At 46.7% G+C, this 71,354-nt stretch overlaps 1 protein-coding gene across 1 annotated transcript; it reads left to right on the top strand.

The window, feature by feature from the left end:
- Positions 1-23,135: 23,135 nt before the first annotated feature.
- On the top strand, positions 23,136-32,674 carry Ostc (oligosaccharyltransferase complex subunit (non-catalytic)). The gene is made up of 4 exons (XM_005406195.2): positions 23,136-23,357; positions 26,628-26,721; positions 28,231-28,428; positions 32,121-32,674. Exons 1-4 carry the CDS (start codon positions 23,138-23,140, stop codon positions 32,137-32,139), a joined length of 531 nt encoding a protein of 176 aa, XP_005406252.1. The 5' UTR covers positions 23,136-23,137; the 3' UTR covers positions 32,140-32,674.
- Positions 32,675-71,354: the final 38,680 nt, after the last annotated feature.

Genomic DNA, 71,354 nt, shown 5'->3' with positions numbered 1-71,354 from the left:
TGTAATCCCAAAACTCAGGAGGCTGAGGCAAGAGGGTCCCTGTGAATTCAAGGCCAGCCTAGACTATGAAGCAAGACAACTATGTTGTCTCTAAACAACACAAAAGTAGAAAATTTGCCAGCCCAGCATGAATCCTTGCTGGTCCGGGGTCTGACACCCTGCAACTTGTAGGTACTAGAGGAAACAGGAAAGAGGCTGAGGCAGGAGGATAGAAGTGAGTTCAGGCCAGCTTGGGTTATGTGGCAGGACCCTGTCTGAAAAGACAAACCAGACCCACAGTTTAACAGGTTTGAACCCGGGATCTTAACTGGTGGACACAATCGGAGTTTCAGCAAGAAGAGAAAGGGGCTAACTTGAGAATTTGAGAACGCAAGAGCAGGAAAATGTACATCCTTTTCGGAGAGTTGTCCACATGGTAAATGGTTTAAGTTTCGTGGTTTTTACTTTTCTAACATTGTAGATGATTTAAAAATCTCATGAAGATAATTTGAATAACTGGATGTTTTCCGTGCCGTTTTGTCTTCAAAGCATAAGATTGATACTCTGAGTCCAAATTGGAAGCACACTGTATAAAATTTCAGCGCTTCCCCCGCTTAGCCCCCGAGATTGTATTTCTTCTGAAAATTATTTAGCGGTTGCCTGTGCCATCAGCCCATGCGACGCAGTTTAAATATGCACTTCGTTCGAGCCACTTGCAATTTTCCCTTGCTTTAAAACTTCTGTATTCGGGTGTTTCACTGATGCTGACTTCTTCCTTCCGTCCCTGCACTGCTGTTGGGGTCTGGTACTTGGAGTAGCGAAGAGCCCTGCTCGCCCTGATCGATGGGAACCGAGTCGTGCCAAGTGGCCAGCGTGAAGTCTCAACCCTGCTGGGTCTTGATTTTATAAAAAAGCAGTGACACTTCTATTGAATCCAGTTCTGTGTGTGACCGAGTAATCTTGACAGGTTCCTAAAGGACATGTGAATGTAATCTAGTATTTCTCTTTCCACCAATTGCCTGTGAATTCTATTAGAGGCCTGAAGGGGGTCTTTTGCCCTGGGAGGCAGAAAATTTCCATATGCTTAAGCAGATGCAGTTTGTTTTCAGCCGCTTAATGACATACTTAGCATTTTAACCCTAATTAGGAGCGGTGGTTCCTGGACGTTACAGAGGGCTCTGTCCTCACCTTTGAAAATCCTGTGCAGTGTTGGGTATGGCTCTGTGTAGCTGCTTTTCCCCAAGGTAGGACAAGGGGCACCCAGGCACTCTGCGTCTCTTTCCAGGGCTGAAGTTGTTACGGTGAGAATGGTTACGCATGGGCAAGCAGCAGCGGATGGTACAGAATCATTTTTTCCCCTCCAGTTAAATACTGGCACATGCCTGGGAATTAACCCAGACTCTGGTCTGTTATCACAACGTACATAGGATGCTTGTGGTGAAAGAACCTCTGATACCTGGTACATGTGTGATAATGACTTGTACCTCAAAAGTTTTTTTATAAATGCTTATCAGTTTTAATTCTGGAAAGTTGGCATGGTGGCGCATGCCTGTAATCCCAGCACTGAGGAAAGAGGCTGAGGCAGGAAGATTGCAGTGAGTTCAGGCCAGCTTGGGCTACGTGGCAGGACCCCGTCTGAAAAGACAAACAAATGAGACTTTGAACCTGTAAATACTCTGCATTTTGTTTTTAGAAATGTAAAACTTGTTGAATCTAGCTCTTTGTGTGGCCAGCTCTGTGTGTGGACATAGGGGAGAGCAAAATAAGACCTTACCAAGGCGAAAATTTCATCTCTTTAAGCAATGCAAGTTAAACGTGATAAGCACTACTTTTAAACTGGAAGTAAAAAAAATAATATTCAGGAGCTTTGTTTTTCATCTCAGCTTGGGCTGCTGTAAGAGGTAACCATCAACTGGGTGGTTTAAATGACCTTTATTCCTCACTCTTGTGGAGCAAGGAAGCCAAGATGAAGATGCCCGGGACTCAGGGTCTGATGGCTGCTCATTTCTGGGTTGCAGGCGGCCCTCCAGGCTGGACTTTCATCAAGGAGAAAGATCATCTGTCAAGGGATGACCCCACACCTATAATCCCACCAGTCTAGAAGGCTGAGGCAGGAGAATTGCAAGTTCAAGCCCAACCTCTGGCATTTGGTAACTAGTGAGACCCTGTTGTGAAATTTAAAAAACTAAAAAGGTCTAGGGATGTAGCTTAGTGTGAAGGCCCTGGGCTCATGCATACACTCACACACACACACACACACACACACACACACACACAGCCCTGTTGGCATAGCTTCTTGTACTCCTGTGTGGCCCCAGTGCCAGAAGACCACGCCAGTTGCTTCCTATTTGACAGGACACCAGTGCAAATGAACTGCCCTCCCAAGAGCCCCTCACTTTAGGGGAATCTAAATCTGACTGTGCCTCGCCCATTCCTGCCCTACCTTTCCAAGGTGCAGGAGGGAGGATCTACAGACTGAGACAGAAGCCTGTGTTCCTTCAGCTCCTGTCTCACCCGGCCTGTGCTGATAGCCTGAGGGCCCCGCTATTTTAATGATTCCTCTCAAAGGCTGCCCATAGGCCCATTTTCACCTGCCTCAAGAACATTTTTTTTTTTTTTTTTTGAGACAAGGTCTCACTATGGAGTTCAGGCTGATTTTGAACTCACTATATAGTCCAGGCCGGTGATCCTCCTGCCTCAGCCTGCCAAGTGCTAGAATTGCAGACCTGCTCCACCACATCCGGATGAAGAACTAGTAATCTGGGAGAAAGGGCAAGGTCTTATTGCCTGGCCCAGTTTGCTGCAGACGCTGTCCTTGTTTAACGACCTGTATGTTTAGGTAGTGCTCGGATTTACAGCCCATCTTCCTTTAGTACAGTCCTGTACATCTTGCTGATAGAGCCTCATTGTCTTTTTTGTACAGCACACCTTATTTATACAGTGCTGTAGTTGTTGCTGATTGTACTGTACATAGTTTATGCTCTACTGTACAGCACAGTACTGCCTGTAAGAGTTATGGAAATAAAGCTAAGTCATCAAGTTGGAGTTTCTTTTGAATTCTTTTTTCTGAATATTGTAATGTACATACGCTATACAAGTCCTCATTTAGTGACCAGTTTACTTAACGACCTAGTCACAGGAACGTGGCTCGGTCATCAGATGAGGAGTGTCTGTATGTAGATGTTGCAAGACACAGGGTCGTTGTCACAGCCAGTTGGCTCGGTAGTAATAGTAGCCACGTAGGGCACGAAAACAGACATAGATGTGTTCCAATAAAGCTTTATTTACAAAAGCAGATGTCCAGTCAGATTTGGCCCAGCCCATGGAAGCCCTGCCCTGGATGACCCTACTTCCAACCACAGCTGGGTCTGGCTTCAACTGCAAGATAGACTCCAAGTAAGACCAGCATAATACCGGGGATATAGTTCAGCAGCACAGCACCTGCCCAGCAAGCACAAGGTCCTGAGTTCGATTTCTGGTACCAAAAAAAAAAAAAAAGACCAGCATAAAATTGCCTCATGTCTGGTCAGTCTAATGGGGGAACTGGGAATGTGAAAGGATTGAGTTTCTTTTAGATCATATTTTAAGGTGTTTTGTTACATAGCAATACACCACTACAACAGTGGTACAGTATTTTTTTTTTTTTTGAGACAGGGTCTCACTGTGCTCTCCAGGTTGGCCTTGAATTCCTGTGCTTAACCAATCCTCCTGCCTCACAAGTAGCCTACAAGGATATGCCACCACAGCCAGCTTGAATATCATTGCTGGTACACTCCTTAAAGAATTTTGGAAAGTATATATACCTTTACATATTTTTAGACTGTCATCCAAAGCTTTGGATAGAAATTTAAATCATTGCCAAGGATGTTATTTGCAGCAGAGTGAGCATTTTAATTTTAATAATTTTGAAGAAACATGTTCGATCAATTTTCTACTACAGTGAATAAAGCTATGTGGTTATTTTTAAAAGGCAGGAGTTGGCTAGTCAAACAACTGAGGTTTTATATTCTTTTTTCTCTTTGACGTGTATCATCATTGCCATTTTTTCTAGTAGGTCTGTTTGTTTTCTGTTTCTTTAATTACATTTGTCGGTACATTTTTGGTACACATAGTGATCACATTCATTTTAGGGAATTTGGACCTATACATGACACAGTTTGATTCCTTTTTTTCCCATTCCCCTCCCCTCCACCCAACCCCTCTTTTCCTCCTTATTTATGGAAGCTTTGTTTCCACTTTTTCCTTCTTTTCTCATCATTTTTTTCTTTTCCCTTCCTTCCTTTTGCTTTCTGTTTTTTGAGAATGCTATGTATCTCAGGCTTCCCTTGAACTCTTAGTGGTCCTCCTGCCTCAGCCTCCCAAGTGCTGGAATTACAGGTGTGCACCACCATGCCTGACTGATTTTTTTCATAGATTTTTAAACTTAAATGTTGATATGTTGAAAGTCCTTTCCAGAATGGTAATTCCCACAATTCTCTATGTAAGAGAACAAGAGTCTGAAAGTGCAGCACAAGCCTTGTCCCAGTTGTCCCACGGATGGATTTGTCCCATCACTGCCTCTTCTGATGTGGTCTGGCCTCCACCTCCAGGGCTCCATCTCAGAATCATCCATTTCCTGGCAATCTGGGGACAAAGGTAAGGGCATTAGGTAGCTGTGGTCACAGTTCCCCATCCTGTTCTGCATTATGCCAAGTTCAGGGGGTTCTGGGGTAGACCAGGATAAGTGGTCCAAAGTGTGATATTTCTCTGACACCGAAACATCACAGAGCCATGCCCTGGGTTTTTATTTCCTCACAGTTAACATTATTCATGACTCACTGACCGTGCACAAGGCACTGTTCCAGGCACTGGGATGAACAAAATGGTCAAAAAGCTCTGCCTCACTGATGATTTTATTCCAGTGCAAGCTGACACACACCGAATGAACAAATTAATGAATGAATGAGCAGAGGAACGACTGAACAAATGAATGAATGAGTGAGTGAATAAATGAACAAATGAACTAAAACAGTGTAGTCAGTGAACGCTATAGACAGCAGGAGAGCAGGGGAGGGGCACAGAATGCAGAATGTAGTCAGGGCTGCAGTGTAAACTGCCCTCACCCTGGAAGGGGACATTCAGGCAGAACGGAAGGCCATGCGGAAGGACCGTGAAGACATCGGAGTCCTCTGGAGGTGGGAGAAGCCATGGCCCGAGCAGAGGGAGGGAGAGGTGGAAGCAAGCTTAGGGACTTCACAGGTGCCAGGTAATAGGAAGCCCTTATCAGTCACGGTTAGAACCAGCACTAGGTTGCAAAATACAGTGAATGTTTACAAATAATTTTAAAAATTTTGTCCCAGTGGAAGACTCATTGCCATTGATTCCCCCTCTAAATCCACCCCCTTGCTTCCACACACTCATCCCATCCCTCTTGCCACTGTCTGCAGCAGCTCTGGAGTCCTGTTTCCTGAGTGTCTTTAGTTGTGTGGTCTTGGCTGTTTTGATGTCCTGAATCAATTCACAGTATTTCCCTTTCTTGGTCATTTGGACATTGGGGAAGAGTCAGAAGTTGCACAGTGCCAGATCTGGTGACTACAGTGGCTGAAAATGCAGAGTCATGTTTTTATGAGCAGGTTGGAGTTTTCCCTCTGTAAAGTGGGAGAAGAGTGGGGTGGGAAGAAATTGGGGTGACACGTTCTCAGGAGCTCATATGAAAGCTGATAATCTAGAAAGCTCTTTGCTTCAAAGTAGCAATGTCCCAGCACCCTCAGAATGACCTTGGATAACCTTGGAAGTTAAAGGACCCCAGAAGTTTGGAAGACCCCCAGTCTGAAGATCCCTGTTACACTGAAAGTAGTGCTACAGCTGGTGTTGACTGGCTTGTTAGTTCTGCCCCTATGTCTGTTTTCTTGGCTAAGTTGCTTACTTCTTCTCGGAATCTGCCATGCTTGAATTCATGGATTCATTGTTGTCTTGCTGGTGAATTAGGCAGCTGACAGGCTCTAGGCACGGGGCAAGGGCTCTGAGGATCTGCATGATAGCAGCCGTGTGCTGCCTGTGTGGGGTGACTGGGCTTGTGTAGATCACAGTCAGTCATCGGTCCAAGCTTGGACCATGCCCATGAGCAAATCTGTCCCATACAGGTCAGTCCTGCTCAATAGATTACCCCGGGCCCTGCATGAGCTTCCAACAGCCAATCAGGTTTATCTCTGCATGGGAAACCTGTTTATTATTATCTGAGCCTTGCTAAATCTGTTTAAATATAGACAGAGTACTTTTTTTTTGGCATGGTTTTAATAAATAGTGAAATTTCCAGGAATGCAGCCGCTATGTAAAAACCAGTGAAGATTCTATTTTTCTTCTGAACATTAATCTGGGAAAATCCAACATTTGGGGAAAAAGTAATAACAATCTATAAAACTTTGATCTTCTGCAAGGTAATTGGAGAGTCCCAAGTTTTTGAAAAAAAAGAGAGAAAAGTAAATGTATGGTGAATTTGCTCATTTACATTTTTTTCTGAAATCTTTGGTGCTAGGTATTGTTTGTACAAAATTTAATTAATAATAAATTCTATCATGGCATGATACATAAATCTACCACGTTCTTTGCCACAGCACTATGATTCCTAAGTAGTTTCACTCAACAAGTCTGCAAGCCACTACCACGGGCAATTGGAAAACATCAAAGGGTTTTAAGTCCATTAGCATTTAGAAAGTTCCGTTCGTTGACTTGAAGAACTCACATCAATTCATTCAACAAACATTACCTGTGCGCTACATGGATAGCATGCCCTGTGCTAACATTGACCCTGAGGAAGATGTAGAGCCTGTGGAGCCTCCCCTCATCCAGCCCCCTTGCCTGCCACCTCCTTGCCACAGATGCAGATGTGTGGTTTGGTGTGTGACAAAGTGTAGGTCCCAGGGCTTATGTGGCCTTGAGATGCTACTTGCACCCTCTAAGTCTTTGTCTTATGAGCACCCTGAAAGGGGGGTTGTAAGGCAGAGCAGGGTCTCTACCTGGGAGATGATTAGTGCATGTTACTTCAGGAGTCTTTTCATCTCTTCACAACCTAATCTCAGAACACATCTGCCATCAACCATTGTTCCCTCCGGGGAGTTTATCTTTTGGTCTTCAAGCTCCTGCAGGTGGACTGAGAGATCTACTTCTGCTGAAGGAGAGTTGGGCGAGGGGGCTGGTGCTAAGGCCACTGGGAGCCAGGGGTCACTCTGTCCACTGCAGGTGCCGAGCTGACAGGCAGAGCCGAGGATAGGACTGCAGGAAGAACATGGCAGGCGGCCACATCTTTAGAAAGGGACATCAGGGCACACAAGATTCCTTAACTGTCCTTTCTTGTTTCTAAAATCTGAGCTTGACCCAGGCATGGTGGCTCCTGCCTGTAATCACAGCACTACGGGATACAGAGGCAAGGGGATCGCAACTCCAATCCCCGCCTGAGCAATTTAGTGAGACCCTGTCTCAAATTAAAAAAACAAAATGGGATTTTTAAAGGGTGGGGATGTAGCCCATGCAAAGCCCTGTCTAGGTTCAATGCCCTGGACTGCAAATCAAAAACAAAAGACTCACTCGAGCTTGATGATGTGATCCAAGGTTGTCACCTTTATATTCCCTCGGAGACCGATGGTCAGCAGGTTAAAATCTAGATTCCTGAGCCCTGAGCGCTGTCAGGCAGAATCTGTGTGAGGTGGTTCTCTATCCACTAGCTGATTCTCATTGCAATGCAGCATGGGCAGGGAGCAACAGATGTGAGTTGAGTTAAACACAGGGGGCTTCTTGCAGGTCCACCCTTACCCTGTAGGTACCACTGAGCAAATTTCTTAGGTTCTCTGTCTCCATCACCTCGCCTATAAAAATGAAGACAGCAACCAGCACCCTTGAAGTTCCACAGGGCAGTGTAATAAGTTGTGTTTGGTTTTAGTGTTTTGAGATAGGATCTCGTTATGTAGCCCAGGCTGGCCTTGAACTCATGGATCCTCTTTGCCTCAGCCTCCGTAGTGCTGGTATTACAGGCATGCACCACTATGCCCAGTTTGCATCGTGTAGTCCAGGGTGAAGATGTGGTCTTGTTCTCCCGCCTGCTGTAGTGCACATCTACCTTCACACACACTTAGGGGCAACTCGCAAAGGGCATTGCAAGGCATCTCATTTTGAATGATGAAAGAGACCAAAACTCAGCTGATACCCTCCTGGATCATGTTTTACCCCAAACAATTTTTTTTCTGTAAGGAGTCACATGTGTGCATGGGTGTGTGCATGCATGCGTGTGTATGTGTGTGCGTGCACACACACACACTCAGGCTGGCGTGAGGAGCTGTATTTGATTAGTTCCGGGCAGAAGAGCATTAGGGCATCTGAAAACCACAACAGGAGACGTTGATTCTGATGGGCCTAATGCTCAGGGTATTTCCTTTCAACTGAACTGGAGGGAAAGTACTTTGATATAGTGTACATATGGAAATATTTTACAAAACTCTTAAAAAGTTAGCTATTTTGTTCCATATATGAAATGCATGCTCCTCTTCGATGTGTGCGAGGGTCACCAAGCCAGCGTCTTGGAAGATCCCGCATGGACCCTTGGCTGGAGTGTTTTTGTTGAGCTGGGTTGGTTTGGTGGTACGGACTCCCGTGGCATCGAGGACGTTGCTGAAGGCCCTGGGAGCCAGGAGCTCTACTTTGGGCTTCTGCTGAGTGACCTGTGTACCTGGCCCTGAGCAGCTTAGGCCTGCAGGGAGGGCACTGTGCTTCCCACTTGTTGCAGAGTCATGGCTGGAGGCGCAGCGTGCACGTCCTCCCGAGCAGTCTAGCCACACCCTGAGTTTGGGCTCAGATTCTTTTGTTGGAAAAGCCTTTCCCAATCTTGCAGTAAGACACACCTTAGGAAAATATTCCTCATTCGCAGGAATCAATTAATAGTGGTTGCTTCCAAGGAGAAGAAGATACAGGAAAGTGGCATTTGCTTTTCACGGTTTTATCCATTGTATTTGATTACTCCTAACACGTAATCTTAGTTTTTTAGAACAGGGATCATAAAGCTGGGCATGGTGGTGCAATATCTGTAATCTCAGCACCCAGGAGGCTGAGGCAGGAGGACTGGCAGGAATTTGAAGTCAGGCTGGACTACATAGTGAGTTCAAGGCCAGCCTGGACTATATAAGGAGACCCTGTCTCAAACACAACAACAACCCCCCACCACACACATACAAAAAAAAAAAAAAAAAAAAAAAAAAAAAAAAAAAAAAAAAAACGCCAAAAAAGCAGAACAGGAATCATCTGTCTAATGATGTTGTGAACCATTTTTGTTATTTATTTTTTATAGACTCCTGTATTGAAAAATGAAATGTAACAAGTACAGTTTTAAAAGCTTAAGTAGGAATAATTTTTTCTTTTTTTAAAAAAAAGATTCAGTTACTTGCTATATACATTTTTAAAAAATTTACAAGTCTATATGATTTGCAAGGCAACTAGATATCAAATAATATCCTGGGTTTGATATTTTATTCATCTGAAAATGATGCTTTCACAAGATTTTTCTTTCATCATTAAAAGGGTAAACCATTTGCACTTTAAAGACGAGCTCAGAGACCGTGGAAGGCAGTGCTCTCTCTCTCTGTGTAATATTTAATTACTCTCCCTCCATCGTTAGCACTGGAGTCTCTTTTAAATAAGTTTGCCTTTTTACTGTGCTTGTGAATATAGTTTGCAAATCTCAAGTATCAAAAATACACTTTGGCCAGGACTTTGGCTAGGACTGAGTAGGACTGGTTCATATAAAAGAGAACTACTGCCCTGCTGTGGCCATGGAAAGGAATTCTAGATGGGACGTCAGAAAACAAAATTCTGTTTGAATTTCAATAGCTCTGCTGGTCAGATAGAAATGTATAGGATCATCTCTAGCTATTTTTAGCTTAATATCTGGATTAATTATATTGTGGCAGCATGTTACATGTTTTTATTTTTTGTTTGTTTGTTTGTTTTGTCTTTTTGAGACAGGGTCTCACTATGTAGTTCAGGCTAAACTTGAGCTCACTTTGTAGCTCAGGCTGGCCTCGAACTCACAACGATCCTCCTTCCTCAGCCTCCTGAGTGCTGGGATTACAGGTGTGTGCCACCACACCTGGCTATGTTACATATTTTTAAAAATCTAGACCTCTGCTGCTGAACAGCAATCCATCCTCCAGGCTCTGCCTCTAGTCTTTACCTCTTCCCAGACCAGTCCTCCCTCACCCCCACTGACCTTCTAACATTCGAAAGTAGAGAAATGTCAGATGTGAACTTCTGCAGCACCCTTGCCCTCTTTGCATCTAAAAACTTTAATGTACCTAACAGCATGCACTTTAGACAGCAGGCCAGGACTCTGCCACTTTCTGCATGTGTTAACTTGAGCATGTTCCCCATCTCAATAGGCCTCAGTTTTCTTATCTAACAAGTGGAGCAATAGCATCTACTCTGAAGAGTTATTCCACAGGTTAAAGAACGTGCTCAGTGTTCAACTCAGTTGCCTGATACCTCGGAACTCTCTGCTTTCTTTCTGTGGAAGATGGGGTGGCTCATTCCCAAGGTCAACCTCACCCCTGTTGGGCTTCATCTCAGACTCTTTTGCCATCATCCTCACTGTGTTCAGTTCCTTATTCTTCTCCTCTCTCATTAGGAAGTTTGGCTCCTCCCTCTCCATGATCTTCTCTCATTTTATACAAAATGCCTGTGTGAGTCAGCCTTTCATTACTGAGACCCCCAGTATACACAATTTAAGGAAAGTTGATTGTGGTTCATGGTTACAGAGGTTCCAGTCTGTGGTCAGCTGACTTCAAGCAGAGACATCAGGGTGGAAAGGCAAGGTGGAGGAAAACTGCTTATCTGTGGCAGTCAGGAGAGGGAGAGGGAGAGGGAGAGAGAGAGAGAAAAAGAGAAAGAGAAAGAGAAAGAGAAAGAGAAAAAGAAAGAGAAAGAGAAAGAGAAAGAGAAAGAGAAAGAGAAAGAAAGATGGGACAAGGATACATACTTCCAGATTATACCCCCAGTGACCTACTTCCTCTAAGCAGTGCCCACCTCCTACCAGCACATTTAGCTGTGAGCTCAATGGTGGATTTATCCCTGATAAAAATCATGTTAAAACTTCTAGGGAGATGGCAGAGTGGTGAACAGCAGAGAAAGAGCTTTTTCAAGATTTGCTATCCAGATGCCTCATTATAGAAATACAAGGAAGAAAAGGAGGGAAGTGGGTCCCAAAGACCCAGCAAGGGTGTGAAGTGAGAATTGAAGCCCACAGGGAGAGCAAAGAGAGACTTCAATGAAGAAGAAGGAGGTGGCAGGCAGTGCTTTCTCCCTGAGTCCAGATTCACTGCATAGGAGTGACTCCAACCTGCAGACACACAGTGACTACTGGTGACCTCAGGGGCCTCCACAGAGAAATGCAGTGGAACAGAGCAGTGGACACAGCAGACTGCAGTGGCTAGTGAGTTATTTGGGTTCAGATGCCCTGCAGAAGAGGGTGACTGGTTGGTAGCCATCTTGGAAAGAGGCCAGCTGAGCTTGGAACTCAGAGCAGCTTCAGGCTGGCTCCATCTAGGGGCTCCCAGGGTCAGGGGGAGGCAGAACTGAGTTCAAGTTGGCAGAAGGTCAACTGAACTGAGTTCAAGCCTGCAGGAGAGTGTTTCAGGCTGAACAAATTGGGTTCCAGCCTCACACCCAGAAACCAGCTTGAACTGCAGTGGAACTAGAGGTGCTGGCTTGCTGGGATTAATCAGCATGGGTCTAGACTCTGCCTGCTTTGTTTACCATTGACAGCAGAGATGTGCCTTAAAGATGACATATTTTTCTCATTTTCTTCTTGTTTTTTTCCTCTTTCCTTGTTTTTGTTTTTTGTTCCTTGATTGTGTGTTCTTGTTTTTAATAGTGTGAACATTGCTTCTAGGTTTTTTTGTGGTTATTCAGTCCTATTCTTGTTTTTATTTCTTCCTTCTCTCTTTCTCTCCTGTCTTCTTCACCAGTATCCCAAAGTTTGCATAATCTTCCTTTGCCCTCCAGTCTTCCTTCTATTCTCTATCTCTCTTCTCTTTTTTGAGATTGATTGCCTAAGGATCATAAATAATACTATAGGGCAGTGCCAAAGAACTAGGGGCTAGGCCAAGAAAACAACAACTTCTCATCCTCAATAAATTGAGGAGGTAGGATCTTGTAGCAGACTCAAAATCCTAAGCCAGCTACACCTGGAGGACATCTCTGAGAAGCAGTCATTTCCTAAGGGTTCTAAATACTAGCAATAAAGCTACTTGCCATAAGCAACTTATAAGAATCAACCTAAAAACAAAAATAGAAAATGAGAAGACACTTAAGCAAGATGCAGCCTCAGACATTCAGCTCACCAAAGGCAAACACAGGGGGCAATGAGGTGGAACAGTCTGAAAACCACCCACCTGGACTCTCTAAAGTGGTAACAATAGAAATAACAAAGCAGATGAATGAGGCTCTAGAAAAAAATGAAACCAGAAATAATTTCTCAGATAACTATAGAGATGTACCATAATGAAAGACATGATTAGTAACTCTAGAGAAAATACAGATTTAAAAAAAAATTAGAGGACCAAAGAAATGGATTCATGAAACAAACAGAAATCCAGGAAATTAAAAATTCCATTGGAAGTATATGCAGCAGAATGAGCTAATATGAGGACAAATATCAGATGTATAGTTCAGGACTGTGGTTAGTGATCATGAAAAGAAAGATTTTATTCTTTGCTTTTTTTTGAGACAAAGTCTCACTGTATTGTTCAGGGTGGCCTTGAACTTACTGTGTAGCCCAGGCTGGCCTCAAACTCTTGGTGATCCTCCTGCCTCAGATCCTTGAGTGCTTGGATTACAGGTGTACACCACAATGCCCAGCTAGAAAGATTTCTTTGTTTGGTTGGTTTTTTTTTTTTTTTTTGTCTTTTTGAGACAGGGTTTTGCTATGCATTTCAGACTGGCCTCAAACTCACAGTGATTCTCTTGCCTCAGTCTCTCAAGTGCTGGGATTACAGACATGTGCCACCATGCCCAGCCTAAGATTTCTTAAAAATAGCAAGGGACCACAAGAAATCTATCCAGCAGCTACTAGATGATCCAAAGAAGAATAACAGAAGATTAACTAGAGTCAGTGAAAAAGCAGGACCCTGGCACGGTGGTGCACACCTGTAATCTCAGCACTCAGAGGCTGAGGCAGGAGGACTGCTGTGAGTTTGCGGCCAGCCTGGGCCACATAAGTGAGTTCAAGGACAGTCTGCACTACATAGTGAGACTCTGTCTCAGAAATAAAAAAGAAAAAAAGAAAGAGCAGGAGATAACACAAATGACATAAAAAAAATTGTTCACAAAAGTAATGAAAAAATTTCCCAGGCAGGGAAAAATAATTTGACATATATATAAGTGAGGCATATAGAACTCCAATTTGCCATGATCAAAAAAATCTACAACAAGGCATATAATAGTCAAGATTCCAGAAATTCAACACAAGAAAAGAATATTAAAAGCTGTCAGAGAAAAAAAACAAATCACCTAAAAAGGAAAGTGGGTCAGAATCATAGCAGACTTCTCAATACAAACCCTCAAGTCAAGGAGAGCTTCGAGTGAAGTTTTTGAAGCCTTAAAAGAAAACAGCCTCCCACCCAGACTGATGTACCCACAAAACTATCTTTCAAAATTGATGGAGAAATAAGATAGTTCTATGACAGAGAACACCTGAAGAAATTCATTACCACCAAACCAGCTCTCCAAAAACATTCTGAAAGACATTCTGGAAAGAGACAGCAAGGACTGCAACTCCATGAACCCCACCAGAATTAATTCATCAGGCAAAGCAAGCAATTAAACAGAGGAGGGTAAATAAGGGAACCAACAAAGGAAAATAACGTGACAAGGATAAGTCAACACTTCTCAGTTATAACCATCAAAGTAAGTGGTTTCAATTCACCAATTAAAAGAAAGAGTCTGGCAGAATGGATCAAGAAGCAAAATCCAACAATATGCTACATACAAGAAACACATTTAACTCAAAAAGAAATTCATAGACTCAAAGTCAAAGGATGGAAAAAAATACTCCATGTGACAGGAACCCAGAAAAAAGCAGGGGTAGCTATTCTATCTGTAGACAAAGTGGATTTCAAGCCAGGATTGATTAAGAGACAAAGAAGGTCACTACAATCTTATAAAAGGAACAATACAAGAGGAAGAGATAACAATCATAAATATATATGCACCAAATACCAGGGTGCCCAGCAATAGAAAACAAATATAAATGGACATGAAAAGTCAAATAAACACTAACACAGTTGTAACAGGGTACCTCAATACCCTGCTGTTACAAATAGACAGATCAACTAGACAAAAACAAAGAAATAGCAGAACTCAACCACACTTTGGAATAAATGGACTTAGTAGATGTCTGCAGAGTGTTCCACCCCACAACATCAGAATACTGTACACATTCTTCTCAGCTGCACAGGAGACAGTCTCCAAAATAGACTACTTACTAGTTCATAGAGCAGTGGTGGTTACTTTTCTCTTGTTCCTGAGACAAAATACCCAACACACCAAATTAAGGAAGGAAAGGTTTATTTAGCTCACACCTTGTGGAAGTTTCAGTCTGTAATCAGCTGGCTCCAAGGCAGGGTGACATAGTGAAGGACTCAAGGTGGCAGAAGACAGCAAAAGCATCAAGAGAAAAATGCGGGGGGTTGGGGAGCAAGCCTCTTGACCTCCCTTATATTGTATGCAGGCTATCCACCCACACCATCTCCATGCCCTGTCTTTCACAAGTTCAGGATGTGGATGTTTACAAAGAGAGGCTCCTGGCCCCTGCTGAGTTGCTTAATTAAACTTCTAAACTTCTCAAGTTGACACAATGCATCAACCATAACAGCATGCTAAGTAAAAGCAAAAGAAATGAAATTATCCCATGCCTATTACCAGACAGTAATGCAATGAAGTTAGAAATCAATGGCAAAAGAAACCACAAGAACTTCATAAACACATAGAAATTAAATAACACCCTCCTGAACAACCAATGAATCACAGGTGAAATCAAAGAAGAAATTAGACAGTTTCTATGATTAAATGATAATTCCAGTGCAACATACTGGAACTTCTGGGACACAATGGAAGCAGTCCTACAAGGAAAATTTGTAGTGGTGAATTCCCATATCAGATTAACCCATGATAAGGTTAGCACCCCCATGACCTCATTATCTTCCAAAAGTCCATTTCTGAATACATGTGCTTTTGGGAGGGGGCATTTAAAATTGAAACCATAACAATACCCAAATGTTATAATCTCTAAAAACCTCTCCTGCTCCTGCCCCAGCTCTTTTCCTCCATTCCTACCTGGCTACAAATAGAATGTATGGTGGATTAAACCCTACATGAACTCACTAGTTATTTTTTAAATTCCTGTCTAATTCTCCCCTCTGCAGTCTGGCTTCTCTTGTTAGCAAGCCACTGAAATTAAAGAATTCTCACTAACCCTTGTTACTAGCATTTACCATGCTACCACATTCCAGATGCTGTGCCCAATACAGAGTCCAGTCTGTTCCTGAACCTTTATAATATGATGCTCTTGACCACATACTCACTGGCTAAGTGCCACCAAAGGCCCTTGACCACCATGGCCACCCCATGGCTTCAGTTTCACTCTGTGTGTCTTGGTTACTTTTTCTCGTTGCTGAGACAAAATACCCGATGACTAGAATTAAAGAAGGAAAGGTTTATGTAGCTCACAGTTTGTGGATGTTTCAGTCTATACTCAGCTGGCTCCAGGGTAGAGTAGCACATGGCAGAGGGCAACAGTTCATGGAGGAAGAAAACGGCAAAAGCAGCAAGAGCAAAAAGGGAGGAGCAGAAACAGCAAGCCTCTTTCTCTCCCTTATATTGTGTGCAGGCTGCCTGCCCCATAATCCCAACATTGGACCATGAATCAATCAAAAACTCTAGAAGCCTGTCCCATGACTGCATGAGGCTTTAGGGGGACATCTAGACACAAACCATATCCCTATGTCTTGCCAGGAACTCCTTCTGCAGCTTCTCGGCTCCTGCTCCCTTGGTGCCTCTCCTTTGATCTTGTGTTTTTCCTTACATGGGTAATTCTGTGGGCATCAGTCCTCAGCTCTCTTCCCTCTCACTGTTTTAACTTCAATCTGTGAACTTCCCATAATTGCAGCCTGTGTTGGGTGCTAAGTGTGTGCATATTTCCAGGTCTACTTCATGGGTTTCATCACCTCCACAGGAGGTCTATGGACCCTTCCAAAAATCATCCCCATCTGCTCTGTCTTGAGTTTCCACACTGCACCTGCTGTAAGGACTTCCTGCATGTCTGGATTCCTGGGCCAGGCCTTATATCCTTAGGTTCTTTTCTTGGGTCCAGCAGTCTCCCCCTCCCCCAGCTTCTCCTACCCAGGGTTCTTCTAGAAGGATCATTCTTACCTCCCAGGCAGAGGCCAAACCTCTGGGGTGGGGTGATGGGCAGGGACATCTAATCAGCATCCCTTGCAAGGGGTAGCTCTGCCTCAACCTTGTCTCCTGCTACCCACACAGCCTGCCACCCTGGCCATCTCCCAAGCTCTGGTCTGGACCAGGAGCAGCCTTCCCATGCCCAGCTGCAGAGCTGCCCAAGGCCATTTCTGCACAGTGCTTGGTCTCCCAGCCTCATCTCCTGCGTATCCACGCCCTATCCTCATTTTTTTAAAAGTCAAATTCTGCTGACTCCATCCACAGAAATGATCTTTTATGCTCTTTCCCCTAGATAGACCCCTGCCCCGTCCTCATTCCCATGCTTTGCCCCAGGCCAGCACCATCTGTCCCATGGACTTGTGCACTACGGTCCTCAACGCTCTTCTGCCTTAAGTTTCCTTGTTGCCTGGGGAGTGAACAGAGGAACGAGAGTGAGCACCACCAGCACCCATCCTTGAGGCTGCAGGCGGTGGGGCCGAGCATGTACGCTGGGCTGCTGCTTTCAAAGCACACCTATTGTTCCCACAAGGCAGGGATAAGATACAGGAAGGGGCTGTGAGATGGAAAAGAGAAAAGATAGCAATACAAGCCCATGGTGACATGTGGGAGGCTGAGGCAAGAGGATCACCACCATTTGAGGCCAGCCTGGGCTACACAGCAAGTTCAAGTCCAATCTGAACTACATAAGAATACCTGGGGGGAAAGAGCACCGTGCTGGTGTTAAGACCAGAGAGCAGGTTCTGCTGTATTCCAACAAAGTATTGTTCAAAATTTTTATTTTAGCCAGGCATGGTGGCACACGCCTGTAATCCCAGCACTCGGGAGGCTGAGGAGGAGGATAGCCATGAGTTCAAGGCCAGCCTGGGCTACAAAGTGAGTTCAAGGCCAGCATGAACTGCAAGGCGAGACCCTAGCTCAAAAAAATTATTTTAATTACAAAAGCAATATGTGTGTATTATGGAAAATCAGGTAGCACATGCAGCTTTAAAGAAGAGGAAATAATTGTAACTTCATCACACTGATATAGTCATACTTATGTCCCTCCAGTCTTTTTGCAGTGCACAAAGCCTCAAATACAATTTTGTGACCTGATTTTCTTCATTTTAACCTCATTGTGAACATACCCATTTCAGGGGAAAAATAAGCAAACGAGCGACTTTCGAGGTGTCATTTTAGAGGTTGTATAGTATTCCACTATATTTATGCTTCAAAGTGTATTTAATTCATTCACTAGTTTCACTTAAGTACCTTTAATGTTTCAGCAATGACTAAAGATCAAGTGGAATTTTATCTCCCAAGTGATAAAATAATGTCTTTTAAAACTAATAATATAAAAAAATAAACAAAATACACTACCCTCTGATGGGGCCCACAGTAATTCAGAGCTATGTGGTGAAAAGGTTCTGGGAAATATCCAGCTTAGCCAAATTGACCCAATGTAATTGCACAACAATTTAACTTGGCATCAATGTATACCATTTTCAACAGTATTTCATATAAGCTTCAAATGAAGGCAATAACAATATCATGTTCCCCCTAGTATAATGTAACGATCTCTTACCCAACTGAAACGTGCTTTCTCCCTGTGACCATTAATCGTAATATGCCAGTGTAACTGGATCCTTGACAGATAGTTAAAGCAGTTTTCAGAGTGTCTGTGGGCAGTTCCAGAGATGATTGGCATGCAGGTCAGCAAATGAGGGGGAAGCTCCACCTCAGTTATGGAGGCACCAACCAATAGCCTTGCAGCCTGGATAGACAAAGTAGAAGGAGGAAGTGGGCACACATTTAAAGAGTTTTTTTTTTTTTTTTTTTTTTTTGCGTGATTAGATGTGTCTTTTGCTGCAATCACTGTGGGCATCAGACTCGAGGTTCTCTGGCCTCTCAAGGCCACTTACACTGGTGACTCTCCAGGAAACTTCCAGGCTTTTGGTCTCTGCTGGCGGCTACATTCTGATGATCCCTCTTGCTCGTGGCTTCCAGCTTGTTGTACTGAGAAGCCAGGATCCTCTGTCCCTTAGGACGCAGACGGCCACTGCAGCCTCTCTTGCCTCTGACCCTGTAAGGGCACCTAGTAAATCCCCTTCATAAATTCCTCTTATTTGAGTGAGTGATAATCGTCCCTCTTCCATCCAGATGCACGTTCCCTCACACCTCCTGTTTTGGTGGTACTAGAGGTTGAACCACCGGCCTTCACACAGATCTACATCTCCAGCCCTTTTGTGATTTTTATTTTAAGACAAGGTCTTGCTAGGTTGCTGTCTTGGTTACTCTTCTCTCGTTGCTGGGACAAAATACCTGGTACTCAAAATTAAGGAAGGAAAGGTTTATTTCACCTACAGTCTGTGGAGGTTTCAGTCCGTACTTGGCAGGTTACAAGGCTACAGCTCATGATGGCAGAACACAGCAAAAGCAACAAGCACAAAAGGGAGGAATGGCTGCAAGCAGCCTCTTCCTCTCCCTTACATATGCAAACTATAGGGCAGGTGTAGTTCTTACACCCATAATCAATCAAACTCTAAAAGCCTGCCCCATGACTGCATGAGGCTTTGGGGGGACACACAGACACAAACCATAACAGTTGCTAAGGTGCACTGCTCAGGCTCCAGGAGAAGCTTGTTGTGTTGGCTTTCCTGATGAGAACTCAGCTGTCTTCATCATCAGAGTAGTTTGGGACCTCATTGTTGCTAAGGGTGTCTGTGGTATTTTTGGGGGGAGCTCTGGTTCTTACTTTGAGCATTGCTTCCTAGCTCCAGTGCAAATCCCTTAGTCTGCTAGCACAGATCCTTCATTCTGCTGACTTTCTAGCTTCCACCACTGACCTTTGGGCCTTGCTAGCACAGATCTGTGAAACAGGCCTGTGTGACACATTGTCGTGGGCTCTCGGCCTCCAACCGGACTTGTAGGAGGCATTGTCTTGGGCTCTAAGTCTTCAGCTGGACTCAAGCAGGACATTACTGTGGGATTCAGGCCCTCAATGGATTCTTTGGTCTTTAGTGTGTGGACAGATTTCCTGCACTCTCCTTGTATATTATTTTTTTGGTGACTATTATAAAGTAATCTTATAAAATATGTGTCCTGTATTACATTCTTTTCCCTTGTAAACCCCAAAGTACAACACTGAATTTTCAAAAAGCCATGTAACCATGAAAAGTAACTGCTTATAGGTAGTAGCACACATACTGAGACCAGTGAATTTATGGACATGAACCAATTGCCACAACTCGTAGCTGTCAAATGAGTTCCTTGGCCAGAAGCAGTGCTGTGTGATACACCACAATGATGAATAAGGGATTTCCTAAGTCCACAGAATAGTGATTTTGGGAGCAGTGTGTGGGTGAGAAATCTAAGTGTCTAATTCAGTAAGAGCCAAGCACCTACTGGGTCTTGTCCTATGTAGTTAGCCTGCCCCGGTAGTTGGCTCATCCTCCTGAAGAGTGACACCACACCATGGGCTCACTGCCAATCTCTACTGTTTAGCACATGTCTTGGTTACTTTTCTCTTGTTGCTGAGACAAAATACCCAACGCCCAAAATGAAGGAAGGAAAGGTTTATTTGGCTTACAGTTTGTGGAGGTTTCAGTCCATACTTGGCTGGCTCTGAGGCAGAAGGTAGCAAAGCAACAAGAGCAAAGGGGGGAATGGCAGCCGAACAGCAAAGCAGCCAGAGCAAAAGGGAGGAATCGCGGCAAGCAACCTCTTTCCCTCACTTACACTGTAAACAGGCCACCCCCAGCTAAGCAGCATGTAGCTCTCCCATAATCTCCATGCCCTCCTCTTCCACAGGCTCAGGATGTATACAAAGTAAGCGCCCTGGCTTCCTGCTGAGTCACTTAGCCAAACCTCTAGACTCCCCAAGTTGACACAGTGTATCAACCCTAACAGCACACAACAGTGGCTCCAGCCCAGTTAGCGTGGGTGAGTGAGAGGCATACAACCCTCTGTCCCCGCCATGACTGTGTTGCCTGTGGACATGTTGGCAAGAACAGAAATGGGTGGGGAAAGAAGTTAACATCTGCATCTTGCCAACCTGATTATGAACATCCTCCTCCACAAAGACCATTCCTTAGTGAGCATTCACACATTATCTTCACACCCTGTACCCACACAATGAGTCTGCTCATGTGGCTATCCTTAAGACCTCCTCATCAACTGTCCAAATGCATTCCTTCTAGTTCCCTGACCATCCAGCTGAATGCTTAGCTACTACCCATCAATTATTGTAGACCTTCAACTCTTCACATCACTCCTTGCAAGCAAAATGAACAAGCAGGTTGTTACAGCGTGTGTCTAGATGACCCCCCAAAGCCTCATGCAGTCATGGGGCGGGCTTCTAGAGTTTATGATTGATTCATGGTCCAATGTCAGGATTATGGGTGTGAGTGCTACACCTTCCCTGGGGCAGGTAGTTTGCATACAATGTAAGTGAGGGAAAGAGGCTGCTTGCTGCTTTTCCCCCTTTTGCTCTTGTTGCTTTTGCTGTTTTCCACCACCTTGAACTGTTGGCCTCTGCCATGTGCCACTCTGCCTTGGAGCCAGCCAAGTATGGACTGAAACTTCCACAAACTGTAAGGTAAATAAACCTTTCCTACCTTAATTTTTGGCATCAGATATTTTGTTTCAGCAATGAGAGAAAAGTAACCAAGACACAGGTACCATTCTAAACTTCTGTCTGCTGAGAAGATTTCTCCTCCTAGGCTCACCTATTTCTCCCCCAAAGTGAGGCTGTAGTGCAATGCCATCTTCTTTTAGGTAGGACAAGCATACTGGAAGATCCCTGCCTTTTTCTTCTATAGTCAACTAGTCTTAGGTCCCTGTCCATGATATATATAGGCTGGAAAAGCAGAGGCAATGTGTCAGAAATGTAGGCCATGTCCACCTGAACTACTTCTCATACAGCATATGTATACTTTAAAGCCCTACTTGGTCTTGTGCATAACACTCATTTGATGATGGACTACTGCTGTGGATACCAACATTTATTATGAGTTGACAGGTTATTATGAGTTGATTGATAGGTTACTATGAGTTGATAGGTTTTAACCACAATGCCAAATAGGATGGATAGTTCAGATTTTATGGAAACTCATTGGGCATGGTCCACAGTCTCCATTAAGGCTCAGCAGCAAGTCAGAAACTACAGGATGGCATAGGTTTGCTCCAAAAGCCTAGAGTTTTGTGCTGTGGTTCATCTACTGGTGCTGTCATAAGCTCTACAGACATCCTTGTCTGTATGGGACCTGGTAAATCAAATGGCCCAAGTGCCAAGAGCCATTGCTTGTTGCAGTTGCCACTCAAAACTAGCAGTTTATTGGATCACTTGTTAAACAGGTCAAAATAGTATCACCAAATGCCGTATATGTTGCCTCCAAAATCCCAAATGGTTCTCTAAGCACTATTTGTCTTTTTTTTTTGTTGAAAAACCAGTCAGATGAAGCAACTACCCTTTACCCTAGAGGGAATATCTCACATGTTACAGAGAATGCACCTGTTACAAATTGGCGGTCCCATTTGTCAACTTTTTTGTTGCCTGTGATTTCTGTTATCATAGTCTTCAAATCACTTCTCAATAATTGAGTTATGAACTGATTAAAAGTGCAGAACCTACCCATGGCATCCTGTAAAAATCTATGGCTCACTGCTCATTAACAAGAAAACCAACAAAAAATATAGATCAGTTCAAGGTGTCTGTCTCAAGTCAGAAAAAAAAAAGTCTGTCTGGCCTGGATTTATCTAATAAGTCACTTTAAACTCCTACTCCAAAAGTGACATTTGTAGAACCCTCATGGATTACATAAAAAACAAAACAGAAAACAGACCTTTAGGCTCTTTGGCTATCCCCAAAGACTAATTGTTCTGCATTTTGTCCATTTGGACGGTAAATGTAACCCGGATAAGAACTGATGGCTCACCCTAGAGTGACAGAAGAAAAATTAAAAGATGTTTTAGCAGTACGGCTAAAAAGACCTACTGATGTTTTGGATGCTGAGGGTAGTTAAACAGAGAAATGAGGATAGTTTAAAAGATTTTGAGTCTGAATGATTTTACCATTTGCTAACCGAAGAGGAAAGTTGGAAGGAGAACAAGTTACAATACTGAGTATAGTATTTTGGTCATGCCAGGTATCAGCTTCAAGATATCTCTGAGGAGAGGTCGCGTTGATACATGCGATAGATCTGGGCTGGATTTAAAAAAAAATATTGATAACATATTATCTTAGTAATTTTTAACAACCGTTATTATTGTCATCATCCTTAAAGAAGGGAGTTAAAAACTCAGTGATTTAGGGTTTTCTTCTTCCTTAGAAGAACCGCCAATACCTAGAAACGAACTTTTTGCAAAGGTTCCCATTCATCTGCCTGCTCCGTTAACCTGGAGAACCCGGTGTCCAATCAACGTCCACGTCTTGCGTCAGCAAATGGGGCGGGGCTCAGTTAGATCCGGTTCCCTGCGCTTGTCTGGCTTGGCCACGTCGGAGACCTCACAGGTCCCTGAAGGTATATAATAGCCAGCCTAGCCATTGTCAACAAACCCATATCTTTCCTCAAATTTAAGACTGAAAATATTAAGTAATACATAGATTTCATTATATCATTTAGCTGTTCTACGTTGTTCCTCCGTTTCTTCTGTGAGCAGAAAAAATCTATTCCTGAGCTTTCTGGACCTGCCTGTCGCCTGCTGGCGCATGCGCGGGCCGTGCAGAGGGCGGGCCGGTTTCCGGCTGCGCTTGGGGCTGCAGGCCCCGGCAGGCGCTGCGGCCGCCGAAATGGAGACTTTGTACCGCGTCCCGTTCCTAGTTCTCGAATGTCCCAACCTGAAGCTGAAGAAGCCTCCGTGGGTGCACATGCCGTCCGCCATGACGGTGTACGCCCTGGTGGTGGTGTCCTACTTCCTCATCACCGGAGGTAACGGGAGGCCGGCCGGGCCGGGCTGGGCTGGGCTGGGCTGGGCTGGGCTGGGCTGGGCTGGGGCTCGTCCCTTCCCGGCCGCGGGTCCGGGGTCCCGGGTGTTCGCGCCCGGGTTCGCGTGCCCTGGAGAGCGCTCGCGTGCTCGCTTCTCTGCCTTTCCTGCTCTCGTGGCCTCGCGTCGCAGAGTTGCGGCAGTCTCCCGAGCCTCAGTCGTTGCTTTTCACGTCCCATTCATCGTCTGCGGAGGTCTCGGGAAAGTCAGGTCTGGGCTCGGGCTGCTGGCGCCGCTGCCCAGGAGCGTGCGGGACTTTCCGACTTCTGCTTACCCGCCGGCTGTGCAGCCGCGGGAGGGATCTGACAACCCCGAGGTGGCTGTGAGCTCACATCTGAGGGTCTCGCGGCTTTTGGTTTGAACTGCAGTAAATCGGAATAGAATTTTCCGAAATCACGGTTTAATTATTACGTATTTGAAGCTGGAGATGAGGTTTGCAGAAGGTATTGTTTTTTAGAGGGCAGAAGTCGAGAATTTTTAAAAAGTCCGAAACCAGTCTTACTATTACATGTCTTAAATATCGTATCCTGACCTTTTCAAGTAGAAATTTGCAAAGGAGCGTCGCTTGACCGCTGCTGAGTTGGCAGTCAGATGCAGACTTTCCGAGCCGCCACCCATTGAAGCCTAATTCCAAGATTTGCTCAGGACTGCACTCCTGTACTTTTACGTTTTGCAAAGTGTTGGACTTAGTTCAGAGATGATAAAGTTTTACAGATTAGCAGAAGTGGTTCCACTTTTTTTAACACCCCCCCCCATAGTGATAACTTACGTTCTTTTAAGTAGATTGCATTTTAAATGTCTTTCATGTTGGGAAGGTAATAGCGTTGCATTAGCGTTAATATTTGCTCAGGACATTAAGAGCTACTGCTGAATAAATGAAATCTGAAATGCACGTGGCTTTGCTTTGAATGAATAGGAGAGTCATCTGCAAATGCCTTTCCTGCTTGAAGCCTAAATTTCCCTCCTAACCAGTTTTGCTCTGTTGGTGATTGTAATGGGGGATTCTCAGCCCTAGCAATAGGGGAAAGGTAGAAAGGACACCCTTTAGTAGTGGTCAAGACCATGAGGTGTGTCTTGTACAAGTAATCAGTTTGGCTGCTGGAAAGGAGTCTCTTGTAAAAACTGAGTGAAGCCTGGCATGGAGGTGCATGCCTGTAATCCCAGCACTCGGGAAGCTGAGGCAGGAGGATTGCTGTGAGTTCAAGGCTTGCCTGGGCTACATAGCAAGTTGAAGGCCAGGCTATACTATATAGTGAGACGCTGTCTCAAAAACAAACAAACACAGAACTGTGAGTGTGCTTTCATAAATAAGCAATGTGTAGTTAGGGAGCAAATGTGGAGAATGGCACGGACCGTGGAGAATGGCACACATCAAGCCTGGAGGAACTCTAGCTTAATGATTTTGTAGAACTGATGGTTTTAGAGAAAGAGGCTTAGCTAGAAAGGTAGCTCAAAAACACGAGAGAGGGGTGTCATAAAAGCCTTAAGAGGAGCGTATTTTTCAAGCAAATTGGGTAAGTAAACTGTCTTGAGACTGTTGGGAAGCCGCCTCAGGTGAGATCTGAAAAATATCCATGAACTTGGCAATCCGAGGTGATTGGTGAGTGAGCAGGAGAGCAAGCAGGAGCGCTGTCTGGTGGAGAACCTGTGCTGGAGTGAGGTGATGAAGGAAGGGAAAGCCTGCTTCATTTTTTTCCAGAAGGAAGTCTGGGTGCCTTTAGAAAGGAGGTGTAGAAACCAGAGGTTTTGTTTTTTTTTGAGACAGGGTCTTGCTGTTGTGGTTCAGGCTGGCCTTGGACTCACTATGTAGCCAGGCTGGCCTTGGACTCTGGTGATCCTCCTGCCTCGGCCTCCCAGACTGCTGGGTTTGCTGGGGTTACAGGTATGCACCACCACACCTAGTTTCTTATGCTTTTCTTAAGCATAGCAGGACTGTGTCTCCCTCACTCCAGCCTGGCGAATAGACAAAACAGGAACTCCCCTATCTCCTTCCCAGCTAATGTTTTATGAAGATTGTGAAGTCACTGGGATTGCTGTAGGGAAGAAGGACCTGAAAACAGGAGAGAGAATCGGTATCGAGAAGGATAAAGCCTCTGAGAGAGCAGGAGGGAGTGGAGTTTTCATCACTGCAGAAGGGACCCCACAGTGACAGGAGAGTTCTTGTTCTGCGTTTTCTTTTTTTTGGCAGGGGAAGTGCTGGGGGTTGAACCTAGGGCCTTTGCACTGAGCTGCCTCCCTAGCCCTTTTTAAAGTATTTTGAGACATAGTCTGCCTTGCTTGTTCAGCCTAGGCCTCCAACCTGCAACCCTCCTGCCTTAGCTTGCCAGATGCTGGGATTACAGGTGTGCACCATCATCCCCACTGTCTCTGAGTGGAGGGCAGGCGCTTGGGATTTGTACGTTAGCTGGGAAGGAGATAAGGGAGTTCCTGTGTGTCTGTTCCCCAGGCTGGAGTGAGGGAGGCACAGTCCTGCTATGCTTAAGAAAAGCTGGAAGAAACTGGGTGTGGTGTTGTGCACCTGTAACCCCAGCAAACCCAGCACTGGGGGAGGCTGTCAGGAGGAGCACCAGAGAGCCCAAGGCCAGCCTGGGCTACATAGTGAGTCCAAGGCTTAGCCTGAACTACAACAGCAAGACCCTGTCTCAAATAAAAAACAAAAACAAAAGGAAAAGCTGGAAGGGTGTTGGAGACCAGGGGGGATGTCAGTGGATATTAATGTTAATGACACATGGTGCAGTGTTGGGCCTTAACATTAGTGATTGTGAGTTGCTAGATTGCCAGACTGCCAGATGCTATGTTTTTAAAATGTCTCCTTGCTTTTATGTTTGAACAAGAAAGTTTCTCTACATTGTAGTTGTCTATCAGGTTATAGAAGGATGTGGAGAATGTTTTTGAATGGAGGTAGACCCTTCAGTGTTAAATCTCCCTTATTGCGGAGTCATTTTTGAGTATTAGTGATGTCACCGAGTATATTTCCTTTGTGAAACTGGTATCTCTTTCAGAGGTGGTATTGTTTTGAAAGTCATTCTAAAACATCAAGTTGCCTGCCTGAATGGCTCATCCAAGCTTAGGTTAGTCGGACCACATTTGACTGTGGAATACAATAAAAGTAGCCCTGTTTAAGTGTAAGTGACCCTTTAGAGACAATGAAAACTATAATTCCACTTTTAAAAATTGGGAAACCAGACTGATCAGTCCTCTGTTCTTCCTTGCAGGAATCATTTATGATGTTATCGTGGAGCCGCCGAGCGTTGGCTCCATGACCGACGAGCACGGGCATCAGAGGCCGGTAGCTTTCTTGGCCTACAGGTGAAAGACAGCTTTTTAATGGTTGGTGGCGGGAAGGAAGGTTGTTGGGGTGGGCCTCCTTATAAAAATACGGTAAAACCCACAGGCTCCATCTACATTTAGAAAACAGTTGTTTTAAAGTGTGGACTTCTACAGCGGCACAAGTGGAAGCCAAGTGCTGTATTCCTTTACTAGAAAGTTGGTTTTTCCCAGTGATCATCACGCCAGCAGTTTAAAGGGAAGGTGTCAGTTTAAAGTACATGTATAGGCTCTGCTGGGGCGCAGCAAACTAGGCTTTTTATTTATTTATTTGTTCTTATAAATAAATTTTGCTGGAATTAGGCATGTTCATTATATAGTATATGGCTGTTTTCAAGCCTTAGTAGCTGAGTTGAGCAAGTGACACAGACCAGTGACCAAAGTATTTATTTAGGTGCTGGGGACAGAGCCTGGGGCCTTGGGCATTCTAGCCAGGCCTCTACCACTGCGTGTGTCCCCAGCCCTTATGACATTTATTCTGTGGGCATTTAAGAAAACAAGACAGTGGAGCCCTGTGCTACACATTACGTGGGAAAATAATTTTTGAGGCTTAAAAGTTCTGTTTCAACAACGAAACACTATTCCAGGGTGGTGTGGTTCCCTGTTGCTTTCCAGAGCCCATTGGAAGCCTGGGCCAGCCTGGAACTCGCAACATCCCCGTCTCAGCCTCCACCGTGTCCAGCCTGACAGGAGCCCTTTCTTACTGTCCCCTTTTAGGGTGCATATATTGGGTTTTGAATGAAAACACTTAGTTAATGTAGACTACATCTTATACCTTGTTTATAATACCTATAGCTATCTCTTTAGTGGAGAAGTTATTTTTTGAGGTCCCTAAGCTCTGAAAACTTGACAGAAGCTTTGTATTTTTGGAAAAATGATATATATAGATATGTATAAAACCACAATTTGCATATGATTATATGAGTTTATAGGTTCCTGAACTTCTTGCAGAGATCAGGGGGCCTTAGTAAAGAGCGCTTGTTTTTAAAATATTTTCTGTGGAAACAGGAAGTTTATTATGACGAAATTTAAGAAACATTTCCAGTCAATTCAAAATTAATTTAAAATTTATAATAGACATTCAGATTTATAACTTTTAAAAGGTAAAGTTTTTGGTAAAGAGTTCATACACATAAAATAATTGACTTGTAAGTTAATTAAAACGCACATACTGATTTTATGTAGACAGTTGTGTTGATCTTTTAAACCTTTTTATTTTTACACATAGCTACATGAAAACTTCTGTCTTTGTTCATTGTTGTATTCCAGAACTTGGAGCTGTGTTTGATATTGATACCCGATTTCTCAGTAACTGTTTGTTGAAATGAGCAGATGGTTATCCAGAGAACTTATTATAAATAGTCTTAAGGATAAGAATAGAAAGTTAGCGTAAGATACTTAAGCTTAAAGAGAACTAAAAGCTCCAGTTGAAGGGAGGTGTGCATTTTTCTGGAAGCGCTCACTTGTCTTGCTGTGGTCCTTCTGTTGCAGGGTGAATGGACAGTACATCATGGAAGGCCTGGCCTCCAGCTTCCTGTTCACCATGGGGGGGCTGGGTTTCATCATCTTGGACCGATCCAACGCACCAAATATTCCGAAGCTCAACAGATTTCTTCTTCTGTTCATTGGATTTGTCTGTGTCCTGTTGAGCTTTTTCATGGCCAGAGTATTCATGAGAATGAAACTGCCGTAAGTCCTGCAATGCTTTGTATAATTCACAGTTTAACTTTTGTTAGAAATTGGTAAGATGGTTACTTGGAGAATGAAATCATAGATTTACTTTACCGCTCACTTGAAAAAAGGGAAATGAAGAGCTAGAGACTTGCTCATTGAGCAACATTGAGATCAGTAGGTCTCCCCGGTGCCATCCCTGCATGAGAGCAGAAGGAAATGCAATCATTGCTGCTGGGGTAGTTTAAAAGATTTTTTTTTTTTTTTTTTTTTTGTCTTTGAAGTATCTTTTGGTGAACTCCAGTCATGGTAGGAGAGATTTTTAATCCATTTACTGCTGCCGCTCTTTGAATGTTGTGTAGGTTGAGTTCCTCGTCTGAAATCCAGAATTGGAAAGTTTGAGCAGTGCTTTGGAGCCACAAATGGGAAATTCCACACCATGAAATTATGTTTCCTGCGCAAAATTATCAAAAATACTGTATAAATTACCTTCAGGCTGTGCATGTGACATCTTGAGCAGACAAGGGAGTTTGTGTTTAACCTTCATACCTCCCTCTGTGCAAATAGGACAGAGCTGATACCCAGGGTGCTCCTCCCTCCTCCACCCTCTGTGTTGCCTTTCAGGTCAGTCCCAGCCCCAGGAGAGCTCAGCTGCCTGCCTGGTCACCACCCTGCCAGGCGGGTGGGAGGCTTCTAGATTTGGAGCGGTAGTCCCAAAGGTTAAAGCTTTAGAGCCTGGCAGTTGGGTTTTTTTTTCCCCAGCGAGTAAAATCTTGAATCAGAGCTTCGTTTCCTAGCAAATGAGAGAGATGCTCATGAAACAGTGCACAGCTGCTGCAACCGCGAGTGGTGGAGGAAGGGAGGGATCCAGCAGGCTGTGCGCTGGCCATGTCGCAGTACTCGAGGCCTCAGATTCCAGAGCTGTTGGCTGAGGTTAATAATGTCGAGAGTAAATGGGGAGGTGTTACGTGCCATCACATTTAATGTTAATGCATTTTTATTTCAAAGACAAACAGGATCCTCAAAGTTCTGTTTTTCAGGCTGGATTTGGGCCACAGGTTTGAAAATAAATGAGTCAGCTATTCCTGTTTGTAAAAGAAGAAAGTGAGGTTTCTGTGTTTGGACCCATCGGAGAAGGTGGTTGGGCAGGGTGAGGAGACCTGTGTTTCAGTGCTGACCTCGAGGTTCTGAGCAGACCACTTCCTGGCTCCTACAGTCCTGCAGTCTCCCTCCTCAGCTGCGCATGAGAATAACATTTGTTTTGCACAGTGTATTGGTGGGGATTGAACCCAGGTCTCGCACATGCTCGGGAATACTCTGCCACTGAGCTACACCTCTAGCGCTCACACACCTCTACAAGGATGAGACATAGTGCATGCCGCACTATTTTGGGAAATTTTTGTGTTATGCTGACCTAGCATGATGCCTGTCTTAATACAAAAAGGCACTCAGTGAGTATTCAACACAGATTAAGTAGAAAATCTTCATGGTGCTTCTCCTGGCTCTAGCTTTTTGAGTTCTTGGTATGTTTATTTTATGATTTTGTTTTGTTTTGTTTTGTTTTTTTGAGACAGAGTCTTGCTATGTAGTTCAGGCTGTCCTTGAACACACTATGTAGCCCAGGCTGGCCTTGTACTTGCCGTGATCCTCCTGCCTCAGCCTCCTCAGTACTGGGATCACAGGTGTGTGCCATCATGCCCTGGCTTTATGATTGTATTTATCCATAATACTTGCTTGGAATTTCTCACAGGCCTGAATATGATAATTAGAGATTATGAAATTTCCTGGGCTGTATGAGAAGGATCTAAGTGATGCCAGAAGAAACCACAGTAAATGTGTTTTGACACGTTTGTTTGTGTTTAGTTTTTTGAAACAGGGTCTTACTATGTATGTAGCCCAGGCTGGCCTTGAATTCATGGAAAACGTTCTTCCTCAGTCTCCCAAGTGCTGGGATTATAGGCATGAGTCACCGTACATGGCTTGAACGCATTTGTTTCCTACCAGGAAACACTAGATGGTATTCATTTATTTGCTCTTTTCTCTAACATGGAGTCTTTTAGGTGTAAGAGTGCTTCTTAGCCTCCCCTCAGTTTTTCTGAAGGTAGGACTGGATGTGAGTTTAGCGGCTTGGAATAGGGAGTGTCAGCCCAACTATTCTTTTCCATCTTGGTGTAGTTACCAGGGGTCTGCGGGCTTCAGTAACTAAGCAGTCACACAGTGGTTCTGGGCAAGAACCCCAGGGGTGACTGGGGCAGGATAGAGGTCCAGAGCCCTCACTCATGGGCTGCAGAGTCCTCCGCCAGCTCCAGCTGTCTGCAGAGTGCCTTCCTGTGCCTGGTGTGGATGTGAGGGATGCTTGCTGGAGACCTTCTGGAGCTTTCTTTAGGTTGTGAAGCTCAGCTGTGAAAGTCTCCTGTGGACAGTGGGAGTACACACGGGGCGTCAGGTCGGTGCATGCATCCAGGTAGCGGGAGGCGAGGTTGCAGTGAGTGGGTCACTGAGGTTGCAGTGAAGGTCCTGGGAGAGGCGGCGGGTTGGGCTGACCGACCTGCAGCAGACGATGTGTGCTTGGTGGTGCATCGGCTGCCCGGTCTGCGTCCAGGGCGCCAGTGAGTCTGGGAGCTGGAGAGAGGAAGAGCAGACTGCGAGTTTGCTCTGTGCCGGGCACCGAGGGAGGCTTGGTGATAGAAGGTGGTTCTCAGTCTCCGTCCTACAGATGGAGAGTGGCGGCTGATGCTGGTGCAGACGTTGGCCAAGCACTGATGGGCCACAGTAGCGGCCCGCGCAGCTGTTTCAGTGCCGCACAGGACTCTGTCACTCAGGGTGGAGGGGTCCCTAGGCCGGGCACACCCAAGGCCTCTGGCCCAGGAAGCACCATGTGAAATCTCTCCATGCCGATATCACAGTTCTGTGCACTTCTGCTTTTTCTCTGGTTCTGCAGATTCTTGGTAGATAGCAAGGATTTTTTTTGAAGGAAAGGCTGGGACCTTTGTAACACCACGTTTGCTGCTTTTGTTTAAAAAAGATGTTAGCGCTGGCGCTTGCATGTAACAAAAGGAGCTCTTAGGTGCTCCACAGAAGGCCCTGGCCACTGTCACTTTTCCTGAGAGAATGGAGATGTGGCCAGCCCTGCTGCTGTCTTGGGGACCCAAAGGCTCCCAGGCAGGAGCTACTCATCCTCTGCTTCCTCTGGTGATTAGGGCTTTTGGCCACCCAGAGCAGTTTGTTTCCATACAGAGGTTTGGTGGTTGTAATTTTGAGAATCTAAAGGGGACTGTTTTTTTTTTTTTTTTTCTTTGTGGTTTTTTGAGACATGGTCTTGCTATGCAGTTCAGGCTGTCCTTGAGCTCGCTATGTAGTCTAGGCTGGTCTCAAATTCATAGCAGTCCTCCTGCCTCAGCCTTCCTAGTGCTGGAATTACAGGCTTGTGCCACCACCCCCGGCCTTAATTAACTTTTTAAAATTCAAATATTCACTGTAAATTCGTTCAGCCCTTGAATTTGCTTTGTAACATTATCTCTTTGAGTGAGAAGAGTGATAGAGCTGAGTCCTAGTACTTTATTTGCTGGAATGAAGAGGGCAAGATAAATATGAACCTTAATAAGGAACACAGTTACATTTTTTGGATTGTTACTTGAATCATCTTAAAATTTGGACATTTTAAAATGTTGCTTCCTTTTCACTTGCTGTGTGTGTAAATGTTTTGGCAGGGGCTACCTGATGGGTTAGCGCCTTTGGAGAAGAAATCAGCGGATTCGCTCCTGTTGAAGCGTCAAAGGCTGTACGAGTCCTCTCCTGTGAAACGTGAGAAGAGATGAAGGGCAGCCATGAGGAAGTACTGGCGAAAACACAGGAGGTGTTTAAAACTCGGACTAGAAGCTTTTGATATCAGAGACAAGTTTATCACAGTATTTTTTTTTCTGCTGACCCATTCTGATGTGATGTCAAGTGGCATTTTCTTCTCAGTCTTTCATTTGTTCAAGAAAACATTCTTAAACTTCTTAAACTGCAATATTGAATAAAGTGGTTATTTTTTACAAGGCCCTCAGCATTTTTGGAGATGCCGTTTCTGATTTCTAGAAATGAATGTAACAGCAGGAAGCAGATTCTGTGGCCGAGAGCTCTGGCCAGCCGATCCCTTCGCCGATGGTGCTCTGCCTGCAGTCGGCGTGCACGGTCATACTGTGTCTCAGACGTGCGTGCAGACTGTTTCCTCCACAGTAAATGGATAAAAGGAGCAGAAATAAATACTTTTTCTACTTAACCCCTTTTGTGTTTTTAACTGATCGCATTAACCTTTGGTCTGGACACCATCCAGCCCCGTCTCGGGACCTGCTGTAGCTGCTTGGGGTGCCCCAGGCCCCACGGTGCCCTTGGCAGGATGCCTTGTAGGTAGCAGCTCTGTTCCCGCAAATACTTGAGGGTCATCGCAGTGTGTCCACGTCACAGCATGTGCCCGTGTCGCAGTGTGTACCCATGTCGCAGCGTGTGCCCGTGTTGCAGCGTGTCTGTGTCGCAGCGTGTGTTCTTGTCACAGCGCGTGTCCTTGTTGCACGTGTCTGTGTCACACCACATGTCCGTGTCGCGCCACGTGTCTGTGTCAGGTGTCCCCAGGAGCCTCGCGCTCACTGGTGGGGCTTTTGGAAGGCCACTGGATGCTGGGGGCCTGTAGCTGGCGAGCTGTTAGCTGGGGTGAAGAGCCTGGCCCCTGTGGCCTGACCTGGAAGTGTTTATCTCCCTCCCCACCCCGGCCTTCCCTGCTTCCTGGCCACACCAGGAGCAGCGCTCCCCCAGCATGCGTGGACTGAAAGTGCTCCCGAGACATGGGCGTGGGGTGTTGGGCCCCAGGGGCAGGCGGGTGACGGGTGCCGCGGCTGGGAAAGGGACTGGACGTTGCAGGCCTCTGGCTCTCATCCTCGGTGCTGCGTGTCCTGAGCACAGCAGAATGTGGTGCCAGCCTCGCCTCGGCCTCTCCGCGCCTTCTGCCCTGGCCTCAGTTCCCTGACGCGCCGAGCCTTTGCCTGTCTAACGGCCGGCTCATTTGTTCTTTCTAAGATCTTAATGCACAGTAAACTCGCAGGTGAGTCTTCCCATGCCTTTTGCAAAGAGGACCTAATTGGAGGAGTTCATTAAGAATCAGTCGCTCATGCAAAGTGTCAGGAACCTCCTCTACTCTCAGCTGCCCTGCAAGTCTGGCCAGTGAGTCAGATGAGTAACATCTCTGCCCTCCCGGGAAAGGTGTGTATAAACTCAGATACTGGTAACTCTAAAAAGAAGTAAGCAAGGTAATAGCAATTGAGGCCGGGATATGGGGAAATGTGTTTGCTGTACTCCGAAACTCCGAGAAAGGGAAACTGGCCTGTATGTACTTACCAACTGAAAATTGTGATTTGGTATTAACTTTGGTCATTTGACCATAGTAAGAAAACCTTACACGAATTAGAAACCAGCACAAAGGCCACCTGACCCCAAAAGCTCTGTCCCTCCTGTGAGTAAGCAGTTCCTGTTAGGTAGCAACAGGTGGCGCTATTGAGGTTTGGGCGATTTCAAAAGTCCTAAGGCCTTTCAATACTGTATATTTACTAAATACAATGAGATATATTGAAAATCCATAATATGTAAATATGCAATTGACAATATAAATATTTAAATCAGTATGTAGAGATGGTGCTGTTAGGAGTGCAGTGTGTGTGAAGAACCAGAATTACTGCACCAGGGGCTGGGGATTTAGCTCAGTGTCACAGCGCCTGCCCGGCGAGAGCAAGGTCCTGAGTTCGATTTCCGGTACCAAAAAAAAAAAAAAAGAATTACTGCACCCGTACCGGGCTTTTAGAGACCCGAAGCCTACGAGTGGGAGGGGCTGCTCCGCGAGACTCACGCGCAGGCTCAGCGGATGAGTGACAGCAGATTTACGAAGTAGGTGGAAACACGCGGCTGTGGTCAAGTCACAGGTGCGGCTCTCGAGTGGATGCGGACTCGCAGGGGACACGCAAAAGGGTGAGTGGAGGTCACCCCAGGGGAGGGAAGGGAGGGAGCTCCCGTCTGCAGCGGCGCTGGGTTGGCTGCGCGGTAGACCTCTGCCCCGCCGCACTATCGGCTCACTGGCCGGGGCCACCTCGGATTTGCATGCTCTTGGCTGGAGGGCTGAGATGAACTCCGAGCCCACCACGGCTTCAGCTGGGGCAGGTCCTCCACGGGACACCCGGACAGCACATTTCCGCGTGCCCCAGGTGTGTGAAGAAAGCGTCTAATTCGTCGAATTAAAGTGAGAAGATCCTATTTACTTTTTTTAGGAAGATGGTGCTATGAGTGTTACTATTTCTTTGAAGTGAAAAGTAAGTAATGGGGACTTGATAAATAGTACATTCCTGAGGGGTGAAGAAAAAAATTATTTTTCCATTTTGCTTGAACTGGAGTCCGGGACTTCTAAATGGCAGAGCAGTTGTTTCCACTATGTGGAACTATGGAGTTTTTAGTGTAGAAGTAAGCCTTTGATTGTAGTGATCAAAGGCTATATTTGTTCATTCAGAGAAGGCACATGTGGGACTCGGTTACGTCAGAGCGAGCAAGGCAAATACAACCCCCTTCCGGTGGAGGAGCTTCCGGCCGCGGGGCGGCAGGGCAGGTTCTGTGCTGGGGGAGCAGCGCCTGACCCAGACTTGGCCTCCGTTGGTCACTAATCCGCTGACCAGTGTCAAGCATGAGTACACTGTCGCTAAAATCTTTTTCTTTCGTTATCTCTCTTTTTTTTCATCAAGACTTAATTGCAAGGCAGGGAAACTCGTTATTTTAAGGAGGAGGATGATATGTTGGGGTTTGGATTATCTCATCATACTAAAGACAGCAGTACTGCTCCCGCACCTTCTGTGTGCCTTCATCTTGCTTTTCTTAGAAGACTGGTCTCTCCTGGTCCACGTGGCAGGAGTCGCTGCCCTCAGCCAGCCTGGATCGTCGCGCTCGACGTCGTGAGCTGCTGCAGGAAGGGGTTTCCGCCCGAGTCCCGCTGCAGAGGAGCCCGGGGGGAGCCTGACCACCCTGGGTGAGGGGTTCGCCTGGGGTGTGCCTTACAAACCACACTTGGAGAAGAGGCTGTGGTTGTGGGCCTGCATTCGAAGGGCTGAGCAGTAGAAGGGCTAACATATACTAAGGGAAGATACCACTGGCTTTGTATCATTTTTTATTTCTTGTGACGTTAAAGTAGTTGAGGTGTTTTCTTAGCTTCTATGCTCTATCTTTAGTTAACTGCAATAGACATTTTCATACCACTGCAATTTTAAATAGTTTGAATTAGAATGATTAAAAAATTCCAATAAATGGAATTACATAAATTTAAGTGTTAACATTTCTTATGATTCCAAAGGGCAAGTATATAATGGAAGTACGCAGTAGCTGTCAGTACCGTAACCACGAGCTATGTGTTGCTGTGTGAATACCTGTGTGCTGTTGTAAAATGTACCTTGGGTTTTAAAGATTTAGTGTCAAAAGTAAAATATCTCAATATTTTTATATCATATATATATATATTTATAGTGCTCAAAACAGCCCCCCCCCCCTTTTTTTTAATCTTTTTGAGACAGGGTTTCACTCTGCAGTTCAGGCTGGCCTAGAACTCACTTTGCAGCCAAGGCTGGCCTTGAACTTGCAGCAATCCTCCTGCCTCAGCCTCCCAAGTGCTGGGATTACAGGCATGCACCACCACATTGGTTTTTATATTTTGAGATGGGATCTCTCTATGTATTTCGGGCTGGCCTTGAACTCACAGCAGTCCTCCTCCTCACCCTCCCCTGTAGAACAATGTTTTGACATATGTGTACATGTGAAATGACTAAAACAAGTGAGTTAACATATACACTGCCTCAAATTTTTATGGTAAGGAAATCTCGACAGTTTTCATTTTTACTAGTACACATTGTGGGGTGCAGTGACTGCATTCACTGTGGGGAGTTGGTGCTTGCACGTAACACGTCTTCATTCTTTTGTCACCCCTACCCTTCCCCTCCCTGGCCCTCCTTCCACCTCTCACTGACAATATTCACCTTCGCAGACAATAGATCTCTATTCTTCCTGTCTAAAACGCGTGTGTTCTTTGCCTGCCATTTCCCCGTCTCCTCCCCAGCCCCTGGTAACCGTGTTTCATGGTTTAGAGTTTCCCTTTTCTGGCTTCCATAACAGATGCTTCTTATCTTGAGATAAGAAGCATTTAAGGTGAATGCTTCCAGGGTTCCGTACTGGTCCACAGTAATCAAGTTATGCATTTTAAATATGTAGCGTTTCAGATGTGATATACCTGTGCCAACTCCTCACAACGACTGTAATCATTGTACTACAAACATGAAGCAATAACAAAATTTAAAAAATAAATACAAATTTTTAAAAAAATGTCAGTTAAATTTCAAGAAAGCCATTTAAAAAGTCAGTTTTCTAAAGGGTACTTGTTTAAATGTAAATTCTTACCTCTTATTGCCCAGCCTGGTGTAACTACCTCTTTACACATTTACAGAGTTTAGTTCATATAACTTCTCATAAAGTATGTGAGAAAGTTTAAATCCTAATTTCACTTCTAACAGGGAGTGGTGGCACACGCCTGTGATCCTAGCACTTGGGAGGCTGAGGCAGGAGGATTGTTGCAAGTTCGAGGCCAGCCTGGGTTACAAAGTGAGCTCAAGCCCAGCCTGAACTGCATAGCAAGACCCTGTTTCCCAAAAAAACGAAAAAGAAAAAACCCAACAAAATAAAAAAAAAACAAAACCTGAAACTCATTTCACTTCTAAAGTGAGGTCTCCCTACCTTCTCTTGACCCTACGGGACTCCTTACCTGTCCCCTGTTCATCACGAGAACTCCTTGTCTTTGGAAAGCTGTTTTGGTGTTGTTTCAGTTCCCTGGCTCCAGTTCCGTTCCTGGGTCTACCCTGGGTGCCTCCAGCAGCACTGCGGGCGACAGCACGCCAGCTACTCAAAGCCTGTCCTGGCCCACTTTGCCCAGGTTAACCCCTTTTGAACTTTTCAGCCTCACAGACATGAGTCTGGTTCCTATTGATCGCTCTGATCTAATGCACTGTAGGTTGTCTTTATTTAAAAATAAGGGCTCTGAGAAAATATGTCCCATTACTGGGTTGCTTAGACTTAGGTCGGTTCCGTGGCTAGTACTCCGAAGGCAGGTTACAGCAGGCTTTCAGCAGTAGTTACTGAGTGTTTTCAGGGGCTCAGGCTCAGGATCCGTCAGGTTTGAGTTCATATTCCAGCTCTTCTGTTTACGAGTTTTGTGGCCTTCAGCAGGATACTTAGGTTCTGGCCTCATTTCTACAATGCCAACCCCTAGGGATGTGCTGAGTTGCATGAGATGGTGCACAGGCTCTGGAATAACAGGTGCCCCGTTCCTGCTGGTTCTGAGCTGATCCCCAGTGAGTTCTGCCTCACACCCATCCTTTTAATTGACGCCTGACTGCGTTCTCCTCTGGCGTGGGAGGGGCGGTAACAGCACACGTGTGTGATGCGTAGACTTGAAGACTTATCTGCTTTCATTTTTATGTCCATCTAAGAAAGTGTTTCCATGATTCATCTCATACCCCTTGCAGGGTTGACGTAGCTTCTGAGCAGCAGGCAGCCCCGCTCCCCCAAAGGCCAAGGCTGGCCTTGCTTAATGGATATGGATGGCGCCTCCTCTTTGCACGGCCGGATCTCCAGGGCCTCCTGCTAAGGATGGGCTTGGCACACTGCTGGGTGCTTATGCTGGCCACGGCCCACCCAGGAAAGTTCCCTCCAGCCAGCAGATGTGCTGCCAGTCTAAACAGCACTCAGGGCCGGCCAGCTTGGGAGGCCGCCGTGGCTGGGATTCAGGGCTCCGAGAGCCGTTTGAGTTTTAACCCAGGTTGATGGAGGCTTCTGAGCAGGGCTGGACGCCTGGCTCTGGCCCATGTGTTTATAAAGTGACTTCAGGCTCCACATCCCAAGGTGAGATTGTTTCTGCAGCTGCTGAGCCGCGGCTGCCTGGGACTGTGGATCAGTGGCAGATGGCAGAGCCGCTGACCAGCCCGGCAGCACCTGTTTCCTGCTGCTTAGCTGCTGGCCCTGGGGATGCGCCCTCCTAAAGCCCAGCTTGAACATCAGAAGAGTCCACAACCTTGTGGGAAACCCTGTGGCTCTCCTGTCAGCCCCGGAGGAGCTGCTGAGCCCACAAGCAAGCCCACCTGGCGCCACCCGTCTGCCTAGGACTGCACCGCCGGGCTGAGCTGGGGGCTGGGAACAGAGCACATGGCTTTTTGTAGCCAGAGATGCTGGGGTGGACGCAGTGCTTCAGCTTTGCAACCATGTGGTGGCTGCAAATTGGCAGGAGAGAGGGGGAGGAGGCAGGTGGGAGGGACTCGAGAATGTCGGGACAGCAGAGGGTCCTGGAGGGACCTGAGGACAAGCTTGGGATGGCGAGGAAGGGAACCTTGGTGGGAAGGAGAGGCCTTTGCCAGGTAGAGGCGGATTGTTCACTAACCCTGCTGCCTGCCCCAAGCGGGGGATGACCGAGATGAAGTAGGTGCACATGCCAGTTCCCCAAATGAGCGTGATCATCATGTATCACCAGCATACAGGAATAAAACATACCCTAACACAACTGCACATGTGTGCATACACACACATACACAAGAAAACATAGCGGGCCCTGCGGAGCTGATGAAGGGACCCGCAGGTCCAGCCAGGACACTTCCTGGCAGAAAGTAGAAAGCATCAACTGCTTTCTTCCTACCGAGTCCAGTGAAAGCTGAAGATAGAGGAGAACTAAAGGAGGGGTCGCCCGTTTCTGAGCTGAGCTTAGGGGAAGCAGAGCCCAGAAGTCCCGCAGGCAGCAGATGAATGTTTGTGTTTATACCTCTTTGTTCTTTCTAAAAGGATTGTGCTGATAAATTGATAATTAAAATTTCAACTTGTGGACCATCACTGTATTGTCTGACTCATGATAGCTTCTAGTTGTATTAGACCCTGGCTTTTGTTTGTTTTGGTTTTGGGTTTTTGAGACAGGGTCTTGCTGTGTAGTTCAAGCTGCCCTTGAACTTACTATGTAGCCCAGGCTGGCCTCAAACTTGTGGGGATCTTCCTGCCTCAGCAGCTGCTACAGCCCCTCTTCCTTCTCCAGTTTTAGGGTTTCTCCAGTGTGTGCTCTGTGGTGCTTTCTTAGGTCGTCTCTTGCCCTCGTGACTCACCTCACGGACAGAGAAGGGTAAGCCAGAGAGGTAGACATGGCTGGTGGTGAAACGCCATCCAACCCCTGTACCTCTGTTGCCCTGAGAAGAGTGGGTGGTGATTTTAAACCAGAAAACACTTTCAAGAGGTGGAGTACTTTCCTCTCACGAGACCTCCTGCTCATCATCTGTACCACAGTCAGTACTTTGCAGACTCATTCTATGTGAACACAAATTTTTTTTCAGTACTGGGAATCAAACTTAGGACCTTGCACTTGCCAGGGTGCCACTGACCTATATCCCTGGCCCCTGTGAACACAGTTTTGACAGAGTACTTGACTTTCCCGTTTCTTCTGGCTGGAATCTGTCAGTGTCATAATAATCTTCATTGTAAAATAATGTATTGGCCACGATGCCTTCTAATTCCCTTTCTCCTCTGGTACTGTTCTGGTTTTCTGATACCCAGGTGTTCTAATCATCTCCTCAGGGCTAGAGATGAGTGCTTTTGACCAGCAGATGGGGCTCTCGAGTTAGGAGACCGCTGGTGGTGTCTCAGTTGTGCAGTCCCTTATTTTTTTAGTCTTTTTGAGACAAGATCTCGCTATGGAGTTCAGACTGGCCCTGAGCTCACTTTGTAGCCCAGGCTGGTCTCGAACTTGCAACGATCCTCCTGCCTCAGTCTCCCGAGTGCTGGGGTTACAGGCGTGTGCCACCACGCCTGGCTCGGTTGTGTAGTCCTTGTAACAAGCATTTGCTTGCTTGCTGTGTGTCCTCGTCCGCCTCGGTATAACCCTGTTGCAGGCTCATATTTATGTAACCAAGCTCTGAGGCCCACCTCGAATGATTTTTTCCACATGGTAAGGATTTCAAAGGAACAGCGTTGTATTGGGAAGAGACTCCTCCCTATGGAAAATGCAATGACACTGACCGAGGTGTCTGCCCACGCTATTAGGGTTTGGGACCTGAAGTTCAGCGACCTCAGGGGCTTGGAAATCCTCCGTGAAGATGCTCTGTGGCCTTCAAATCCTGTCAGGAGTCTGCTAGCTGGAAGATGGCACAGGTGTCATGATCATAAATGGAGCCCTGAAGCCGGGAAAGGTCTGGGGCATTTTCAAATCGTACTTACATTTACAACACACATCTTTGATCTGTAAATGCATACTAAAACTGTCACCCTGGCCCCATCAGGTACCAACTACATGATGCTTCCAAATGGGCAGAATTGAGGCTGGGGATTTAGCTCAGTGGCACAGCACCTGCCCAGCAAGCACAAGGTCGTGAGTTCGATCCTCGGTACTGGAAAAAACAAAAAACGAAACAAAAAAACAACAAATGGGCAGAATCCACTTGTTTCTGAAACTTTTTTTTCTCTTTGGTTCTCTTGACCCTCTTTTTTTTCTCTCTCTCTCTTTTTGAGACAGGGTCTTACTATGCAGTTCAGGCTGGCCTTGAGCTCACTTTGTAGCCCAGGCTGATCTCAAACTCACAACAATCCTCCTGCCTCAGCCTCCCGAGTGCTGGGATTACAGGTGTGCCCCACCACACCTGGCTCTTGACCCTCTTTTATGGTTCCCTAGTGTCAACGATTACTACTGTATAAATGGCCACATTCAGCCACAAGGTGGAGCATATGTAACGCAGTACTTTAGCATTTCCAACAGGTGTCCCAGAGCTACACCAAAGCTGATGATACCACTTCAAACCACTTTAACAATAAAATGAAAGGTTTGTCAAGCATTTAACGTGCCAGAGGTGGGCCAGGACAAACCCTAGTTCTCCGCTTACTGGACTTGGACTCTTGTCCCTCGGGCCAGGCAAGTCATGGTCCCCTGGTGTAAACTCGGACTAGCTGTCACAGGTCACTCCAATATGCCCCCTGTGTCAGGCCAGGTGGCGTTTGTCATTGTCATGCACCATGCTGGCCAGCATGGGGTGGAGAGCAGACACGCGCCAGAGCAGGCTGGGATGCCACATGGCCCTGGGTGTGCAGTGCAGGCAGATTTGCCACAGCCCTCCCCAAGTCCCCGGGAAAATGCCACAGAATGGGGCCATACTCAGATGAGGAAACTGCCCGGAAAAGCTCCAGACTCTTCCCTTGGACAGCAGCGTACTCGGGGAGGACAGCGCTGAGCCCTTGCTTTTGCCTTTAACCCGGCCAGCCCCTAATTCTTCTACTGTTGAGAAGCTCTGAGGTGCAAGAAGGTGCAGGTATGAAAAGCAGCCGTGTGTGAGAACCTGGTGTGTGCCAGGTCTTGCTCCAGGCACCGCCTATCTGTGACCTTGTTGCACCCTCACACAAATGCAATGGGGAAGCACTACTAAGCCTGTTTCACGGATGAGGAAACTGAGGCTCAGAGAGCGCAAGTCACTGGCCGGAGGTTGCGCAGGTCCTAGGCGGGCAGTCCATAGCCTGAGCCCAGACCCGCTTGCTCCTAACCTTGCTGGAGCCTTCTGGGACCCTGGCCCTGCAGGGGCTGCTCGGTAGCGACAGGAAGGTTAGCTGGGCTGGTGAGCACATCATGCAGGGTCTGGTCCCACTTGGTACTTAATTCTTTACAAAACTTTACACACCATGCCCCTCTCTATTCACATTTATGCATTATAGCTGTTAGTATATTTTATCAGTTTACAATCACTCCTCTGAGCATTTGAGAAATGTGCACGGTGCTTACATATAATGTGGTATGTGGGAATCTGGGGACTTAGCAGAGATAAACGTTAACATTTACGCAGTACATGTGTGGAGCCGGTGTGCTGAGGCAGGAGGATGGCAAGTTTGAGGCAAACCTGAGCAACTTAGAGATAGCCTGTCATCAAACAGACAAACACCAAGGGCTGGGGACAGGCACGGCTCACTGTGAGGCCCCGGCTTCCATCCCCAGCACTACAAATGAACCTGTGCATGAAATGCAATGAAAGGGGTTGACTTGTACAGATAACCTTGGTTGAATCTATCTCCTGTCATCTCAGGTGATTTCGGGGGTGCTTGTAGAGTCCCTGAGATCCTCCTAACTGCACTTCTGCCAGTCATCATACCCCTGCATCTTCCTGTCCGAACCTTTGCCCTTCCTTTAATGGGACAGATTGAGCATGGCTCTGTCCAAGGGAACTCAGCTTCTCTGCTCAGCTTGCACATCCCGCGGGACCGCGGTGTTTGTTGTGCATGCCCGGTGTCACGGTGCCCAGGTTGGGTCAGAATGGCACTGCAGGGCTTGGTAACAAGGCCACTTGCATCAGCACAGTGCTGAGTGGGCGGGTGGCATAGGAGCCCTATGCTCTTCTGAGTTCTAACTCCAAAGTGCGTGGGTTCTGCTTTGCTCCCCTCCCCAGGACTCCAGGCTCCCTGAGGGCAGAGCCTGGTCTTGTGTCTGGTCTTGTGTACGCAGCAGAGTTCTGCACATGTAGGTGGGATCCATCTTGCTTAAAGATTTTAAGTTTTATTGTGTGCTTATTTCTCACTTTTATTAGGAAAAGTGTTTTTTTTTTGCCATTTCAATATTTATTTATTTATTTATTTATTTATTTATTCTCATCCTCCTACCCTCCTTTCAACTCCTCCTCTATTATGGAAATTTTAGTAAGGTTTTTTTTAGGTTGGTCTTGAATTCACTATGTAGCCCAAGCTGACCTCAAATTCAGCGATCTTCCTGCCTCAGCCTCCCAACTGCTGGGATTACAGATGTGCACCACCACATCCAGCTATTAGGGAAATTTTGTTTTGTTTTGTTTGTTTTTCTTCTGGTACCAGGAATCGAACTCAGGACCTTGCACTTGCCAGGAAGGCATTGTGCTGCTGAGCTAAATACCCAGCCCCATAGGGAAATTTTAAACACAGCTGAAATAGAATAATAAATAAACCTTTCCTTACTCAATGCCTAGAGGTACCAAGTACCAGTGGCTGGCCCATCTTGTGTTCTTTGTTTGTTTATTTTTTTCTTGTACTGGGAATTGAACCTGGTGCCTTCACAGTGAGCTATATCCTCAGTCTCTTTTTTATTTTTAGTTTGAGACAGGATCTCACTAAATTGCTTGGGCAAGATTCAAACTGACAATCTCCTGCCTCAGCCTCCCAAAGTGCAGGGATTACAGGTGTGCCCACCATGCGTGGCAGGCCCATCTTGCTTAATCAATGCCCACCCCCCACTCCCACCCAGAATAATCTTAATTAAATTTCAGATAATGAGATATGTATGTATAGGTAGACAAAGGCACATTTTTGAATAAATGCATGTAGAAGAGGATCGGTGTTAGGCCAGAACTAAAATACTTACTTGAGTTCCATAAATACCGGCCATGTTTCATAAATTGTCATCAAAGGGAAGTCAGATGAGTCCCACTGAAATGCTATAATTCTGAGCCTATTTAGATTCTTTTTCAGTCATTTGTGTTATTCTTTATTAGTGTGTTCTTTTTAATTAGTAGCTTTTTTGATTTTTTAGGGCATCTTTGCTGCGGCCTTCAGAGGAAAGCGCAGAGCCGCCGTGTTGTCCCTCACGGTCCCTGCCCACCCAGCATCCCTGTTTTCCCCTTGATGTTTCCTCATGACAAAGGCATCACCACCAGCTGTGCTGCGTCCTCGCCTCCTGCCGCTTGTCTTCTGGAGGGTTCTGCACTGACTTGTCCCCAGCTGAAGAGTTTCCTCAGCGGCAAGCTTGGCCCGGCAGTCCCCACAGCTGTGGATGGGGTCACCGTGACACTCTAGCCGGGGACAGATGGAGGCGAGGCGGCTTCTCCTCATTCACGGGGAGCCCATGTCTCACTCTAGGGAAGGCCTGCACCAGCTGTCAGAGAGGCCCTCTTTGTAGAACACTCTAGATTCCAGCACCAGTGGGCAGCCACTGGGAAGGACTGTCCAGCTGAGCTTCCTGCACGGCCTGTGTTTGTCCCTCTGCAGCTGACCATGCCTTGACCACATGTGGCTCAGACAAGCAGAGGCTGAAAGGAAGGCGTTCTCTGCAAGCCCTGGGCGGCATAGCACCAGGAAGCTGAGGTGGGGCTGAGCCCTGACCTGTCCTCCACCCCTGAGCTGTCTCTTTGGCTGCGAGCTTGTTGGAAGGTTCTAGCAGGGGAGCGCAGCTGCTCCTATACCCTCGACCAAGGAACGGTCCTCCTGTATCAGGGGTGGACACCCTCTTTGACTGAACTTGCAGCTTTTGTGGGGGGAGCACACATGGAGCAGTGAGGGAGGAAGGGGACACCTGCCTCGCCAGCCAGATCAGCCAAGTCAACCCTGGAGATCAACAGGGCAACAGAGGTTGCAGCCAGATCACCCTCACATCCTCTGTGCCTGAAATAAGGGGTGATCATGGTACCCATGGTGAGGTGCTGGGGGGTTAAGGTCCTTTAATCAACACACACTCTAAGAGCAGGGCTGATATAAATTCTTGTCTTCATGGAGAGTATCCTGCAGAAGGGGACACATCAACGCAAATACATGTATGGGCTGTGAAAGAAAGCATGGTGAACATTTAAATTAAAAAATGTTACAGTAAAAGACACATTGCCACGAAACCCTCTCAAAGCACTCCCTCTCAGAATGCACTTGTCCTATCGCTCTTGCAGCACTCTGAAGCAGCTCTGGAGTCCTTTCCCTGGGTGCTTTTAGTTGGGCTGTCGCAGTGACCTTCTCCTGAGTGCATTCAAGATGTTGACTTTTCAAGGTCATTTTGACGTTGGGATAGAGCCATCAGTCATACGGTGCCAGGTCTGATGAACAGAGTGGATGAGGACACAGCACAATGTTTTTATTTGAGAGAAATTTCCATACATATTCATGGGTGAGGTATGATCATAAATACAGCAAAAAAATAAATGCAGTGAATATTTAGTTTAAAAAATTTATTTTGGTAAAAGACATAAGACATTGTTATTACCCCCAGCTGCTTGAAATCTTCCTCCCCACTTTGAACCTCTTAACCCTTTGTTCTTGGTAATGCTTCTCGTTGTGCTGAGACTTTAAAAGAATGTTAACCTTCATCGTACTGTTTGCTTACCCCTTGCATCATGTCAGGTAGACAAATGTTAGGAAGGAAAAGGATCCAAGATAAGAATGTGGTGATTGAAGGGACTCATACCAGCCAAGGTTTCAACCAACTCTGGTGTCACCCTGAGTCCCAGAGCGCCACCCTGTGGCTTAGCCGAGGAGGAGCAGTGGACCCAGAAGGCTTTTGAGCTTTGCGACATGTGCTTCCCAGGTGTGCAACCGTGACTAGGTGTTTGGTCTTGTGTGCAGTACTTTTCAGTCCTTCAAAGCATTCTGCAAGCTGGGTGTTTTAAGCCCCGGTTTGAAGAGGACAAACTGAATAAGAGAAGGCACTTTGCTTACTTCAAAGCGTGTCCATAGCGTGTGTACTCTCCTCAGCATGAGGGTTCTCACGGATGTTGTTTTCCAAGGAGGGGTTCAGAGGCTGAAGGCTGAAACTGCATACTGGACGGGCCATCTGGCCTGCCACTGATGCGATACCCTTGGGAGGGAAATGGGCACAGGCCGCTCCTCGAGCCTGTGTCCCTGTGCTCTGAATTCTGTAGCTCTGCAGAGTGCCTTTTGGCATGTGCTAAGACCCACAAGTGAAACAGCATCTCTAACAAGGAAAACAATATATATTTTTACGAAGCTGGTGGTTACAGCCCAAGCTACAGAAGTGGGCAGGGGGAGGGCACAGGGAGATGCCTGGTGACCACCCTGGAGTGGCTGTGCAGGCGATGGTGTGCCTACCAGAACATTTCAGTGGCAGCTTATCAGGCGCTTCAGACATGGACACTGGGGATCGTGTCCACCTGGATGCCAGTGGTCCACATAGAACAGGGGACCTTCACTTCTTGAGCGTGGCCAGGTAGGGAACACAAGAACTGGGCAGAGAATGTGTCCTTCTTTCCAGTTTTTATCTTTGAGGTCATGATCAACTCTGGGAACCTGGTTCACTGGAACCACGGAACCACGGAGAATCTGCCAAAGTCCTCCAGGCGGAGGTGGGATGGATTCTAACACATCCGCTCAGCCTCGGGGTTTGGCTCACAGCCCTTGAAGGCACCTGGAGTCTCTTTTAAAAGCAAGCTTGGGTGACTCAAGGACACTTAGGCATGGGGCAGTGTCTGGGCTGGACTCCTGGCGCTGGCCTCTCCTAGTTGCATAGGTCCTTTGCCATCCACATCTCAAGGGAGGAGGAGGCGACAGCACAGAGCAATGTCACCTTGGTCAGGAAGGCTGGCAGGGCCCACATGAGCACATTTACTTGCTGTGTCTTCAAATTAGGTCCTGTTGAGAGACAGCTCCTCTGAGCTGTGGCGACACCTGGGGAGGGCATCTCTCCCAGGGTCTCGCTAGATACAGCTGGTCTCTAAAATCACAACTCTGTGAGTTCAAGGGGAAACCCATTCGGGAGGTGCCTTGGGCTGCTTATTTGGGCTGCTGCGGGGCCCCTGGGCACAAAGCAAATGCCATGAATATGAAACTTGTTGAATAATGTAAACCCCAAATTATTAGTATTATTATTATCTTTTTTTTTAAAACTGGGAATCAAACTCATGACTTTGCACTTGCCAGGCAGGTGCTGTGCTGCTGAGCTAAAACGAAATTATTTCTAACCAGAGCTTTGGGACACTGTTTAACCTCCAGACCAGCAATAAGTGACTCTTGTTGTGGGTCATCCTGGGTAAGCAAGGGACATGGAGGGTGGGGAGAGACTTGTATAATTTTTCTGCCTGTGCTGGAGTTGCCCTTTCCTGAAAGCAGCTCGTTCTCCTGCGAAACATGCTTCTCCCTGCAGACTTTGTGGCTGTCATCTTGGTGTCCATAACCCGCCAACCCCTGCCATCCTTGCCATGTGCTGGGTCAGTCTGAAGTCTCTCTGTCCCCTGCAGACTGATGTGTGCAGAGGCGAGTTCTGGGTCTTTGGATCGTGGGCCCCAGAAGCCTGTCCCTGGGACTTTGCAGCTCTCGAAATGTTTGTGGACTGATGAGTGATGTCCTACTTACCTGTTTACGCTCAGGTTGATGCCGAGAGCTAAAACATAGGAGAGAAAAATCATAGCACAGCGGGATCCCCAGAGTTCAGCAGAGTTGGAATAAAAATGAACACAGCTCAGATCTGGAACAAACCTGAGGGACCATGACATTGAGATCTGACACCGAGCTGAATGCTGAAAAAGGTCCAAACCCTGTAGATTAGAGAGCAGGGCCGAGTGAGACTGTGGTTGCCGGACTCTGGGAGGGGGGCCCGAGGCCTCCTGGGATGCACGAGCCACTGCGGGGCCTCAGTCACAGCCACCCACAGGCCACAGGGTAAAGGGACACCCTGGTGCCAGTATTTACATTTTATTTTCTTCATCAGATGCTACCTATAGTAACTGTATTTGTCTATTGCACTTACTCAGCAAATGTTTATCCTGATGCTTATTCGTTGTCCTAGCTCTAGGCCCTGGGTAAAGCAGTAAGAAAACCAACATCTTCTCTGGGGGTCGGGGGTCCCCGGGAGGAAACCTCAAGAGGATTTAGAAAATAAAGACAAGAGAGGCTAGCCGCTAGCCGGGGTCAGGTGGAGTTACCTCTTGCCTGATGAGCAAGGACTGACTCCAACAGTAGGGGCGTTTATTTTATACACTTGCGAAGTAGTATCACGAGAGATAATGCTGGCTAGTGACTAACGACTGTAATTGTCCCGGCAGGATGACTTTCTCAGTACTGAGGTAGCTTGACTGCCTGAGGCAGTCTGGCTCTGTGCGCCCTCACACATATGACCAACAACCAACTCCAGCGGCTCCCAGCAATCTGTGTGGGGCTTGTATTCTAGTGTGAAGACTGATGGCCAGCAAGAGTGAGGAGGAGAAGGGGGGGGGGAAGGGGAAGAAGAGGAGGAGGTGAGGGAGGGGCGTGGCAGGGGAGGGGAAGGGAGAATAGAGGCACAAAGGCCTTGAGGTCAGCCTGGCCTGGGGAGAGCAGTGGGAGAGAAATCCAGGGTCAGTCCCAGGGGAAGTGACTGCTTTCTATCTCACACCTGGGTGGACAGTCCATTGGGAGTCCATTGGGGTGTTTGCCTCTGAACAACCCAACCGACACAGGGCGGTGGGCGGGGAGCCGAGGCTGTGTCATAGGTGAGAGACAGAGCTTGGACATGGCCGCAGCAGCAAGGGAAGGGAAGAGGAACCGGAAGGAGAAAGGGAGAATGAGGAGCTAGGAGCTGGGGAGGAGACCCCTCAGGGGCAGTTGGGGGGGCACCGTCACAGGGGACAGAAGGGACACTGGGGACCCCAGGAGGAGCAGTTTCAGGGCAGGATGGAAGCGTACACCCTCAGGGACGCATTTGTGATGGAACCTGAGGGCCGTGCTGAGGTGAGCGCTGCGTGCGGGACGTCCCAGGACTTCTGAGAGAAGGAGTGGAGAGAACGTCAGCTGGGGAGACGAGTGGGACCTAAATGTGTAGCGCAGGCTGGCCTCAAACTCGAGATTCACCTGCCTCAGCCTCCTGAGAGCTCAGATTAGAGCTGTGTACCATCACGCTGGGGTCTAAAATGTTATTTTTAGATGGGGAAATTAACATGCTGTGTGCTCAGGGGAACCATGCGGTAAGGAGAGGAAAACGGATGAGATGAGACTGGTGACAGAAACAGGAAGCCAGGCGACATTCTGAAGCAGGGACAGCGGGCCACCAGAGCTCATCCACCTGGGGAGGCGGAAGGCTGGGGGTGGGAGAAGGGGATGGTGCGGGTTCCCTGCTGACGGTGTCAGTGTCCTCCACAGCAAGGCTGTCCCTTCAGTGGGGGGAGGAAGAGCCAGAGGATTCGCAGAGGGGACACAGAATCGAGGAGGGGCTGTCTCCTATGCAGCTGGGGTGTGTGTGGCACAGGCAGGACTGCATTCGCAGGGACCTCAGCTGCTGCACTAAAGCTGAGGTGACAGCTCAGTGTTCCTCTGTCAGATCTTTAATATTTAGTCTTTCAGAATATTTTGTCTGAGCTGGGTGTGGTAGGGCCTGCCTGTGGGCACGCCCTCCCTCACTGTGGAGGCTGAGGCAGGAGGATCATCACAAGTTCAAGGCAAGGCCAGGCTGGATGATGGAGCGAGACCCTATCTCAAAAAACCAGAAAAAGAAAAATAAAATTTTGTCTGGAATGATTCTTTAGTATTCTATATGAAATCACTGACATAGAATATAAGACTTTATATACACATGTAAGTACATGTATTTATATTTATATATCCTAATTTACACAAGTTTTCAGAATTCCATATCATCGATATATTCACAAAGTGCTGAATAAAATGCCAAAAAGAAAAAACTGAACTCACCAAAATCTGAAAAATTAAAATTAAGAATCCTCATCTCATAGCCTGAGGGAAATGTCTGCTACTTTGTAACCACTGAAGTCCTCAACAATCCTGCAATAATAATAGTCATGCACTCTCAGCTTTCCAGGGACTGCTGGGAAGTTGCCTCATTAACCTTTATGATACCCCTGCGAGGCTGGCAGGGATTGATGAGATCTCCATTCTCTATGGTGGCCGAATGGAGACAGGAGACTTGAAGAAAATTGTAGACATAGTTCAAATATAAGTAAATCTTGTGCTGAGTCCTTTGAGAGCCATCAGTTTGGGGGATAAGAATGAATTAAAGTCTATTAATCACCTGAAGATGAACCAGCCATTTGTAACTTGTACCACAGATGTCAAGGACAGAAAGTTGTGTTAGCAGAAAAGAAAGGAAAACCCAGCAAGCACTTTCAATCGGCCCTTTTTGACGGCCTCCTCCTGTTGGTGATGGAGAACAAATACTCATTACTGGACAGAGGGAAAGAAGCAGGAGAATGAAATGCATCCTTGGAACAAAAGCCGGAATCCTACAACTGCTAGAAGGAGGGTGACGACTGCGAAGGATGCTCGGGAGACCCTCAGGTGAGGTTTGTAGGGCAGGAAGTGGGTGACACGCCGTGTCTGGGAGCACTGTGCTGACTATAAATCATGCGACCTGGGGTGTGTTTGTGTTGGGGGAAGAGGTAATGGGGAGACAGGGTAGTTTCCTAAAAATAACATTCCTAGTGTGACACCCAAGTGATCTCCCATTCATAAGGAGGAGCTAATGCCTGAGAATCTGTCACTGGCTGGCCGTTCCTCTTAGCTCTTGACGTGTAACTCAGTGCTCACTGTCTGTCTGCTACCGATGAGTAAATTAAAGCAAGTGGCGTGGCCAAAGGCAGAGTTGTTCCACAGCAGCCTGCTCACCACTGCTGTCATTTATGCGGATCTAGTGACACAGTCGGTGCACAGTAAATATCCACTGAATCAGTGAATGAATGACTCGGTGCATAAATGACCTGCAGAGATCAGCGTCACGACGAGGACCGCACAAAGCTCCAAGTGCCCAGTGACCTAGGGGAAGTGTTCCGTCCTCTCTCTCATCGTCTTTCTTCTTTTGGACTCTCCTTCCTCACGTGCCCCTTGTTCTCATCCAGTCCCCAAATCCTTCAGGGTTCCCCTCACCCACAGAAACCATCTCTTGCTGAGTTCTGCCATCCACCAACCCCCTGAACCCCCTTCCCTTTCCCACTTGACAGAATCAAAACTCTTCATGAGCCAATTTTTAATCTTCAAAATTTGCATACTAGAAAGATTTCTCACTGAGCAAGGGTTAGGTGCCAACAAACAGTCCTGGGAAATGTGTCCTCAGCGACATGTTTCCTGGGGGGTCATTAATTGATGGTTTTAACCCACTTGCTTTGCACCCTTCCAGTGTTTGAATGAAGGAAGCTTTTTGCTTTATCTGGTGCTGGAGATCAAACACAGGGCCTCACACACATCAGACAGGCGCTGTGCCACGGAAAAGCACATGCCTAGCCCACGAGGGAAGCTTGGAGTGGGTTTCTTGAACACAGAGTGCATGGGAGCTGACAGAATTCTGACCTTTCACCCATAGAAACCTTGTTAAAATGTGAGTTACAAACACTGGCGTGCATAGATACAGGTAGGCACAGCTGGAGTTCCGGATCTTTGTTACCTTTCTTTGCAGATCTATGAAAATAAGAACAGCAAAGATTTGTTGATGCTGGCTGGAACACTTTATATACATTTGGCCATGGAATGCCCACCTTGGCCCTGCGAGAGAGGAAATCTGAGGCTCAGGGAGGCTCCTTGACTGACCCAATAAATGAGTGGAAAAGCTGGAATCCTTATTCTTTCTCCTGAACTTTGAAACTGGTACCTTTTGCATGGCAGCCTGTATTTATTGATCTTCTTCAGATGGTAAAGACGGAAACACATTTGGCCACAGGCTCGGCCAACCCTCTGGGGACAGTAGCAGCAAATGCTGTTTGATTGCAGCGACGCTTCACTCATCTGTTGCAGTAATTATAACTCTTATTTTCTGGAAAGCCTTTGGGAGGCCAAGTCCCACAATCCCCAGGGAGAAACCCCTGCTGTTCTGGGTGTCAGGAAGGAGCGTTAGCCCTGCTCTGTTGTCACCTCTTGTCATGGAAGTGACCCTGAACAGATGAAGGGTGGCTTCCTCTCTTGGACCACACCATCCAGGAGGTCAGGTGACAACAGACATCAGCACAAATGCCATCACCGTGACACACGGGACTTTAACCTTTGGGGAGAGGCTCCTTTCCGGGTGTCTTTCCTTCCTTAGTGCTACACCAGGGCTTTTACAAAAATGAGTTTTACTCATGTTGGTGCTGCTGTCTTGCTTGAGGGAATGAGTTTCACATCTCCTCCCGGTCAGCCTCAGTGACAGGGACCCTGACCTCCTTGGTCACAATGCATGTCCAGCACCTAACTCTGCCTGATACACAGCTGAAGCTCAATAAATAGTTGTCAGATGAACAAGTTGAACTCCATTCAGTTGAAGAAGACATCGCCATCAACCTTAATACCTTACCCCTAGGGTAATGAAGAATTTTGGGTTGTAGAGTTTTAGATCTGCCATTTTTTGCTACAGAAATACAATCTTTGTGGCAGGCAGCTGGGGATATGCATTTTAATTTCTTAGTGGCGGTGGGGACATTTTTCAAACGTGGTCTTGGATTTTGATAACGTTTCACCCGCATTTGTGCCTCAACTGATACTGTCCCCCTGTTATTTACAATCATTTATTAGCAACTGCTGCAATCTCTCTGAGAGAAAACCAAGCTGTTTCCCCCTCTGGCGATGTAACCTTGCTCACATTGTTTCCAGGCTGCCCTTAGGTTGATACTTTCTTTCCTTACTTGTACATTTATTCACCCAACAGGCTCCTGTAGAGAGTGTGCAAGCGGTCAGTGGGTCCCACATCTGTTTGGTCCGAGAGGAAACGCTCACTGGTTATAGCCCTGGGTCCCCACTCAGCTGTGTTCTCTGAGTTTGACAGCAATTTACGATGGTGGCGGAGACTTGGGAAGGAGAGAGAAGCTGGAGGAGCTGAGGCTTGGCCCCTTGTCGGTGAGTGTATAATTCTGCCTTAGCGGGCAACAGGCTCGGAGGGACTGTCTGGATTGCTGTATGGGCCGCGAGTGAGGTTGGATGAAATATTGGGCACTCCTGGATGTAGAACTTATTATTTCTTCAATACAGAAGCTTGGAGGGGTAGGCAGTGTCCCCCCATCTCAGGGTTGCAGCCTGGGCAGCAGTAGCTGAGTGGCCGTGAGCCCTGAGGGATGTTGCGACCCGGCCCGGTCCTCACGCTTTCTGCGATATCTGATCAGCACAGCCCAAGGACAGCAGGGCTGAAGGACCAGGGACTAAGACCTCTGAAACTGTGAGCAAAATAAGTCTGCCTTGCAAGGCAATTTTTTTCAGCTGTTGTCCCAGCCCCAGAAAGCAAACCCCAGCCGATTCTTTTCTGCTTATGCAGGAAGACGCCTCTGATCGCCAAGTCTCGCTTGTCCTTGGTGCAGTGCCCGTGACTTTGTAAGCACACATCCTTCGTGCCCTAGGGCCCTTCATTAAGCACACTCAACGCTGACTGCATCGCAGGCTCCACCCTCTGCAGCTCTGTGTGAGCGAATAGGTGTTATCTGTGGTTGTCAAAACTAAGGGCAGAGGAGTGGGCCTCTTCACAGCGGGCCCTTCTGTGACTGTCTGGCCACTGCGATGACACCCCCGCAGCTGGCTCTGTCCCACTGTCCCTAAGCCCCAGACCCCCGGTGGTGCTCATTTTAGCTCTTCAACCTCCAACTGAAAGGTCAACGCGGCCCCACGCACATGCAGAGCGCATCCTTCAGTATTTTAAATATCGTGCCAAGTGCTCTCCACTGTTACTGTGCTCAGGTCCCAGAGTCTAGTGCTTCTCCTGTTAGGGTTGGGGCTTAGGTTAGGCTTGATCCCAACTCTCCTCTCCCTCTTATTTCACGAGCACCTGCTGTGCTCCAGACGTTGTGCCAGAGCAGTGAGGGCGAACCTTTTAGAGCTCTCAATGATAAAAGACAGCTGGCTGTGGCACACGTGCCATAGGTTCGCCACCACTGTGCTAGAGGAAGCAGAAGAGCTGGAAAATTCTCAAGTGTTGTCTCTGGAAGAGTGTGGTGGCGCCTGTGTATAATCACAGCTACTGAGGAGGCTGAGGCAGGAAAACTGCAAGTTGAAGGGCAGCATGGGCAACTGGGAAACACTGTCTCAAAACAAGTGTGTGTGTGTGTGTGTGTGTGTGTGTGTGTATGTATGTAGAGAGGGGGCGGCAGTAGGGATGTGGCTCACTGCTACAAAAGAAGAAAAAAAGTCTCAACCACTGGCAGCAGACTAACTGGGGTTCCTGGGAGGAAGACTGAGTCAGCTCCAAAGTACTGAACTTAGTCCCTGTGGGGTGGGTCCCAGGGGAGTGGTATAACCGGTGTGCCTGTAATTCCAATGCTTTTGGACAGCTCAGACCAATGGCTCAGGAGAGATAGAGTCTGTGACTTAGGGCTTTTTTTTTTTTTGTCTTTTTGAGACAGGGTCTCACTATGCAGTTCAGGCTGGCCTTGAGCTCACTTTGTAGCCCAGGCTGGTCTCGAACTCGCAATGATCCTCCTGCCTCAGCCTCCCGAGTGCTGGGATTACTGGCATGCACCACCACGCCTGGCAACTTAGGGCTTTTTGTCACTAGTGGATTTAATCAACCTCCCTGGGGTGCTTTGGGGAGTGGAATAATAAACACGAAGCAGCTGCGGGCACATGGCAGGCATGAGAGTCTCACCCAGACGGGGTCAGTGTGATTCTCTTCACCTTTGTCCATTTCTAAAATGCACCCAGCTTCTGCCAACTGCACCCCCAGGAGTGGTGCTATCAGGGGTCTCAGCTTTGGTACTCACAGGACACTTAGGGAGGGGGCCCCAGACTCGTCCACCAGAGCCTCGGGGTGACCCAGAAAGCTGGATTTCTAAAATCTCCCAGGTGATTTCCATGGGTGCCTCTGGTCTCCCGTACCTTCATTTTTGGCCTTTTGTGTCCCATTACAAGCGGGTGGGGCGGGGTCTCTAATTATGAGTCCTGAACAGCTGTGGCTGTGTTTGTGCGGGAGGGGTTCTGGGTTCCCGCCTGTTCATTGTAAAAGTGGGCAGTGTTTGGTAAATCTGGGGTCAGATCTGGTGGGACCCATGATTAAGAGACTTTCAGTGCACACAGGATACAGCAGGGAGGCCACAGCATAAGCACTGTAGGAACAGGGGAGCTTTTCTTTTCACCCCCTCTTTACAGTTGAACTCACTTAAGACAAAAACCAACCAATCAGCCCACATGGACACAAGCCAGAAGGGTGACAGGGTATGACAGAGACACCTGACTGAGCTGCAGAGGAGCTCAGAGCTTTTCCTCACTTTCCTGCTCCCTTTTGCACTGGAAGCAAAGTGCTCTCTCCCTGCCTGCAGTTTTCTCTGCTCTGCTAGGTGCAGGGCTTATTGCTTCTTTAGTGCTCCTGAGTCTGGGTGTTCAATATCTGGCTATGAAAAGATTCAAACCACTCTTCACTCCAATTCCAGATTTTGTAGAGGGGGTCTTGATGCTCCTAGGCAGGTATCTCTCTCTCTCCTTCTCTTTTTTTTTTTGTCTTTTTGAGACAGGGTCTCGCTATGCAGTTCAGGCTGGTCTTGAGCTCACTTTGTAGCCCAGGCTGGTCTCAAACTCGAAATGATCCTCCTGCCTCAGCCTCCCAAGTGCTGGGATTACAGGTTTGTGCCACGTCACCTGGCTATGCAGGCATCTCTTGTGTCCACGTAGACAACTACTCTCTCTACGGCTCAGCTGGCAGCTAATTTTGTGTGCAGTTGGTGATTTCATTTCCTTCAGAAGGTGGAACAACTTGGCTATGAATGCACTTGTGATTCCTGTGGTGACAGGTGCATGGCTTCCTGTATCATCTCATTCTTGCCATGGTAGATTAACACAGTGATGGAGACCGATCCTGGCTATCTGTCAGCTCTGATGGCCATAGATACATGACAGGTTGGAGAATGTGCCATCATCTGACAGCTACCCACTGCAGAAATTGAAGGCATGGCAGATAAATAGGTGTGCATAAATGTCTGTATTTATTATTCCTGCTGTAGCTTGTCCTTATGCACATTTAGACGCATAGTAAATGTCTCCATGGTTTACTACCAGTTGTGTGATGGTGGACACCCCACCATACAGTGGGGGATAAAATGAAACTTATTTATCATGTGAAAGTAAACAAAGTTATACATCTGAAGTGCTTAGCAAAATGCTTGGGGTACTCACAATAACTTAGCTATTAGTGTGTTAGTTTTCATTTTTAGGGACCAACTTCGGCTGTTCCTTCTTAAGGTCCACAGGGGACACATATGTAACGGGAGTTTCATGGCACTGCTGTAAAGAGATCCCAGTTCAAAATGAGTTTTTTAAAACTCTGCCACCATTAAAGAGAATAAAAAGTAATTAAAAAAAACATTAGAAACAATACAGAGCTTCGCTAGACAACGTGGTAGGAATTCACCAGTGGTTGTTGTATTGCAAATTGTTGTCTTCAACAATCTTGCATTCTTACATCTGGTAATCTCAGCAACTTCACTGAAGATAATAATATGTAATATGACAACCACTGTTAATTCTCATCATTCTGTTTTGAAACCCTGTATCATTTTTATTGTGTTTGTTTTGTTTTGTTTTTGTTTATGTTGTTGTTACTTTGTTATTTTTTCATTCTCTTTAAAATAAAATAAAATAAAATAAAAATGAAACAAAACAAAAAACCCTCTGCCACCATTTGTGACACTCTGGCAGTGCTTAGCCATTGGGTCAAAGCCTCGGAGTTCAGTCTCTCTTGACCCGAGCACAGAGGGGATGGTGGAGAGAGCCCTGTGCCAGCTACTGAGCCCTGCAGAAGGCTGGTCACTGAACAGCTGTGCTTTGCCCCAAACCCAAGGTGACAAAATGACCAGGAGCTTCACTAGATGGCCTCTCTGTGCGGTCACAGGTGAATATGTGGTCCAGGATGCACAGGGCCCTCCTGACTACGGAACCCTATGGAGGTTTCCTCTTGGCTCCAGCTCTGATCCCATTCAGATTCCCAGAAGGGGAGGAAGTCAGCACATTTACTTGTCGGTCTTGTGCAAGCACTGCCCCAGGTGCCATTCTCAGGATTGTATGAGGAGACGAGTCTGAGTGTAATGCAGGTATCAGGTACATTTTATTTTTAAGAGGAATTTCATTTTTATTTTGGTTTTTGAGATAAGGTCTTACTATGTAGTCCAGGCTGGCCTCGAACTCACAGCAGTCCTCCTGCCTCAGCCTCTGGAGTGCTGGGATTACAGGTGTGTGCACTGATGCATTTTGAACATGGGAGTTTGGGGTCGGGGAAGAGAGAGAGCACAGCCTTGGAAGAAAGACACTTCCTTAAAAACAGCCCTGCAGCTCTCTGCAGGGGAAGCTGTAACTCCTGGGTCACAGTCAGGTGGGGTGGCTCCGGCTCTGTCTGCTGCGGCTGAGCTCACACAGGCAATGGCCAGAGTCTCGAGGTTCTGGAATTTGTGCCTTCTGGGCACAGGGCGTGGGGCTCCTTGCCTTTATTCCACGTTGGACCATGCACCGCTTGTGGGTAACATTCCAGAGCCCAGGTACGGGGACAAATAGTAGTGAACTAGCTGAGAAAGGAGCCCGGCGAAGAGTTCCATTCACAAACGCTCCAGCTGCTTGGCCATGAGCCTCATCCTGCTAAGCAACAGCTCTACCAACTGAGCTACACCCAGGACATCTTTCCAGAAGAGCCACCAGCTTTCGGCTAGAAGTCCATTCCTCCTCAAGTTGACCTGAACTGTTTTCTTTCTGGCAAGAGGTGGGGAAAACCAGGGGAATCACGGGGCAGCTCAGGGGCCAGTCAGGGGCCCCAGTTTGAGTCCTTCTGTTTCTCTCGAGGCCCCGTGGAGGAGAAATTGCGGGAGGCAGGCCTGGGGGCGGGGCAAGGTGGTCCTGCTTGCCAGTCAGCTCTTTGCCATCCTTGCTGCTTGATTTATGGCTCGTTTGGTGATGCACTCAACCCTAGATAATAGGAGCAGGCAGAAAGTGAGCCAATCATCTTTCCTTGGTGAGCCTTACTTCCTCCAAGCCCCACCCATGATCTGTTCTTATGCCCTGGTACACTGCAGATTGTTTTGGAACTCTAGTCAGGTCAAAGTCGCAGCCCTTCTGGGGCTGCAACTCTCAGAGGAGTTGCGGGCGGGGGGCGTGGTGGGGTGGTGCACAGGAGCCTCCCTTCCCCTCCCCAGATGGCTCCTCCCATTCATGGCAACCAGATCTTTCTAGCAGGACGAACCACCGCTGGCCTCCTCCATGAGAAAGGAAACCACTGCCGTGTCCCGCATCTCCCCAAGAACACGTGGAGCCTGGGACAGACAGACTTCACCTTGGCCTGAATGGCGCACGTGGCCTGTCTATAAGTCCTGCTCACTGTCATTTTTGTCAAGAAGTAAAACGCCTTACCTAGAGCATTCCCTGTGTTCACACTCTTTTCCTCCTCTTTTCTCCAATAACCCTGGCTGAGGAGGTGGAGGGTTTTTGTGTGCAGACTTTAGTGGAGGGCTCCTGGAGAGCCAGAGGTGGTGGTTCAGTTGGGGTTACAGGTGGGGCTGCCTGTCCCCAAGATCCTCAAGGCAGGAAGCTGTCCCCTGCCCCACTCTTCCATAGCAGGTGGCCCTGAAGTCATTTTCTACCCTCCCCTTCTCTGCAGCAGGAGGGAGGAGAGAGCAAACTTCCTAACAGGATGTGGACTTGGGGTGACTGGGGATCCCAGGAGAGGAGGTGCTCTCGGGACCCCACTATTGAAACATACGCTCCCCCCTCCGAATAAAAACCACACCCAGATGCACTGTACACCAAACACAAAAGTTGCACAGGTCTGGCTCCAGCTTACTAATAATCATTCACACATCTATACCTGAATGGTTTTTTAAAACATCAGAGCTTTTTACAAATGAATTTCTCAACCTTTCCCTTTTTGTTTTCTGAATTGCATACCACATTTGGAAAGGTTTTCTGCACTTCATGGTTATATTTTAAAAATTGTCATGATTTTTTCCCTAGGTTTTTTTTCTTTTTAATGCTTAAATCTTTTATGAAAGATAACTTAACCAAGTGTAAGGTATAGACTACAGATCTGATTTCACTTTCCTTCAGGAAGTTGCCTAGTTCTCCCAATGCTGTAAAGAAATAATCCACCAATTTCGAATAGTATAAGAACCAGATGTGTTCATCTATTCTTTATAAATGAGCTTTTGCATGTCTTTTGCAGTTGTATTTTATCTCATTCATGTGGGAGAATAAAAGTCAAGTTTACATACATGTTACATGAGCTACAGGAAAAAATTGTTCAATATGCTTAGATAGATTTACAGTAATAAAATTATGACTTTGGTGTGAAAAGGTAGAGAGAACCTGAGAATAAAACAGTAGCATATAATTAAAACATTTAAGACAGTAGTGACAGTGGTTAGCACACATAAAATGTCTGCAGATATTTTAAATCTCTAAAAAATGCCTTACTACTGTTTTAATCACTTCTCATTGCTGGGACCCAACCAACACCCATGCTTAATGGAAGAGAGGTTTATCGTGGCGCATGGTTTTGGGCGTAGTTCGCTGGCTACATTGCAGGCCGGCACGGCAGAGGAGCGTGGAGGAAGAGCTGCTCAAGTCATGGCTACCAGAAAGCAGAAAGGAAAGGAAGCAGCCAGGAAGGAAGAGAAATGCTCCCAGGGCACACCCCCATGACCCACTTCTTCTTACCAAGCTCCAGAGAACAAGGCTACCCCTATGCTCCAATCACCTTTCAAAAATCTCACCTGTGAACTCATGAGGGTTTGGAGGTCATCTAGATATAAATCGTAACATGCATTTTCTTAAGAAGTCAGTGGAATAAGATGAATTGACAAATCAGGCAGAAGAATAAGACAAAAAAGAATGTGCAGAAGAGATTTAATTCTGGAGAGAGGCAATTTTGTACGGGTTTCTTCGGTCACCAGGCAGGTGGCTTAGTCCATGTCTACTATTTGGATGGATCAGAAATGCTTAATTCTCTGTCTATCAGAGGAGTTACAGCTTGTATTAAGATGTGCCCCCAAAGCCTCATGTTTTCATCAGTGGGGCTTTTAGGAGGTGGTTGGATCATGGGTGTGTGATGCTAGGTTAGGATATGTGATAACCAAATTGGTTTAGTATAGTTCTGAGACGGGAAGCCCCATCTTGAGTGTGGATGGCACCACCTAAAAGGCTTGTAGCCTGGACTGGATAAAAGGGAAAGAGCAGCTTGCTGTTTGCTTCTCCTGCCTCCTGCCTACTCTGCCATGGACTGTTTCTTCTCTGTGATGCCTTCTGCTGTGCTCCCTGCCTTGAAGCCAGCCGACTATGGACTGAAACCTCTAGAAAATGAACCTTTCCTCCCTTACCTTGTGGGTATCCAGTATTTTGTCCCTGCAATGAGAAAGTAGCCAAGACAAGAGGTATTGATGGAGAGAATTCAACTGGCTTGGTGATGTAGGAGGAGTTGGGGTAGGGGTTTAATGCACTGTACCCTTTACATTCTCTTCCCTTTTAGATATTTCCTTGAGCTGCCTAACAATACAAATGTAAAGTAACCTGAGGACTGGGTTCCTTTTCAGTTCTGCAGTTGATTCTACCACTTCCTTATTTGATAGTTTTTTTTATACTAAATGATTTTGGACCAATATTTATGCCAAGAAAGACATTAAGCAGTGGCCTTCATATGCTCATAATCTCCATCACTGCCTCAAAGCTAATGCTCAAACTTATATAAGCTAAGGAAAAACAAGGTACCTACCTTGCAGGAGCTGCCTCAAGACACAGAGCCCTGCTCCTCAGCTACCTGATAGGGATTCTGCCCCCCAAACTTCCATGTAGAGAATCAATATTGCTATTGGAGATATGTAATTTCAATAACACATATCAATATCACTATTTGATGAGGTAACTGTGTTACCTTATTTTTCTCATTCTGCCCAAGTCTGGGAAGAAAGCAGGTATTTTAATGAGATCAACACTAAAAATATTAGTGAGAAGTCCATTCTATATTAAGAACAATGTGGTAGCTGGGTGTGGTGGTGCACTCCTGTAGTACCACCACTGTAGGAGGCAGAAGCAGGATCGCAAGTTCAAGACCAGCTTTGGTAACTTAGGCCCTGTCTTAAAGCAAAAACATAAAGAGGCCTGGGAAGTAGATCAGTGTGAAGGCCCTGGGTTCAATCCCCAGGACCACAGGGAGGGGAATAAAATTACTTGGTAATGTTTTTCTTAGTCATTTCTTCATTAGCAAGGGGTAAACATGAACCTGTAAAAACAGAAAGCCCAATTCAAGCTAGCTTAATGAATAACAAGATTGTTGGTTTATTTAACTAGCAAGTCCAGAGGAAGGGTGGCTTTAGGGTTGATTTCTTTTTTCTAGTGGTTCAACAACGTGCTTTTCTTCACAGAGGCTTTTATCCTCATGCTGCTAATTGTTTATAGAAGTTCCAGACCCGCACCATCACATCACGTGAGCCCTGAAGGCCACCATTCACTTAGCCTGGGCCAGCCTTTATATTATTTTTAGAAATAAAGGTAGGCCCCAGACTGTGACCCAAAGGATGGATGGAAAGTGCTGACTAGCTTCTCCACTGCGTGTGTGTGTTGGAGATGTGGTAGCGAATCTGGTCCTATCAGCATGCGGGAGGGAAGAAGGCACACTGGGATTGGCAGAGAACAAATGTCTACTGTACAACATATGTTGGCAGCACGGGAGACAAAAATGGGCACCCAAGCACTGCTGGCTCCCAAAGCCTCCAGGAGAAGTGGTAAAGATAAGACATGTTCTGGATGCTTGTACCTCAGTATACTTCACGGCAGTGTCACCCAACTTTGATGCTGTGATCGAAGCCTCCTGAAGGTCAGCATTGTTATGTTTTCCTGACTCCACAGTGAACACAGTGCTGGAATCACAGCACTTACATAACACAGAAAGTGTAGCACAGCCTTGGAGAAGGATGAATCCTTTCTCCTGAGTGGACTTGTCATCTGCTAATTCATAACAAGTTTCTCATTCTGCATATGGACAAAGAAAATGAAACATTAGATCCTTCCCTCCTGGATAGCTCGCATTTTAAGCTATTCCCATGTATTTTGAGGGTTCGATGGACTCGTCTTTGGTTTGGAAGCTGTCACTGTGGTGGGCTGAGTGATGGCCTCCCGGCGATGTCCGCGCTGAAATCCCTGGAACCGCGCATGTTGCATTGTGTAACAAAAGGGTTTTGCAGATGGACAGGGTGAAGGCTCTCGACGTGGGGAGATTATCCAGGATTAGCAGTGGGTCTGGTGCAATGGCAAGAATCCTCATAAGAGGGAGGCGGGAAGACAGACACAGCAGTGGGAGGGATGCATCCAAGCCAGTGGAAAGGGACCAGGAGCCAAACGAGGCAGGTGGCCTCCAATTGCTGGAGAAGCCAGGAAAGTGATTCTCCCCGGGAGCCTCCGAAGGTTGCCAGCCCTGGCAGTGCCTTGCTTTTTAACCTCTTCAGATTTATGACCCCCAGGGCTCTGAGAGAATGCACGTGAGTTGTTTCAGGCCACCGAGTTTGGGATAATTTGTCACAGCAGCAAGGAAAGCTAATAAAATCACGGTGCCATTTCCAGACCCACCTCTCTGTTCCCTAAATCTTTCTATGACGCAGATTTGTGTGCTTGAAGCTTCTCACAGCCCCGTCCCCAACTCCTTCACAAACTGCCTTCACCTCCCTCCACCACGCCTGCCTTCTGTCCTCTTGTTGCCTTCCCTTTCTCCTCCTTTCATCAGTTCCCCATGAGCCCCTGGGCCATCTCGCGCCATGTTATGGCGGGAAGGAAGGGGCAGATGCTGCTTGCTGGTGAAGTTCCATTCTTTCCACATCCATGGACTCTGAAGACTTGGAGACGGCGCCGCCCAGGGCTGGTGGCCTCCTTTCCTCTGTGCACCTTCCCAGAGTGCAGTGCAGGCTGCTCTCACTTGTGCTCCTTCTGCTGCTTCCCTGGCAGGAGCTGAGGTGCGAGGCAGGGACTCCCCAAGAGCTCAGTAGGCATGGAATGAAGCTATGCTGATCACTAGTGTTCCCCTCTGTCTCCGGGCTCCCAGCGACCACACCATCTCTTCTCAGTGCAACGGGCACTAACCCTTCTGTGACGAGCTTATTAGAGAAAAACCTTGGGTTTCATTTTCAAAGCTTTAGATGGTCCGTCTGGTTGGTTTTTGTCAAATGGATCTCCATCATGGCCACAAGCTTTCATGCCAGGGAAAATGCTCCAGGAGGAGCCAGGGCGGGCTGTGGAGCACCCCAGGGTGCCTGGTGCTCCAGGATGAAAGCAATCCTTGTACTTAGGGACAAACACAGCACCTCAGCAGGCCCAGCTTGGGAATATTTTTAGAAATAAAGATATACAAGAATTTTGAATCATGGAAAGTCAATTAAATTTAACACTTAACCAGTGATCTCAAAGTACTTAAAAAAAGACAGAAAAATGAGACGGTCAGTTGCTTTGACCTGTTGCAGGGCAGATCCAGGACTTTGCTGTAGCCAGAGTCTCCTGTCCTTTGGGGGGGGGGCACACATGTTGCCTTGGTTGCCATGCTGCCTTTATCCCAGTCCCGGTGAAGGCCAGCAAGCAATGGAAAGGGCCTGAGAAAGCGGGAAAGGTCAAGGAAGAATGAGCGGGATGAAAGGCAAGATCAGGCAATCAGAAAGGGAAAGTGTGAAACCAAGCCAGGGATCTTCACTTCGAGTCCAGACCCCACCAGCAGAGACCTAGGTGCAAATCTGGGTTTTCATCCCTCCTACGTCTTTGGCCTTCTTTAAGGAAAAAAGATACAAAGCCATTATTTGCTAACTATGCAGAAACAAAAGAGCAAGTGAATGCTCTGGCCTGGGGAAGGGGCGCCGAGAGCTTGGGCTTTCCTGACCTCGGCAGCACTTGACCTTCCGGCACACACCGCCCTCTAGCTGCCATCCTGGCGCAGGTCCCGGGAGTCAAGATGCTGAGCTGGCTATAGATGACCCTGGGAAGTTAGAGATCTGGGTGGGGGCGTCGTTTCAGGACTCTATGCAGGGTGACTGTCACCCTGTGTGGGTCTCACACATAGAGGAGGACACAGACAGGGTCCTCAGAAGCATCTTCTGTCCTCCTAGCAGTAAGTGAGTGTACTTAGACTGGGCTCTCAGGGGTACCCCCGGGGCTCCCGGTCTCACCCTTGGCACCGTCAGACCACTCCCATCACCAGAATGGCACCGGGCTAGGGAGGCATCAGGTAAGTGTGGACATCGCACAGGAGGGAGTGGGGTGAGCTCTTCATGTCCCGAATATCTCCAGAGCAGGTTCTGCCTCCGCCTCCGTCTCGGGCTTGCTTTTGGGGAAAGCCATTCTCAGTGATTGTTTAGTGCACGGGTGCTCGTTAGGGAAAATAAGACTTTCAGAACTTAATTATGGGGCCAGAGAGGACAGTGCTTCCTGCTGTCTCATTTTGAAGTCTTGCTTCTGTGTAATCAGCTGGAAGCTCTGAGGATGCCTGGTTTCTCGGCCCCTGGCAGGGAGCAACTCCTTGTCCCAGGACCAGCCCCGTCTGGACTCCCAGACTACTGAGCCCACAGCCACACCAGACGAGACACAACAGCACGCAGGCCTCTGCGATGCAAACACGCCATCGGAAAGAGACTATTTCCTATCACTCTTAGCCGTGACTCCAGAGGCTTTCTGCAGTCACCTGGAAGCAATTGCAATGAAATGACGGTATTTCTGGAGCAATGCTTACTCAAATTATCTTACAGTTGGATCCTGTAACGTTAGAGGTTATTAGAGGAAAACCTTGGGTTTCACTTTCAAAGCTTTAGATTTCTTGTTTTTATTACTTATTATTTTTCTGGTGAAAGTGACCCAGTTTGAGAGTTGAGTTAGAATTTTGTATTCTTTACAGGACATTTTTCCTGTTAAACATGCAAATTGATTCTTTTGTTTGAGGATTCCCAAAGCAGTTCTTGTTAACAATGGGGACTGTTCCCATTTTCATGTCAGGGCAGCTCAGAGAAATAACAGGCTGCTGAAGCTGCAGGCTTTACTCGCATCCCTCAGAGCCACTGTGACTTTTCTATGACTTTGAATATCAGACAAAATGCATCAACTTGGCCCTCTTTTGAAATGAGACTCATCAGGATCTCATTGGTTAGAATAAACCTTGAGTTGCCAGGTGTGTTAGTTCGGGGGATATTGGCAAGGAGAAACATTATATAATACAGGACACATTTTATAAGATTATTTACAATAGTCACTCAAAGAATGATATACAAGACAGTGCAGGAAATCTGTCCACATATTAAAGACCAGAGAATCCAGTCAGGGGCCTGGATTCCACAGAAAAGTCCTGCATGAATCCAGCTGAAGACCTAGAGCCCACAATAATGTCTCCCACGAATCTAACTGGAGGCCTAGAACCCATAACAATATCTCATGCAGGCCTGTTTCAGGGATCTGTGCTGGGAAGGCCCAAAGGTCAGTGGTGGAATCTAGTAAATCTGTGCCAGCAGGATGAAGATTCTGTGCTAGCAGGCTGAGGGGACCTGCACTGGAGCCAGGAAGCAACGCTGCAAGTAAGAACCAGAGCTTCCTTGAAAATTACCACAGCCATCCTCAGCAACAGTGAGGTCCCAAGCTCCTCATGATCGGGACAGCTGAGTTCCCATCAGGAAAGCCAATATGACAAGCTTCTTCAGGAGACTGAGCTGTGCACCATCTTCCCCTCCTGAGCCAGGAAGCGATGCTCAGAGTGAAGAGCAGAGCTCCCCCAAGGGGCACTGAAGCTATTCCAAGTGCCAACAAGGTTCCGAGCTCCTTGGAGGATGAAAACAGCCAGGTTCATCAGCAAAGCCAGCATGGCAATTTCCTCCAAAAGAACCAACAGCCCCTTACAGCTTCTACCAGCTCCCAATAGCCTTTCTCGGCTTCCAACAGCCTCCTTTTATCTTCTCCACTTCTGCCTCTTATGCTGCTGGCAACAATCCTCAGGTGGGCCTCCCACATCCAGCACCATGCTTACTCAGTTCAGCTGGGGGTTATAAGTTGACCACCAGTTGTCAATCCACTGCACCAGGTGACTGAGTCTGGACTTCAAATACTGGGAGACATGATTTCCTGGAAGGGTAGAACTTCCATTTCTGGTTCCCGAGCAATAACACTATGAGCTGCACCCACAGCTGCAGCTGGTATCCTTTGACTTGCACAGAGTATAGGAAGACACCTGGCTCTCGTATTGCCCTGAGAGGGGACACTCACATCTCCGTTAAGTCTTTTTTTTTATTTTTTTATTTTTTGAGGCAGTGTCTTGCCATGTAGTTTAGGCTGGCCTCAGCCTCCCGTGTGCTGGGATTACAGGATATACCACCATGCCTGGCTTCCCAGTTAAATCTTGATTATAGTCAAAGAGCATCTCTGGCTGCTTCTGCAGGGGGGAGCTTCTCTACCTGATACCCCCAAACACACCTGTAGGCCTGAGGTTTTGGGTACCTTATGGGCTGAATGTGGGCTCACCCTCACATTTGTGTTGAGCCTGTCTCTAGTGGGATGGTATTTGGAGATGAGGACTTTTGCCAGGTCATAAAGTCTATATGAAGTCAAGAGTGTGGGGCCCTCAGGGCAAGATTTTCACCCTTCTGTGAAGAGACATCAGAGAGCTACTGTGTCGTCGGTGTCTTTCTTCTCGACTGTATGGGTGCAGCTGGAGAAAGTGGCCATCTGCAAGCCAGGAGGAGAACCCTGTCCTGTGAGAACCCCAAGCTCAGACTGCTAGTAATACAGAGGGTATGGCTGGGACTACAGGGCCACTCCCCTCCACTCACCGGAACCCCGCAAGGCCCCAGGGCCAACTCCCTGACCTTTGTCCCAAGGCCTACTACCTCGAGGCAGAGATGAGAAAGAGGAAGACCCCTGGGCCCACCTTGGAAGAGTCTCAGGTCCCAAACCAAGACATATGTATGCCAGGTTCTTCAGCATGACCTGCAGTAGTCTTCCTTTACTCAGAGCTCACTAAAGGCCACGCTTAGGGACTGTGTCTCCTACACACGGTGATAACAGGGTGCGTGGCGGGGAAGGGCATGCGCAGTAGGCAGAGCTCACCTGAGAGCCCCTGTCAGTCACGCTGTCTACCAGGCTTGGCAAGACCTAAGGCCAGGTGCCCACTTGCAATTCTTAAGCCCAACACACTTAGTGCTTGCGCTATTTTTCTTGGCACCTGCAGGCGCCCGCTCACTCTGATCACGCCATCGCCTAATCAAACCTCACTGAACCTTGCTGCTTTGTCTTCAGTGTCACGTGCCACATCCACTTCTTTGTTGTGACCTGTCCAGGCATCTATCCCCCACGGCAGCCCTGTCTCCAGGGCTGGGAGAACTTAGTGTCTGGGCTTGAGCCTCCCTTCTGGTGGCATCTTGTTACGATGTTCTACACTGAGAGCCTCCCAGTGCACCCTCAGGTCTGTACGGACTCCAGTGTCTCCTCCTTTCCCCTTGGGGAGCACTTAAACTGACCTTTCTGCTTCCTGACTGCCCTGCCAATTTCTGGAATTAAACACACAATGACCAGAGACTGTAGTAAAGGGGGTTTGGTTGCTTCCCCAATTTTTACGTTTATAAAATATGGAATATATTGTCATCAATCTGTGTACCTTAAGGGTACATTTTACTATATGTAATTAATAGTTTATTAAACCTGGATAAAAGAAAAAGAGCAATAATTGGGAGATGGAACTCTTTGAAAGCCTGGAGTGATTGGGTTTATTTCACTTAGAAAAGACAAACTTTGCAGTAGCTTAGTAATATTTCAATCCAGTTTCTTGTTCTACCTTAGAGACCACTTTACACCACTGTACTTGATAAAAGGGGCAAAAGAAAGATTCAGCTCGGAGTAGTTTACTTGGTTATAGGTTAGTGGGCACGGGCTTCTGGATACCCTCATCAGCGGGTGCTTGGTCTGCCCAAATCCAGCCCTTTCCAAACCTGCTGGGCTGAGTTGTACTGAAATACTTGTTTATTCTTTTAAGTGTCCAGGAGACATTGTTAGAAACCGCCCCCCATACAGCCATACACACCCCCTGAGGACCAATATAAATCTTGGAAGTAATGCAGACTAAACACATAAAAGAGCAGAATCATTTCCCTCTTTGACTCGTAATTACAAGGTTTACTCTGCCCACAATAAAAATGGGCAGTAAAACCCAAGGCTCATGACGGCTCGCTCCTGAGCCATCTAAATCCCAGTTCCTCTGAAAGAGTAAATAAAATCCAAAAGGCACAAGAGATACTGTGAAAGGGAAAGAAACTGCTCAAAGGGAAGGAACAACTGGGATGAGGGAAAGGAGAAAAGCAAGAAGGAAGGGAGAAAATATATATGTATATACACAGGAGAGATGGGACAATTGTACTGCTGATTTCTACTGGTCTATTGAAAGGAACAGTTAATGCTTAAAATTTTTTTTTCTTCTTTATAATTTTTTGACCAATTTCGCATGCTTATATCTGGTAATCTGAACAACTAATTTGAAGACAACAATATGCAATATAACAACCATTGTTGAATTCTTATCATCTTGTTTAGTGAAATTCTGTATCATTTCTAATTTTTAAAAATTATTCTCTTTAAAAAAAAAATAGGGGCTGGGGATTTAGCTCAGTGGGACAGCACCTGCCTGGCAAGCGCAAGGTTGTGTGTTCAATTCCTGGTACTGGAAGAAAAACAATCAAAAAATAAATAAACCCCAGTTCCTTTGGTACACAGATGCCCCCTTGTTCCAAGCCCTTAACCCAGCATTCCTGAAGGTCATCCTTCCACTCTCTAGAGTGGAATTACCTGGCATGATTGCTAAGAATTTAGGTATTTTATTTGGAGTTGAATCTCTGAGGGCCTAGGGTGTGAAGTCCCTGGTGATCCTTGCAGCCCCAGAACACATGCTTGCACTACTGCCTTGGGAGAATCCTTTCTTTCTGTGTTGGTGTGGTGGGTTAACTAGTGGTCAACTTGGAATACCCAGCTGAACTGAATCAGTGTGGTTCTGGGTGTGGAAGGCCCACCTGAGGATTGTTGCCAACAGCATAAAAGGAGAACTGGAGGGGAAGATGATGCGCTGTTGATTCTCCCGGAGAAGCTTGTTGTACTGGTTTTCCTGATATGAACTAGCGGATCTCATAGTCAGAGGAGGTCAGGTCCTTGCTCTCACTGAGCATGGCTGTAGTTCTCCTTGGGAGAGCTCTAATCCTTACTTTGAGCATTGCTTCCTGGCTCTAGTGCAGACCCCTCAGCCTGCTGACACAGATCCTTCATCCTACTGGTGCAGACTTTCTAGCTTCCACTACTGACCTTTGGGTCTTCCCAGAGCAGATCCTTGATACAGATTTGCATGAGATATTGTCGTGGGCTGTAGGCCTCCAGCTGGACTCATGGAAGACACTGCTGTGGGATCCAGGTACTCAGCTGGATTCTCTGGGTCTCTAGTGCATGGATAAATCTCTTGCACTGTTCTGCATTTGAATTTTTGGGTGACTATTATAAAACAATCCTATGACTTATGTGTCCTGTATTAAATCTATTCCCTTGCAAACCCTGACCACAACAGTTGAATAAAAATGTGTTGTTCACGTGTTCTACAGTTTTTGTTTTCTGGCTTTTTTTTTTTTTTTGGTTTTTCTCCAGCACCGGGAACTGAACTCACGACCTTGCGCTTGCCAGGCAGGCGCTTTGCCGCTGAGCTAAATCCCCAGCCCCTGTTTTCTGGCTTTTGTTGTTGTGCTGTTTATGGAACCCAGAGCTTTGTGCAGGCTGGACAAGTGCTCTACCGCTGCAGCGTTGTAGGGGAAGGTTGCCTGTCTCTTTGAAAAGAAAAGAAACACCAGGAGACGTGAAGAGACCACTGCGCCAATCTCCTATGTGCAGAGTGGGGGTACAGTGCAGGCTGCCTCTGCACTGTGAGTCCCACCCTCCCCAATTCCACCAACCACAGTGGGAAACATTTGAAAAAAGGTCTGCAGCAGACACTGCAGACCATTTTTCCTTGTTATGAGTCCCTAAACAATACAGTGTAACAACTATTTATAGAGTCTTTACATTGTATTTGGCATTATAAGTAGTCTAGAGATGATTTAAAGGACTGTATATGGGAGAAAGTGTGTGGGCTATTTGCAGATAGCATGATACTTATTTATTTATTTAGAGACAAGGTCTCACTATGTAGTTCAGGTTGGCCTTGAACTCACTGTGTAGCCCAATCTAGTCTCAAATTTGCTGCAGTCTTCCTGCCTCAGCCTCTTTAGTGCTGGGATTACAGGTTTTAATCCCAGTATGTCATGTTATAGAGGGGACTCCAGCCTCTGCTGGATTTGGGTATCCACAGACATTGTACAGCCACCCCTCGCCCCCAAAACTGAGGGATCTCAAGTTCCCTAATGTGAGTGATTTCTTCCTTTCATTCACAAGCTCATGTTTCTTCCTTCCCTTTTCTCTTACATTATTTATTTATATGAACACAGAATTGTATCAAAATTCTTGGTTATAATATTTCTTCATTTTGCTTCTTGCATGGTACTTTCTATTTAGTTATTTAATTCCATATTTTAAGTGAAGGAATAAATACTTGAGAATGCAACACCTAAATCCAGGACTTGCACCTTGGTGACCACAGGCAATGAACCCCATCGTATGGTCCATTGAACCATCTTATCTTCTCTCCATGGCAACCAGCATCCTGTGTTTGTCTTTACAGAATCTGCCTGTCATCCTTCCACAGGCTGTGCTAATCTTCTCTGGGTTGTTCTAATGTTAGTATTTGTGCTACTGAAGTGAGCTTGATCTTTACCTTATTTTGCTTTCAGAATCCTTTTTGGGAGGAGGAAGACAGCTAAAAAAAATTTTTTTTTTGTGAGGAAGGTGATTTTCCAAATGTACTAAAAACCACACATGCACACACACATAGGTTTTCAACTTATAACAAGGTGTATTGTGCTATCTGTAGTATTTTGGACTTATTTTTCATTTATATTAGTGATATGGCTATTCCTTATTTAATGACCTACCTATTTAATGACCATTTGGACTTGTGACTGGGGCACACTCTTTGGATTTACAAAATGGCACTTTGATTTAGATGTCTTTTTTTTTTTTTTTCTACAGGCCTGTACATCTTGTTGCTAGGGCCTCTGTGTCTTGTTTTGTACAATTCACCTTGTTTATACAGTGCTGCTGTTGTTGCTGATTGTACTGCAGAGTGCAGTACTGCCGTTTTACACTCTGTTATACATTACAGTACTGCAAGTAAGTTATGCAAATGAAAGCAA

This window comes from Chinchilla lanigera, unplaced genomic scaffold (genome assembly GCF_000276665.1).
Source record: "Chinchilla lanigera isolate Chin_1 unplaced genomic scaffold, ChiLan1.0 scaffold00095, whole genome shotgun sequence".
Classification (NCBI taxonomy): Eukaryota; Metazoa; Chordata; class Mammalia; order Rodentia; family Chinchillidae; genus Chinchilla; species Chinchilla lanigera.
The sequence above is the reverse complement of the archived record's forward strand: the minus strand, read 5'-3'. Positions and strand labels throughout refer to the sequence as shown.

What these genes read in the sequence shown, in the direction of transcription:
- Ostc (XM_005406195.2), top strand. Translation starts at nt 23,138, where the DNA reads ATGCGCGGGCCGTGCAGAGGGCGGGCCGGTTTCCGGCTGCGCTTGGGG. An exon ending in CTACTTCCTCATCACCGGAG is followed by an intron (nt 23,358 to 26,627) that starts GTAACGGGAGGC and finishes TCTTCCTTGCAG; the next exon opens with GAATCATTTATGATGTTATC. An exon ending in GTAGCTTTCTTGGCCTACAG is followed by an intron (nt 26,722 to 28,230) that starts GTGAAAGACAGC and finishes CTTCTGTTGCAG; the next exon opens with GGTGAATGGACAGTACATCA.